The 63,882-nt window shown below is 44.5% G+C and overlaps 1 protein-coding gene across 1 annotated transcript; it reads right to left on the reverse strand.

The window, feature by feature from the left end:
* Positions 1-17,095: 17,095 nt before the first annotated feature.
* On the reverse strand, positions 17,096-55,966 carry Dct (dopachrome tautomerase). Its single transcript, NM_001427268.1, has 8 exons — positions 55,231-55,966; positions 46,503-46,802; positions 44,203-44,303; positions 43,572-43,738; positions 40,640-40,819; positions 38,694-38,829; positions 22,435-22,636; positions 17,096-17,479 (listed from the first exon to the last, which is right to left on the reverse strand). The coding sequence occupies exons 1-8, from the start codon at positions 55,523-55,525 to the stop codon at positions 17,307-17,309; spliced, it is 1,554 nt and encodes a 517-aa protein (NP_001414197.1). The 5' UTR covers positions 55,526-55,966; the 3' UTR covers positions 17,096-17,306.
* Positions 55,967-63,882: the final 7,916 nt, after the last annotated feature.

Genomic DNA, 63,882 nt, shown 5'->3' on the forward strand with positions numbered 1-63,882 from the left:
ACTATGGGATATTAAAAGGAATGTAAACCAGCAGGATGTTCTAAGAAAAGGTGAGACATTGCTCTTTGCAGAGAGGCGTCTTGAGCTTAGGAAGTAGACAGCACACTGGTTTCAGGAAATCCCTGAAACTGACGATTTAGAAGCATCTCCTCCTTTAGCTACATCACGAGCAGTAACTGCTGGGTGGAAGCCTCAGACAGTCCTGGCTTCCTAGAAATGACTCAGACCCGCTTCTAGGAAAAGCCGAGATGAACTGAGTTGTCTGACAGAGGCTCAGACCAGGTAAGCTTCCTGAAGAGACAGTTCCAACCTGTTGAGCTGCCTACCAGTTGTATAGTACGCTAGATTTCAGTGTACTGGGGTAGGCTTTTGGCAACACTGCTGTCTTTGGCTCATTTCTGTTCCTGTATGCAACCCCTCACCAATATTCCTATGAGTAAACCCACTTCAGTTGACTCCGGTGGTATCTTCACTTCTGTCTGTTCTTGGTTTCCTATTCAGGATAAGTAGACATTTTTTTTTTCATGTTAGTACCATGCAACGATCCCTGTTTCTTTCTAGCCCAAAGCAAAATCAAAAAAGGTAAACTAAGAAAAGGTAGGCTCTGATATCTGAGGTAAGCTTCTTAAGCGCGCCTGAGCCCAGGGCTAGAGTTCCTTATCTCAGAGAAAGAACCAGAAACCGGGGTTCTCTGGTTATACTGGAAAAATAAACAAAATTAGAAATAGGACAGAAGTGCAGTATCATTTGCTTAAAGTTCACCCACTGAGCAGTGTATACCCTCCGTCTGGTACTCAAAAGGCAAGAGTTTCCCCGAGGCACCTACCCTGTCTTTCTGCCTGCCTTTTTCTTCAGCAATAGGGAGGTCTTGGCACCCCCTGCAAAACTACCAGACCTCAGTGCACACTTGAGCAGTCAACAACACAGACCCTTCCTTTGTGAATGAAAAGGTTTGCAGGACAGCCTTGTTTGGCCCTTCTTTCATTCTCCATTTCTTTCTTTGTTTTAAGGTTTATTTGTTTAATTTTTGTTTAGGTGTGTTTGTATAAGCTCTCTTCCAGGAAGATCGGAAGACGGCGTCAGGTTTGCAGAGTTACAGGTGTTGTGGGCCACCGGATGTGGGTACTGGAAACTGAACTCTGTCCTCAGCAAGAGCAGATACTCTTAGCCATGGAACGTTTCCTGCGGCCTCCTGCTCAGCTTTTTTTCGGCTTCCCATTTGCAATATGATCTGAGAGCCAGCATTTCCCATCTTAATTAGGAAAATTTAAATTATGAAACTAGTTTCACACACCAGGAGCTCCGGAGAGACTTAACAAGTAGTACCGGTTTCTGTCGAGCAATTTCTCTATTTCAGGCTGTTAGAGACTGGTGCGTTTAAGTATGCCAGAATGCAAAACGCCTGGAGACAGGGCCCTTAAAAGATGTGATTCAGTCAAAATGCAACCATTTTCAGGCTTCAGTCTGAACTGACTGGTGCCCTTGTAAGAGGAAACGTAGACCCAAAGAGATAGCAAGGATCTGGCCACGCACAGTGGGAAAGGGATGGGCTCTGAAAGAATGGGCCTGCAAGCCAGGGAGAGGCCTCAGGAGAGAGCATGCGTGTTGTGACGTCACTGTTTACAGCCCATCTAATACTCAAGCAATTATTCTATTAGTACCCTTTTGTAGACAAGAAAGAAAACTAAGAAACAAAGCAGTTAGAAATAGAAGTTTTTAAAATATCACACTGTAAGAGGTTGAGCATGGAATCTAATTCCTGAGCTCTGCCTGCCTCCAGAGGCCACAGGCTGAACCACCTCGCACTCCAGTGTCTCTCGTCACAGAGTCCGTCACACTGTATTCACGTATCTTACTTCTCTTCACATCTTATTTAATCTTTTTGTGTAGTGAGGGCGGGGATTACAGTGTCTGGAAAGAAATGAGCAAAGGAGTCAGAACTTCTGTTTCCTCTGTTCTTCGGGGAGAGTATTTATTAGTTAGGATTCGTATGCAGTGGAAGCAACCCCACTCATGCTGCCTTGAATTTTAGAAAGAAAGAGAGGGGGTGAGGGGGAGAGGGAGGAAGAAAGAAAGGAAGAAAGGAAGAAAGAAAAAAGAAAGAAAGAAAGAAAGAAAGAAAGAAAGAAAGAAAGAAAGAAGTAAATACCCACTACCCCTTCCCCCTGGTTGCTTGACGTCTCTAGGCAGACAAAATGGCTCTCTGACCATCCATAGACCTTACCACCCAGAGCTGAGACCAAGTCTTTGGGTGTTCTTCCCAGAAGCCTCAGGGAAGACCCCTTTCCTCCTTAGCTTTCTGTTTCAGATTCCACAGCTGGAACTCTGTGGCTAAGGGCACAGAAACAGAGATAAACAGGTTCTCTAGAGATAAGTAGATTCTTCCGCAGTCTCAGAGCTCTGAGTCTCTGTAGGGGGTGGGGAGGGGGGAGGGGGGCGGTGCTTCCTTAAAGCCGGTTTATAGGTTCCCCGGCTGGAGGGTCTGTAGTTAGGATTCAGGAGGAGTGGTGCTCCTGTTTGGAAGATGAGACATGTGTTAGTAACGGGGTACCTATGTAGTATGCCTAGGACACAGGGCGCCATCCCCAGAACTGAAAGAAAACAGCTCTGGTTGGGGTGCTGAGATGGTTCTGGAACCAGGAGGATTGTTGTACAGTATCTCAGGTGTAGTGTATGCCACTAAATTGTATGCTTAAGATAGTTCAAATGTCAAACGTTATATATTATCACTATTTTTAACCACAAAGGTTCTTTTTAAAATTAAGAGAAAAATCTCTTAACTTATTTCACTTTCCCAGAAGCTGAAAAAATCGATTATGTCCACCGTTCTGGAGCAAAATGTCCCCAACAAGTCTGGAGGGGCTGCTGAAACCCTAACACAGTGCAGGGTCAATGAGTGTGACAGAAACCTGGCCTCTGTCGGCAGTCAGGAAAAAACAAAACAAAACAAAACGAAACAAAAAAAAAAAAAAACAAAAGAAAGAAAGAAAGACAACAACAAACAAAAAATACAGAAAAAGAAAAAAACGCCTAGATTGTGCTGGACGCTAAGGTGAGACACGACTCAGGACACACAACTTCTTCCTGGGAGCCCAGAACCTTATCTTAAACTTCTAAAGAATCCATACGGGGAGACAATTAAGATGAAATCCCTTATTGGTAGATTAGGTGATAACTGTCCTAGTGGCATTCAGATTCAGTGCTGGGAGGAAGGATGATGGGGAAAGGCCCTTGCTGAGAGATAGAAACCCCAGCGGCTGAGGCTCTTAAAAGATGCTGTTTATTCCTGCGACTGCACACAGCTTGGGATATACCCAGCAGCCTCAGCAAATCCAGCCAGCGCTAGATGTTTAGTTTTTGGCTGTGGTAACAGGAATGGGCAGACTGTTCTGTGATAAGAGCCGCTCAGTCACATCCTCGGCCCAGCAAAGGGAAAACCGAAGTCCAAGGCAGCCACCTAGCTGTCGGGTGAGCTCGCCGGTGAGCTCGCGGGAGCTCAGGTGTTCTGCGGGACGCGGAGGCAAACAATGGCTTTGCATCCCTTGCCGCAGCAGAGTGACTTTTATCACGCCTGCTTTTGTGTTCAGCTAAGCTGGGGAATGCCAGCTGTGACAGCTCTCAGAAAAAGGAGTGCATTTGCATGTTCCTGGGTTGTAAGAGTCCTTTGGTTGTAGAAGAGGTCTGATAATGCTGTCAAGAGCCCGGCAGACAGAGCGGCACCCAACCGCACCAGATCCTCTCTCGGTGTGGCTGACAGCAAACATCGTAGTCAGCGAGGGATCAAAGGGTTGGGAATATCTCCAGCAAAAGTACCAAAAACACAAAGAAGCCATTATCTTGCTACGTAGGCGCCGAGAAGGGAAACGTGCAGAAAGAAAGAAAATGATACCGAAACTGCGAGACGTTACAGGCCTCAGACGTTACAGGCCAGAGACTACTCAAAGGGGAAAAGCAAGCATGCGCTCTGATTCAAGGTTTCAGACCGGGAGAAAGGCCAGGAGTTGGGTGCAGGAGCAGGAAGAGGGACCATCACAGTCACCAAGGGCAGGGGTAACAAAGCCTGTGGCATTGCTGTTTTCAGTGTTGGCCATTGGCTTCTATAAATAGCTCTGAAAACACACCGTGGCTGCCCTGACAAGAATGGAGACATTCCGAAGAGGCACTTGTACCCTTCCCTTTGTATACCAGCGTAAACAGGAGTTCCCAGGAAATTAGAGTTTCCCCGGGAGTATCACACTGAGAGAAGGGAAAGGCTGCAGCCCAAAAGGGAGGCTGTCTCCCAGGGAGAGACAGCACACAGTTGTGGCAACCTGTCAGACTGTGGCAGAACACCCGAAAGAGGGGCTTGTGTCAGGAGTGTCCACTGGACCTCTCGGCTCCTTTTTGAAGTCTGGCCACATTGAATTAATCTTCTTTTTCAGTTTTTCACTATCTCTTTGTTTACTCATTGGCTTATTGAGGGCACATGGCTGAGCATGGCTCGTTCCAATAGCCAAGGCCCAGCCTCTGATCTTTTATGACTCTGGTAACATCCCCAATACATGGATTCTTTTAGTGGAGCATTTTCCATTGATGGGAAATACAGGTATGTCTAAACAGGAAGATACGCCAAAAACAACAACAACAACAACAACAACAACAAAAAAACCAACAACAACAAAAAAAACCAACAACAACAAAAAAACCAACAACAACAAAAAAACCAACAACAACAAAAAACAAAAAAGCACACACTGTATCTTACATAATAACAGTGGGAGACTTCAACGCCCCACTCTCATCAGTGGACAGATCATGGAAACAGAAACTAAACAGAGACACAGAGAAACTAACAGAAGTCATGAACCAAATGGACTTAGCAGATATCTATAGGACATTTCATCCTAAAACAGAAGGATAAACCTCCATCTTAACACCTTATGTTACCTTCTCAAAAAATGACCATATAATCAGTCACAAAGTAGGCCTCAACAGATATAAGAAGGTTGAAATAATCCCATGCACCCTATCAGATCACTACGGAATGAGGCTGGTCTTCAATAACAACAAAAATGACAGAAGCCCACATACACATGGAGGCTGAACAATGCTCTACTCAATGATAACCTGGTCAAGGAAGAAATAAAGAAATTAAAGACGTCTTAGAATTTAAGTAAAATGAAGGCACAACATACCCAAACTTATGGGACACAATGAAAACAATGCTAAGAGGAAAACTCATAGCTCTGAAGGCCTCCATAAAGAAACTAGAGAGAGCATACACTAGCAGCTTGACAGCACACCTGAAAGCTCTAGAACAAAAAGAAGTAAATACACCCAAGAGCAGTAGAAGGCAGGAAATAATCACACTCAGGGCTGAAATCAACCAAGTAGAAACAAAAAGGACCATAGAAAGAATCAACAAAACCAAGAGCTGGCTCTTTGAGAAAATCAACAAGATAGATAAATCCTTAGTCAGACTAACCAGAGGGCACAGAGAGTGTACCAAATTAACAAAATCAGAAGTAAAAAGGGAGACATAAAAATGGAATCTGAGGAAATTCAAAAAAATCATCAGATCCTAATACAAAAGCCTATACTCAACAAAACTGGAAAATCTGGAGGAAATGGACAATTTTCTAGACAGATACCAGGTACCAAAATTAAATCAGGATCAGATAAACCATCTAAACAGTCCCATAACTCCTAAAGAAATAGAAGCAATCATTAAAAGTCTCCCAATCAATAAAAGCCCAGAACTAGCTCGGTTTAGTGTCAAATTCTATCAGACTTTCATAGAAGACCTAATACCAATACTCTCCAAACTATTCCACAAAATAGAAACAGAAGGAACACTACCCAATTTGTTCTATGAAGCCATAATTACACTTATACCTAAACCACACAAAGACCCAACAAAGAAAGAAAACTTCAGACCAATTTCCCTTATAAATATCAATGCAAAATAACTCAATAAAATTCCCAAAAACCGAATCCAAGAACACATCAAAACAATCATTCATCATGATCAAGTAGGCTCCATCCCAGGGATGCAGGGATGGTTCAATATACAGAAATCCATCAATGCAATCCACTATATAAACAAAGGGAAAAAAAAACACATGGTCATCTCATTAGATATGGATAAAGCATTGATAAAATTCAACACCCCTTCATGATAAAAGTCCTGTAAAGATCAGGAATTCAAGGCCCATACCCAAACATAGTAAAAGCAATATACAGCAAACCAGTAGTTAACATCAAACTAAATGGAGAGAAACTTGACACAATTCCACTAAAATCAGGGACTAGACAAGGCTGCCCACTCTCTCCCTACTTATTCTATATAGTACTCAAAGTCCTAGCCAGAGCAATCAGACAACAAAAGAAGGTTAAAGGGATATAAATTGGAAAGGAAGAAATCAAAATGTCACTATTTGCAAATAATATGATAGTATACTTAAGTGACCCCAAAAGTTCTACCAGATTGCTCTTCCAGCTGATAAACAACTTCAGAAAAGTGTCTGGATATAAAATTAACTCAAAACAAAAAAGTAGTCTTCCTCTACTCAAAGGATAAACAGGCTGAGAAAGAAATTAGGGAAATGACACCCTTCACAAAAGTCACAAATAATATAGAATTCCTTGGTGTGACTCTAACCAAGTGAAAGATCTGTATGACAAGAACTTCAAGTCTCTAAAGAAAGAAATTGAAGATCTCAAAAGATGGAAAGATCTCTCATGCTCATGGATTGGCAGGATTAATATAGTAAAACTGGCCATCTTGTCGAAAGCAATCTACAGATTCAATGCAATCCCCATCAAAACGTCAACTCAATTCTTCACAGAGTTAGAAAGAGCAATTTGAAAATTCATTTGGAATAACAAAAACCCAGGATATTGAAAACTATTCTCAACAATAAAAGAACTTCTGGGGGAATCACCATCCCAGAACTCAAGCTGTATTACAGAGCAATAGTCATAAAAACTGCATGGTATTGGTACAGAGACAGGCAGATACATCCATGGAATAAAATTGAAGACCCAGAAATGAATCCACACTCCTATGGTCATTTGAGTTTTAACAAAGGAGCTAAACCTATTCAATGAAAAGAAGACAGCATTTTCAACAAACGGTGCTGGGTCAACTGGAGGTCAGCATGTAGAAGAATGCAAATTGACCCATTCTTATGTCCTTGTACAAAGTTCAAGGTCAAGTGCATCAAAAACCTCCACATAAAACCAGATGCACTGAAACTAATAGAGGAGAAAGTGGGCACTGGGGAAATTTTCCTTAGAGTTTATGCTCTAAGATCAAGAATCAACAAACAGGACCTCATAAAATTGCAAAGCTTCTGTAAGGCAAAGGACACTATCACTAGGACAAAAAGGCAACAAACAGATTGGGAAAAGATCTTTACCAATCCTACATTCGATAGTGGGCTAATATCTAACATATACAAAGAACTCAATAAGTTAGGCCTCAGGGAGACAAATAACCCTATTTAAAAAATGGGGCAGAGCTAAACAAAGAATTCTCCGCTGAGAAATACCGAATGCCTGAGAAGCACCTAAAGAAATATTCAACATCCTTCGTCATCAGGGAAATGCAAACCAAAACAACCCTGAGATTCCACCTCAGACTAGTCAGTGCCTAAGATCAAAATCTCAGGTGACAGCAGATGCTGGTGAGGATGTGGAGAAAGAGGAACACTCCTCCATTGTTGGTGGGATTGAAATCTGGTACAATCACTCTGGAAATCAGTCTAGTGGTTCCTCAGAAAATTGGACACAGTACTACCTGAGGACCTAGCTATACCTCTCCTGGGCATATGACCAAAAGATGCTCCAACATACAACAAAGACACATGCTCCATTATGTTCATAGCAGCCTTATTTATAATAGCCAGAAGCTGGAAAGAACATGTGAATGTCCTTCAACAGAGGAATGGATACAGAAAATGTGCTGTGTTTACACAGTGGAGTACTACTCAGCTATTAAAAACAATGACCATATGAAAGTCTTAGGCAAGTGGAGGGAACTAGAAAATATCATTCTGAGTGAGGTAACCCAGCCACAAAAGAACACACATGGTATGCACTCACTGATCAGTGGATATTAGCCCAAAAGCTTTGAATACCTAAGAAAAAATTCACAGACCATATGAAGTCCAAGAAGAAGGAAGACCTCCTTCTTGGAAGGAGCCCTACTGACACAGATGAGGATGCTTGCAGCTAACCACTGGACTAAACAAGGGGACACCAATGGAGGAGTTAGAGAAAAGACTAAAGGAGCTGAAGGGGTTTGCAACCCCATAGGAAGAACAACAATATCAACCAACCAGACCTCACCAAAGCTCCCAGGCACTAAACCACCAACCAAAGAGTACACATGGAGGGACCCATGGCTCCAGCCACATATGTAGCAGAGGACGGCATTGTCCAGCATCAATAGGAGGAGAAGCCCTTGGTCCTGTGAAGGTTCATTTCCTTGGTGTCGGGGAATGCCAGGGCATTGAGGTTGGAGTGGGTGAGTGGGAGCATCCTCATAGAAGCAGGGGGAGGGGGAGAGGGAGGAAAAAAATGTGCCAGGTAATTCCATGATTGGAATACAGATAATTAATGGCCCCCCTCCAAGGGATACTACGTCTTCTGGTAGAATTTAAAGTGTTTAAAACTCAAGTCCCTAATGTTTTGACTTTCACAAAATTTCTCAGAACAAATAGCTGGACTCCCCTGGAAAGAACCGGTGACTAAAAATCTGGCCCTCAGAACTTCACAGATGTGGAGTGGTTGGGATGGTTCGTGTCTGTAGCCAAATCTTCTGGAGCCATCTCTGCTCTCTTTACCAGTTACCTACTGCCTCCTAGGTCCTCTGCACATGACCTGACGTCTTTGTGACCTTAGGTGAAGGTCAAGTGTGCAAAGAGGCCCCTTGTTTCTACCACCAAAACACTAAGAACACCTCCAGTCTGCTTCGGAGACAGCCTGACATTTCCACTGATGTCCGTGAGAAGCGTCTTGGTTTACCATCACTTTGTTCTGTTACTTGGCTTCACTATTAACCACATGGAAACATGAAGTTTGGGGAAACCCGAATCTGTGTTTCCAGGCTATGGTCCCTCATGTTTGCTTCTTTCATGAACTATTTCTCAGCCCCTTTGAGATGAGAGTTGCGTTTTGGGACAGACAATATTCTTTTAAACCATGTAGCCTGAAGCCATCAGGGTAGGTAGTGAGCTTCTACCGCCAGCATCCCGTCCGCCATATTGGTTAGGCATGAGAAGGGAACTTTCCGGGGAAGGGCGGTTTCTGATATTGCACTTGAGTGCCTAAATCAAATGCTTATTTCTAGTTTCAATTCATTTAGCCACTATCTGTTGTAAAACTCTTCCATTTGTTTCCCTTGAAAATAGTTTCCGTTTGTTCCTTTTGAGATGCCGGAGACCAGACTCAGGGTGCTGCAGCTCCCGCCAGAAGAGCCTTTCGCACCGGGCTGTATATACTCCATCCTCTCCTTATTTTTATCTCGAGACAGGGTCTCTCTACATCGTCTAAACTAAGATTGGACCTGTGGTCCTCCCCACCTCAGCCTTCCAAATAACCTGTATTCTAGGCCTGGATCCTAGTAGGTAGATGGCTGTGTTTCATAGAAAACTCATTTTCTGTGGTATGACACATGGCTCTGTAGTTAAGCACCCTTGCTGATCTTGCAGAGGACCAGGTTTCAGTCCCCAACATCCAAGTGGAGCCTCATAACCATCTGTAACTCCAGTTCCAGGAGACTCAACACCCTTTTCTGGCTTCTACCGGCACTGCAGACACTCACTGTACATGCACACACACAGGCAAAACACCCATGCATACTAAATAAAGGTAAATAAATCTTTAAAAGGAGACTCTTTTTCCAATCTTCCGATGCAACACGAATATACAAAGACTGATAACTGAATCATATCCTGTCCATAGTTTCAAGGAGTGAAAGAAATTTCCAGCATCCACCCTAAACTTCGATGGTTTGTGGCCAAATATCTAACATCAAAAGAGACGGCAATGAAGTGCGAATCATAAAACATTGAATGAAAGTCTTAAAGGATTAATAGAACTTTTCTTTTGAGAAATGAAGCTTGGGGCTGGATGGCTCATTGGTTGAGACCAGTTCTAGCGACCTGGTTGGGTTCCCAGCACCTACACGGTGGCTCACAGCCACTATACTCCACTAATGCAGACAAAACAGTCACACACATAAAAATAAGTAAACATGAAGTTCTGAGAGCTTCCCAGGAAGCCTTTTCTCTTTGAAATACTGTGCGATTCATCAGTTCCGGCTCCTGAACTCATGTTGAGTCTTCCAGGATTCCGCACGTACTGCACTCACTCACCAGCGAGTTACTCAGGAAAGGACCAGGGGTTGTGGGAACGCTGGGAGAACGTTGTGCAATTTTCAAGTCTACCACAAGAGGGCAGGTCTTGCTTTACTGTAAACCTGATTCTGTCCACTAGAGATGGTCACTGCAGCAACTGCTAATTCAGAAACAGCCGACGGCACACAAAGTAAGTGAGTCATTGGGTGGGTGACTTGGTCAGTGAGGTTGATATTATTGTAAGAAAGAAAAGGGAAAAAAAGCCAAGCTCACGCCTTCCTACTTGGCATTGGTTACACATTATACCCCAAAGGTCAGACTTGCATTGCTGTGGCAAAAGCCACAAATGGTTCCTGGCTTCTGCCCAGTAACTGTAGCCCTTCTTCTGAAAAAACGTCCCTACCTAGATTGGAACTTTTTTTTACCTTTAGCTTTGTTTTGCTTTGTTTTGTTTTGTTTTGTTTTAGGACACCTTGACACGCGCTCCAGCTCACAGTTTCCCCCAGTGTCATTTTCAAGATCTCATTTAATGCCAATGCATGATTAAGTTCACAGGGGTTGGTTTTTGCTCCAACTGCCATATAACCAAAGTCAAAGTGTCATCAGCGCTCTTGTGAGTTACTCTTCTGTAAATTTATCCAATAAACAACGAACATTTTATGGGGGGAAGGGGGGATGGGCCTGTATTAAACGTAGACCCTTTCCTATGTTGTGATCATTACTTAGGGAATCCATACCACAAAATTATTTGCCAACATTTACCCTGAGCTAAAAACTATCTAGAGATGACAAGGCAGGCCTGAGGATATGTGCCTATTTTATATCAGGACTAGACTTTTTATATAGAGAATTTGAGCATCCATGAATCATGTGGTACCCCGAGGGATCAGGGTCCTGAATCTTCCATAGCCGGGGACTCTAGTTACCTTTGTGGAGTTTTCTCTAGTGTGATGGTTTGTATATGCTTGACCCAGGGAGTGGCACTATTAGAAGGTGTGGTCCTGTTCGAGTACTGTGTCACTGTGAGTGTGGGCTTTAAGACCCTAATCCTAGCTGCCCGGAAGCCAGTCTTCTCCTAGCAGCCTTCAGACGAAGACGTAGAACTCTCAGCTCCTCCTGCACCATGCCTGCCTGGATGCTGCTATGTTCCTGCCTTGATGGTAATGGACTGAACCTCTGAACCTGAAAGTCAGCCCCAATTAAATGTTGTCCTTATGGGAGTTGCCTTGGTCATGGTGTCTGTTCACAGCAGTAGAACCCTGACTAAGACACCTACTTCCTCAGATCCAGCAGCATGAGAACAGCGCTGGTTTGCCTGTGTGAGTAGCTTTACCCTCTCGTCCCTTTCACTGGAGCCAGACTTCAGACAGCAAGCTTTGGAAGGCTCCTCGGTGATGTGTGTGACATTTTAGAGAAGTGAAAAGTAGAAATCTTAATTTTCTACTTAGTCTCTGTCAGCCATGGCCAAGAGTAGGGAAACTCATCTAGAAAACAAACAAAGCCAAAGCGCCCCCTTGTGTCAGATAGCGTGGAGTCAAACTCTACCTCAGGCAGAGGTCACTCACAATCAGAAGGTAGTAAGCTGTGGTGAAACTTCCTGGCAGGGATATCGTGTTCGATCTAGTTCATATTAAAACACACCCCAGTGAAGTGGAAGCTTCTGGTTGTGTCATGTGATGCAGACTTGAGTCATGTTTGCTGAGGCAAGACCCGTGAACGGAAGCGAGACGTTTGGAGAGGGTATAAATAGGGCTCGACAGACAGTGAGGGGGCACTTGCATAGCTAGCCGTGCAACTCTCGTTGGTCTCGAGTCTTAAATGATCTTCATGCTGAGAGGGGCACGGCAGAGAATGCCTGGCATTCTGGCTGGTTGTGATCACTCCCGGAGACTCGTGCACATTCAGCGGAGGCCTGTCGGTTTCTGCTGGATCATGCCATGCTGATTCGGGTTTGGTGACACTTTTGAACTGTACTGTTGGTAACATGGCACTGCTGAACTGGACTGCCAGTATCCTGACAAATGGAGATTGGGATCGCCTCCAAAGAACTACTTCTAAACAGGTCCACAACCCCTTGTCCTATTGACCATCTTTTCTCCTTTACCTTTGGACAGCAGGCTAGAAAAGGGGGTTGAAGTATGTGAGAGTAAAGAGGGTAAAGTTCTACTGTGAAGTTGGTTGGTTCATTTATTCACTAAAAAAAAAATGCTAAAACACACACACACACACACACACACACACACACACACACACACAGGGGGTTGCGGATTTAGCTCAGTGGTAGAGCGCTTGCCTAGCAAGCACAAGGCCCTGGGTTCGGTCCCCAGCTCCGAAAAAAAAAAGAAAAAAAAATGCTTACATAGGACTCAGGGTAAACAAACTCTGGAGAAATTGGAAGACTTGGATTCTGCCATTGTATTGATGAAGACAATAACCCCACCCCCTCCCTGGGGAAGAGGTTCTTTATACACATGTCTCAGTTAACAACCCACATTTTCTGAGTAAGGGGAGATGCTTAGCTATAAAGCCAACAGAGTGGCACTAAAGAATGTATCACCTGACCTCAACCAAATCCAGATGAGGACTCTTACCCACCACCTCGCTGCCTCCAGCTTCCTTCTGGAATTCAAGAGGACGGCTGGCCTTGAGGCTTGGAGGATCCTTAGGGTCCCTGGCCTTGAAGAGGAGCCTACAGGATTGGCACACTAACTCTTGCAGTATCTCTTCTCCTAAGTCAATGATGAAGGCAGCACATCACCCAGGATGGAATTGCAATGACCTGTCAAAAACCCTACACACGAACAAGCATGGAGCCTCCCTTTCCACCTCTACAATAGAGACCCAGTTTTAAAACTCACCCAAGAGCTCAACTGTGCATTCTAGGGCAGATTTTCCAGAAGTACCTATATGTGTATGTGTTTTCATATACGTGCATTGAGCACCCAAAAAATGGAAATGAATGCACACAGCTTAAAAACCAGTAAACATACACACAGACACACACACACACACACACACACACACATACACACACACACAGCATTTTTATTTTCCTCTTTAAGTAGCTTTCTCCTGTTTAACACAAGATGAAGCATGTAAGATTTAAAATCATTCACTGAAACTATTATAATTATTAAATCCTAATCAAGACACACATCAAGGTCCAAGACTTTTGGAACTGGAAGAGAACCAAATTCACAGAGGGCATCTGTTACTGGACCTAATTCCACCTTGGACTGTCAGCCTCGTGAAAGCATTCTGGGGAGACTGCACTTCCTACACCATCCTTTCCTTACCCTGAGCTTGTAAGCAGATAAAGTGATTTGTTCCTTTTCCTCAAGGTTGAATGTGCCCCTGTCATTGAGAAGAATACCCTGAAATTCTCAGTGACATTTCCTGAGTTTATTTGCATAATATTCAATATAAGTAAATACCAACGCTTTCCCGTGTGAATTTATCCTACCTTTTGAGTTGGTTAAAAGCATTCCTAATTGATTTATTGTGGGGTTAGGAAATCATATCCCTTTTATGTGGAGTAGAAAAATTAGAAAATTGTTTCTTTAGGAAAAACATAAACTATGATACTTATAAAAAGTTACACGTGTTCTAGATAAAAGAAGCTAGGTATAAATGACTTCTGTTCATCTCTATTTCTGAACAACTTGCTTCAATAAAATCTTACGCTGATGTGGTATACAAAAACTCTGATGTGCCTGAAAGGTAAGGTGGTAATAGTCATTTGCCTTATGGAATTATTCATAAATGCTCACCTTTAAAAACCTGATTTCCCATGGTACTTTTAATATATAATTGATTTATACATAACTTTCCACAGCGTATCTACCATGCACAATTTTATCTTCATTTTAGTATTTTCCCCTCATTTTAAAAGTAGGAGATTAAAATATACAGCCAAGAACCCTGAACTCAGAGCATAAGCCTTCCAGGCAGTACTGCGCAAATGACACGTTGTTTGGGTTCCGGGAACACTGTGAGTGACAGAATCCTGAGATGTGGGTGTGTCTGTGCCCAAGATGACCTTCCCCAAAGTCAGGAAGGATGCTGGGGTATCTGGGTTGGTTTCTCTGGGATACTCCTGTAACTTTACAAGACTTGGACTTGAATTTCTGGTCCAGCTGGCTTTGTCCCTTTTAGCAGTCATTCCATTGCACTGGTTCTGGATAAAGTGTGACTGTTTGTCTCCCACACTCTCCCCCACACACAGCAGCTCCACAGACCTCCCAACACCCATCATCTTCTTATACATGGCCTTTCCAGCAGAGAGGGGCAAAGCGAGCTCACAGAGAGGCCCCTGGAACTTCAACCCCGTTCCTGAGGTGCATACATCAGATGATAAGGTCAAAATGGATTTTACCTTAACTTTGTTTCTGTCTGTTTTCCTTTGAGACATACTGCACTCAGGTTGCCCTAGAATTCAGAGCGATCATGTTCCAGCCTCCAAGGAGTTAGAACTGTAGACATGATCCCCATAGCACCCAGTTTAACTCGTTTTAAAATCCGTTTCCTTGCTTGTGTGTCCACTGGAGGACACTTTTTGCAAGGCAGCAGCTCTCTCTCCCCTTACACCTTGTCTGTGAGGCAGGGTCTCTTTTGTTTCTGCCCTGCACTCCACAGCCTCGCTGGCCCCTCAGCTTCTCCCAGACTTTTCCATTTCCGTGCCTCATCTGTCTACAGAGGTGCTGGTACGACAGAGTCGCACGGCTTCGTCCTGTATCTTCCATTGTTTTCGGGATCAAACTTGGGTCATGCGGCTTGCATGGCAGGTGGCTATTCCCACCTTATGGGTCTCTGGCTTGGCATATCAGTAACATTTAACCTCTCAGAAGAGGGGACCACTGGGATACATTTAATTTTTACGGTTTTGGGGCTTTTGCCCGCATGTGTGTCTGTGTACTGTGTTTGAGTCATGCCTGGAGAGGTGAAAAGAAGGTATCAAAACACTTGGGACTGAAGTTCCGGGTTTGTGAGTGCCAGGAATTGATCATGGATCTTCTAGAACACAGCCAGTGCTCTTAACCACCAGTTCTCTCCAGGACCAATCATGATAAGCCTAAACACTGTATTAATGATTAATATATTAAGCATTCTTAATTTTCATGATCTGATAGTCTCTTAGTAGAATGTGACCATTTAATTCCAAATTGGCATACTTTGAATAGATGGTTTGCTTTAGAATGATAAGAGGTAATTGGCTAGTATGCTTGAATAATTTCCTCTACGGCCAATTCTTACATACCATCCAGTGAACTGTAGAGAAAGATCTTTCATTTCAGCATGGGTGAAATGAGACCCCAGGCTCATGGGGCTCTTAGTGAAATGTCTTGTGACCCACCTCCTCCAGCCAGCCAGCCTTCCGGGCAAACACGTGATCCTACATCCATCCACAGGCCTGGATTATATGCTGATGAACGGGGAAACTAGAGTTATTCTCTCATGCGCTTGTTTACCCCATGGAGTCAATATTTATGCAGCTATCGAGTCTTGTAGAGCCATCAAGATTGGCAACTTTAAACTAAATTTTATAAGCTTCCACCCATTAAGTAGGACTAAAGCTTCATTTATTCATTGGTTATCCTATATGGAAAATGAAGGTTTTTCTTATTTGTCAGGGCCAGAAGGGGAAAATTATGGGAAAAACAAACTCCAAGGCAGATGAGGATGAGGTACCTGGACCAGTCTTCAACTAAAGGGACCGTGGACCGTGAGTAGTGATGACACGCTGCTGTGGCTTGGACACGGTGAGGGCGTTCCACCCTCTCCAGCCTGAACGTGATCCAGGTGTATATCCCTCCATGGTCTGAGTGTGTGTCTGTCCCTCCATGGTCTGAGTGTGAGACCCACCCGCCCAGGCTGAACACCATCTGGATGTTCTCTCTCCACCCCAGCTTCATGGATGAGAATCTAACCCCCAACATGAAGAATTAAAAAGACAAAACTGAAACTATTGCTTAAGATGTGGGAAGGTAATTAGGATTCAACAAGGCCACCAGAATAAAGTCCTGACTGAATTCTGTTGAGTTCTATAAAAAGAGGGACAGTGGGCTGACAGAGAGACAGACAGACAGACAGACAGACAGACACACACACACACACACACACACACCAGACACACACACACAGACACACACACACAAACACACACACACAGACACACAAACACAACAGACACACACACACAACGGACACACTCACACACACAGAGACAGATACACACACACAAACACACACACAGACACACGTACACACAGACACACAGACACACACACACAACGGACACACACACACACAGAGACAGATACACACACACACAAACACAAACACAGACACACATACACACAGACACAGACACACACACAGACACACACACACACACACCTTAATTCTTGCCATGTGATGCTCTATGCCACCTTGGGATTCTATCAACAACGCGACCATCAAATTCAGCACCTTGTCCCTGCACTTATAAAACAGCAACTTTGGAAAAAATTCATTTCTTCAAAAAAACCCTTCTCCTCTTCTTGCGTCACATGTTTCAGTATAACAGTGAAACATCGACAAGCACACTTCCCACACACACTATTTCAGGCAGATATTTTGACTGTTCGTATCCTGCTCTCACAGTGCACTTAGCTGCAAGCTTAAAGGCAAACACTCAATGTTTGTGTTGGTGGTGGTGGTTGGAGATGGTGGCGACGGTGGTGGCTGTGCTTTTGGAATAAAAAGAGGCTTAATCAGTATAAGGACTTTTAATCAAAGGTCACGTAGGACTAGCCACACCTTACTTTGATGACGGTGACAGACCCAAGCATTTTGTCTGCGTGTAATAAGCAAAGTTGGGGGATCAGCATCACTGCTAAGGAGCACACGCTCAAGATTTTCACCGATCCCAAGAAGAGTGAGGGTGCATTTAGTGACTACCTAGGTCAAGCAGGAGAGAGCCTGTTAGGCCTCCTCTGTGTATCTCTTGCTGCTTAGGCCTGTCTCCATTAAGGGTGCATAGCCTTTGCGAAGCCTTCTGTAGTGAAGGAAAGCCAGAAACGCCAAGACTCCAGCAAAACCTCCCAGGATTCCAATGACCACTGAGAGGGTTGTGGTCCAAACTGGAGCTTCTTCCACTGAAATGAGAGTAGACAAGAAGGCTCCGTGGTTACAACTCCGTCAGCCAAACACTCCTAGAAAATGAAACTATTTCCCTTTCTCACGTACATTTGTTTGCAAAACAAAACAAGCCTTGCTAGAATTTCATCCTCCCTCTTCTCACTGTTCTCAGAGCCACCGCTGTTTTCCAAGGCAGCAGAAAACATTATTTAAATCGGGCTGACTGCATTTAGTAAATCTGTCACAATAGATGTTTAGATGCAGAACAAAACCTCTAAGGAAATGCACACCTGCTTTTGTAATATAGAAACTCGCTTGTAGACACGAGAGGTAAGATGATCTTTGGGGGAATGGATAAATGAACGACCCTCTCGGTGGGAAATTCTGCTATTGTCTCTACCCGTGTGGAGGATGATAAAAATGTGTAAGAGAGCAGATGGACTCTCCTGACAGAAACGCCAGCAGAGGCAGACCTCTTTGTGTATTTCAGTAGTTTTGAATAAGATCTAAGCCTCTCACATTATATATCTAATCTGCTCACACTTAATTCTACTCTCCCATGAAGTTAGTGTATTTTTGAAATTCGTTTATGCCTGTGTGACATTTCCTTAAATCACATCAGATGCTGCAGAAGGCTCCAAGCCATCATATCTTTCAATGCCTAACCCTCACCTAAAGGACAGAGTACCTTCTCAACCTTCTCCAGTCCCAACGGCCAGAGACCATGACTGTATCCCTCCAAAAGGAGTTTCTTTGTCCTTTCTTTATATGACCCAGCAGAACTTGCTACTACTTATAACTTATTTTTTCATTTCATAATATAATATTTTTATTAATATTATATGATGCCAAGTCCAGCATGATCATGGAAGAAACAATGTGACACGGTTCCTACCCCTGGAACACTTCCACAAGTGTTGACAGTTGCTGGGTATGAGGTGTGTGTATGTGTATGTGTGTGGTGTGTGTGTGTGTGTATGTGTGTGTGTGTGTGTGTGTGTGTGTGTGTGTGTGTGTGTGTGTGTGGTGTGTGTACATCTGTTCCTCCTTCGGGAAATGTTCACCCTTCCAAAGTTATCACGGAATGCTCTCCCTGCCAAGGTTAATGACTCTATGACAATTAGAAGCAGCACCAGTCCAGAAGGCAAGGGTGTATCTAATGTCTCAGCAAAAACAGTAAATGCTGAGACCTTCAAGAGAGCCCTTAAGGCTGTGGAAAAGAACTCTGAAGACATGAGCTCAAAAAAATATGTGATTTCTCAACTATGCAACATATAAGGACACAATATGAATTATATAAGGGGCTTCATGGGCCTAAAAGAACAGAGGCAGCTGCACTATGAGCCAACTTGTCAGAAAAGTATTAAGAAAGGAGATAAAGAGATCTAGGGAGTAGTAAGAGACAGATTCCATTCAGCCAAGTTTATTGTTTGTGCTTACAAAGGCAGGCAGATTCCTGAGTTCACAGTCAGGTACAGAAAAAGTTTAGGTCCAGGCCCAGGTGTGGTAGGAATGGTAATTTCAGGACAGGACCCCAACCAGTTAAACTTATTGTCTGTGCTTACAAAGGTAGGCCAATCTCTGAATTCATTTGCAGTGTCAAGAAAAAGAAAAAAGAATATGCTTGCTGTCTTTTTTTAGAATCAGGGGGCTGGGGTCATAAGATGCTGATTTGTGGGATAAGTAACCGACTAAATTGATATTAAATAAAGGACAGGGCTTTGGTCTGCAAGAGCTGAGCTATCTGGATAAGCTGTCTAGAGATCTCCAGAGAAAGCTGTCTCAAGCAGAACACAGGGTATCAGCTTGTACCCACAATTTGATTTCCAGTCTTTCTTCTCACCACTCCTGAACATCCCTTCCTTGGGACCACCAACCAAGCCAAGGCTAATCCTTGGCAATATGAAATATAATTGTATATAAAAATGTAACATTTGATTGATTCTTTGATAGGTTCATGCATAGTGTTTTGGTATTTACCTTCCAGCCTTTCTCTTAGCTCCTTCCAGATCCAGTAGAGCATGGTAGACTTATCAACGTTCACACCTTTAGGAAAAATAACTCTCTCCTCCATCAGAAGCCATTAACTATCAACAGTGTCTCAGTTATGGGTGGGAGCTCATCAGGTACACCACTCAGTGCTAAACTTATAGACTGTTAATGACTTGACCATGTGCAGTTTTTATATGACCTTGTACAGTTCTTGTGGAGCCCTGTGTGATCTTGTGCTGGTCTTGTGTGATCCTGTACAGGTCTCGTATGATCTTGTCCGGGGCCTTGCGTGAGCTCATTATAACTTCTTAAAACATGGAGTTTTAAACAGGCATGTTGGCACACACTTTTAATCCCAGCACTTGGGAGACAGAGGCAGGGAGATCTCTGTAAATTTGAAGGCAGCCTGATCTACAAAAAAAACATAGCAAGTTGCAGGCTACCCAGAGGAACACGGTGAGAACCAACAAACCATGGATTTTTATTCTGGCATTTCTTTAACGAGACGCCAAAAATTATGGCCTCTGATTGTCCAAATCCTGTTGGCCTTTTTAAAATACGTGTTTAGATTGTGGTAACATACATATAATATAGGCTTTTACCATCATAGCTATTTCTCACGCACTTCGTGGTATTCAAGAACCTTCACATTTGTGTGTGGCTGTCATCACCATTGTCTATAGAACATTCCTTGTTCTACAAAACTGAGATGTAGTAGCCATCATATGGTGAATCCTAGTCTTCTATAAATGCCCAGTGACTCTCTGCCTAGGCCCTTCCAGTAGAGCAAGGTGTGGAAGCAAAAGGGTTTCCTATTCACTCTGTGAAGATAGACTCATTCAAGTACATAAGGGAAGCATAAGGCCAAGAACAGGCAAGTGAACAGGAGAAACAGCATCCAAGTCCATGAATATGTAAGTGCATGGGAGTCCCACGACGTGTAAAACATTGAGTAGAGACATCTGGTTGGAGTTGCAGAGTAATGGCAGGAAAAGATCGTGTGGCTTTTCAGGGGAGATTAACGGTGTTCCGAGGACAAGCTTGCTGGGCTCTGAATGTGCCATGAAATCTAGTCTGTTCTATTGATCTTCTGGTGTGTCTGGCTTTTAAGGGAACCGGAACTTCGGAGAAAGCCCCTTCCTGCCCTTTGGGAAGCAAAGAGCAATAAGAGACGGCAGGGAGGAGAGGAGGCGTCAGAGATGTCTTGGTTCTCTTTTAGTTGAGAGCGCTCTGCTTGCCAACATCTCACAGTCAGGGATCAGGCGGGCAGAGCCAAGTTTCCCTCTCCCAGCCTTCAATTAAGCCACCTGTGCAGTTCCCTGCCCGTCCCTCTCCCTCCTCAGTCTAAGGCACCTGCTCACCTGCTGGGCATCCATCAGTCCCCTCAACTCCAGCTTCAGATCCATCCTGTACAGTCTTCCCTGAGCCACTCACTGCTTCCTACCCTCAGCCAGAAGAGAATGTGCCTCCCCACAATGCGTCCATGGGTAAGAGGGCCATCTTAAGATAAAGGCATTTGATGTTCAGCAGACGTCACTTCCTAGTGCCTCCTTAACTGACTAAACGCAGGAACTTGAAAGAAACAAGGCCCGTCAGCTGTGGAAGCAGCGGGAAACTGTACAGACCTGCAAAAGATCGCCTCATCGGCCACCGCTTCCCTGCGGACTCCCTTCCCATAGTTTGCCTTTGTCAAGTCACCTCCCTGTGACTTCTCACTCTTGGTTTAAAGTGGCGTCTAAGCTCCTAAGTCATTGACTTCTCTGGGTCTTCCTTTCTTTCTGTTCTAGGAAGACTCCGGTGTCCCATAAAGAGGGGCATCACATTTCTCCTGTTAATCTTTCCTTTGTCAGTCTGGGTTGCTGAACGCCAGTGAGCCCAGGAGTTAGCAGAGAAGAACACCCCTTACTCACACCCCTCCCCGTGCAGAAGTCTACATTTGATGGTCAAACCATCGCCCAGCATGGTTGTTTATCCTCTGGGAAGTTGACAGATTTTAGGCATATTTGGGACTTAATGATGCCTGCTAATTGATTTGTTGATATAAAGAATAAAAGCAGATCAGGGTGCCCGGATCACCCTAACCTATCATTGTGCTTAATCCAAGAGCAAAGAGAAAGAAGTTTTTAAATGGATGCCCTCAGCATTCCGAGTTAGTGCCGACAGGAAGCAGCCAGTGCCAAACAGAGGGGAAAACAGAGAGATGCCAAAAGAGTCTCCATGTCAGAGAGCAACATGAGGAGCTCTGGAGTCCCTTTGTCGGCTAAGAGTAAGGGCAGTGACAGCCATGAATGGGAAGAAGCTTCCAGCAGATTCTATTCTGCAGCTTCTCCACAGTTTAAAATATTTCTGTGGTTTTATCTATCCTTTCTCAAGCTTCCCTAAGACTCTGTGAAGGACATGTGACACCCTGGAGTCTGGGCAAAAGAAGAGAGATATCCGTGCCTACTAATAAAGGTATCCTGGATTTGGAATCATGGCATAACCTCCATGAAGCCCAATCTGTTCTGAAGCTCAATGATATCCTGGGTAGACCTGTCCATACAGCACTCATGTAGCCAAGGCTGACTCAAAACACCTGGTGCAGCTACAAAGTAATTTCACCCTATCAATCAAAGAAACAACGGATGAGTCACTTGGACTTTATTGGTTACATGTGGGGGCAGTTCTCATAGATTTGGTGAGTTAAGCTAAAAAAAAAAAAACTGTGAAATCGGGCAGAAGAGTTGACATTACCTCTGTAGGATGTGTCTTTTAACAACTTACAGTTTCCCTGAGTGGTCTGCAGTTAGTCCCTTTCTGATGTTTAATTGGTAGCTTAATGATTTACCTAGTTAAATCCAAGGTATTCTGAAAATAGCCAATAAACTTAACTCAGCCTGAATGCTTCAATTAACAGTCTTGCTTACATTAAAGGGAAAGAGAGAAAGAAAGCTGTCTTAGCAGCTGACTGAGTCACCCACTTAGAGGCCGTACTCCTTACCTGACAGATCAATGGCATAATTGTAGCCAAGTTGGTCTGCGGTTAAGAAGAGCTCCTCATTGGTCACTGGTGGGAAGAAGGGGACCATGTTATACATCCGATTGTGACCAATGGGTGCCAGCTCCTGAGGCCAGGCATCTGTGGAAGGGTTGTTTTTCCTCAGCCACTCATCAAAGATGGCGTCCGTGAAAGAGTGGAGGACCTGCAAGACAGATGAACATGGTGCTGATCAACTCACCCGACCCCAGCCATCTCTGCAATGGAAGATAGTGTTAACGTGGAGCGTGTGTGTGCCTAGCCTAGCCCTGACGATGCATGCACACATGCAATGACTGGTGGGTTTCAGATGAACCTTGCGATGACATAGGGACCCACCTCCTCAAAGGTATGTAAATCCTTTGATCGAGTGAACTCATGTTGCAAATTCCACACTGGTTTGGAAACATCTAAGACCTTCGGCACATAACCAACCAGAGCTTCCACTACCCAAAGACTATACATGGACTGACCCTGGGCTCCAACCTCATAGGTAGCAATGAATATCCTAGTAAGAGCACCAGTGGAAGGGGAAGCCCTTGGTCCTGCCAAGACTGAACCCCCAGTGAACGTGATTGTTGGGAGGAGGGTGGTAATGGGGGAGGGTGGGGAGGGGAACACCCATAAAGAAGGGGAGGTAGAGGGGTTAGGGGGATGTTGGCCTGGAAACCAGGAAGGGGAATAACAATCGAAATGTAAATAAGAAATACCCAAGTTAATAAAGATGGAGGGAAAAAAAAAGAATAGCAAAAAAAAAAAAAAAAAAAAACCCGAAAAGAAAAAAGACCTTCGGCACATTGTGCTAATTAGTGCTTCTGGAAGAAAGGAAAATATGATAGATACATATTTTCCTCAAAATCTAGATGTTTGAGCCTAGCAGAAAAGAAGAGGTAGCCGTCGCCATTACTGTAAAATTAACGAGCGATAAAAAGGAAATAAAAACACTGAAGGTGGATTTTCGGATTTCGCGTGCCCTTTTCCTACCCATTTTACAAACCTCTTCCTTGAATTCTTAGTATCGCACAGCAATAAAAAGTCTAAAAGTATATGAATACACAGAACACTCGTTTTTATTTTCTCAGAGAAGCTGTAAAACCCTTTCAAACACTGCCGTCTTTATATATTTCACCACATCACCAGTGCAGTCCCCATACGCACAGCCCTGATCTTTTTTTAAACAGGGTATAAAAGCAAGAGTTCAGTTGACTTGTTTTTCTTTTTAAACAGGGTGTAAACGTAGTTCAGTAGATTTCACATCTGGCAGTGAGACTTCCTCTTTCATTCCTAGACTGCAAGGTCGGGATGCTCACGGACATCATTTGTTCTTCCTCGTATGTCTTAGACATGGTCAACTCAGGTCACAATATACGAGCCCCACCTCTCTGGAGGCAGCCATTTTGTCAGGAAGCCCAACTCAGCCACACAGAAAAGCCAACAGCAACAAATGCTAGCTAAACTCCAGCTGCCCCGGTATCTACCACTATCAGACTCCAAATGCCTCAAGATCATGACCCACCCAGGCTCAGTAAAGCCATTCCAGAGTCTCTGCCCAAACTCATGGGAAATCACAAGAAACAAAATGGTCACACAGACTTCAAGCTGAAGTGTTGGGGTCATTCTAACACAGTAGTAGATAACCACAGGGAAAGGAGTAAGTCTGAACAGCTCAGGACAGACTCAGACTCGCTCCACCAAACACAGAGAAAGCTGTTCCTTGAACCCTAGTGTTGGCACTGGGGGTCAAGGATCAGTAAGTTCCAAGAATAGGAGGACATGGATCATGAGTGTTGACCAAAGGGAGCACTGCAAACATCGGCAGTGGACACCAGCACGTGGCAGTGTGGAGACAGAGAAGGCAACACAGAACCTATAGCAGCTTCTGTTGTGTCAGAAACGTTAGCAAAGGGTGACTGTCGCTTCAACTATAGCATCGGTGCTATTACCAGCTTAATTTGACACAATGGCTCATAGGAGAGGAATGAAGGGATCCCTATTTTATGGGTGTATGCAGGCTACTGTTCTCCGGCATCATGACTTTGTAGAGCTAGCTAATAAAAAGATGGGCATTTAGGGAGGCCTATGGTACATAATTAGCCCTTATTAAATACAATGATTAATATTGTTAGTGCTTGTTCTGTGTCAAACGCTACCCTAAGAGCTTTATGAATAACAATGTGCTGGAACCTCAGAACAACCTGACTTAATGGCTGCTGCTTTCATTAAGTGCTCAGGCTACTGTAAGGAAGGATCTCAGGCTGGGTGCCTGAGACGCTGCGAGCTCATGCTCTTCCCGTCCTAGAAGACAGAAATCCAAAGTAAGATGTTGCTGGAGCTGGTTCCTTCCCGGGGTCTTTGCCACTGCTTGGTCGTGGCTCTCTGCCTTCATCTTCATTCATGTGTTCTTGCCACGCCCAGACCCCTGGACATCACTTACTAAGGCTTGAATGTCTCTCTGAAACTCCTGCTGACATTCCATTGCCACTGACGGTGAGACTGAGTCTGAACGCCTGGATAGACTAAGACTGTGATTACGGGTAGGGGTTGGTTACTATAGGACCCATTTTCTCATTAAAAACAAAACCAAAACCCAGCTTCTCCTGTTTTCTCTCCTTGGTCAGAAACTCCCATGCTGCCCTTCCTGAGCTACCACAATGCTGGGACACAGTGCGATGGCCCCGGCCAGATGCCAGTGCTGTGTTCTTGGACCTTCTAGCCTTCAGAACCATAACAAAATAAACTTCTATTGTTTACAATTAATGCAGACTGTAGACTTCTGTTATAGCACGGAAAGCAGGCTAAGGCCCCTTGCATACCGGATAAGGCACATGCCCCTCTATTTCACCTTACCTGAGCTACTTACCCAGAAACAAAGTCACTTACTTAGAGTGATCAAGGATTAGGATTTTAGTATTTCAGTGAGGGAAGGCACGATCTAAACAGAATGTAAGATACGAAGCATTAAGAGATTTGTCCAAAAGCAAGACGGAGCAAGAGTGCTCGAACCCAGGATGCCCAGCTGTAAAGCCAGAGCTCATTTTACAATAAAATGTTTATGTTGTTTTTAATTCAGTACATGCGTGTGTGCCTGAGTGCTGGAAAGTATGCGCATGTGCGCTAGTGTGGCTACAGAGACAACAGGCCCACTGGAGCTGGGCTCACCAGGCAGCTGTGGACCTGACATGGGTGTTAACTCGGGTCTTCTGCAAGAGCAGTCTACACAGTAGCTGCCGAGCCATCTCTGCACCTCTGCATCCATCCTCGTCCCTTTGCAGAGGAAGCCAGAATTCTTTCAGTTGGTTTGGTTTGGTTTTGGGGTTTTCGAGCCACGCTTTCTCTATGTAGCCCTGGCTGTCCTGGAACTCACTCTGCAGACCAGACTAGCCTCGCAAGTTCTGGGATTTAAGCTATGCTAAAGCCAGAGTTCTCAAACCACCTATTTCTTTTCCCATACAATAAATCACCCTGTTCATCAATCACTTGGCTGAGTCTGGAGCCCAACCACAAGAGCAAATTAGTTTTTAGGAATATCCTCACGTTTGACCAGGAGGATGAAGTGTAGAGTTCAACTCAGGAGTTCCTAAGTCAATTGTGAACTTTCACGATCTCTGAGCCAATCCATGTCAGAAATAAAAGTGTGATTAGGAAAAAGACAAGAGAATCTCAAGGCACCAGTAAGATGCAGGGCCAGTGCAGCAAGAGGCTAACAGCTTGTAAAAACACAGTGAATCCTCCCAGTGCAAAGCATATAATTAAAAAAGCAGACAAAACTCTAAAGCAATTTATCATCAGCAGAGATAAAAGGGAGGAGAAAAACAATAAAAGACAATAGGTTTCATAAGGGCCATAAAACATACAATAAATGCTCGAGTAGGAACAACATACAGAGGACCCAATTTACAGAGCCCAGTAAATGAGGAAGAGCGTCGTGCTGGGAAAGCCTGCAGACTACAGTGAATAGACTGCAAGTGGTAACACATCCACGGCCACAAAGGGAGACAGTGTAGCCAGTGCAGAAAGCCTCTGTGCTGAAGCTACAGATGCTGCTCTTCCACAAGAAACCTTGTGTTCTTTCTGGGACGCTAATTGTATCTTTGTTGGACACAGTTGAAAATTAACTTGGGCATTATTGCTGTAACGGCCAAATGCTATTTCAGGGTCAGATGTGGGGAGCAAAAGTCAAGTAAAGGTATAGTATTATGGACTTTTATCAACTACCCAGAGACGTAAATGCGGGTTGGTATTAAAATTTAGCATTTAGGAATAACGTGACAAAGTCTTGCCTGGCTCCATTCTGCTTCCTCCTAGCAAAAGAAGGATAGGTTCAAGAAGCAGGGGGGGAACTCCTGAGTCTCCACTCAGAAGCACTGTTGAAGAAAATGGGAGCACATGGCTAAAAACCGTTTTAATGTAATCCTTGCAGGGGAAAGCAATCAATCAGCACGGATCGTTCTCACAGGCAAGAGAATACCACACGAGAATGCAGATGAGGCTAAGGCTACCGCCAAAGGGCTGGAACTGAGCTGGCTATAAATTTCGACTCTTGCCATACAGGAGAATTGAGAAGACTTTCTGCACCTGGAGAAAAGGAATCACAAACAGCTGAGTCCAGCCGCAAAGAGACGCACACATTATCAAAGGTCAGCACACTGCGGCCTCCACAGCCCCAACCACCCAGAAGACACCCCTTATCATCAGAGAGGCTTGTATGATGGTGACATGTTACTGTTGTGGTTCTAGATTCGGAATTCAGAGGTAAAGTCAGATGTGATTGTTTAAAAGTCGCAAGGCATACATAGACATGGACAAACAGGCACTGCCCTCTAATTTAAAACTTAAGGCGAAAGTTTAAGTCCCTTTTCAAATGTATTTAAGCTGGTGAAGGTGCCTTTAATCCCTTGCCCTGGGGAAGCAGAGGCAGGAAAATCTCTGTGAGTTCTGGTCCTCCCAGTCTGCTCTATATATAGAATCCCAGGCCAGTCAGAGCTACATAATACGCTGAGACTCTGTCTTGAAAACAAAACCATATTTAATCAGCTTGCTCTTTCATGGATGATTTTTTTAATTCTTGCCTTTTTCCACCAAGGCACTGAAGCAATGTATGGTCCTGTTTTCACATTTCCTGAAATAAGCCATAGTGTGTGTGTGAAGTGGTGAGGGGCATCCAGACTTCTACCTGCGTGGCTGGGCTGTGCCCTAGAAACACAATTCAGTCAAAGACAAGAAACAGCTTTGTACAGACTGGATGGTGTGTCCTTCCCTAGCTCATGGTGGATCCCTAAGCCTGGCTGTGACAGTTGGAAGCTATAGCCCCCTGCAAGATGCCAGACCATAAGAATGGAGCACTTATGGACAGGATCAGTTCCCTTAGAGAGGACCACGGAGAACATTTTCTCACTTTCTCATTTTCTCACTTTTGTGAAGACAAAGCAACAACAACAACATCAACAACAGCAACAACACAGCCTTCTGTGAACCATGAAGCAGCACCTCACCACACTCTGATGCTTTCCCCTTGAACTTCCTACTTTTCAGAGCAATGAGAAATGAATGTCGATTGGCTGAGCCCAGTCTCTGGTATTTTCTATTTTCATTACAGCATCCTAAATGGACCAGTGTGCGATTGTAGTAGAAAGAGCATTTGGGCATTAACAGGTGGTAAGACAGCTCAGTGGGTAAGTTCAAACCCCATTACCCACATTGGAGAAGGAAAGATCTGACTCCAGAAAATTGACATCTGACCACTGTACACTACAGGGCACAAGTTTGTGCATGCACACACAAACACAAAATAGGTAAATAAGTTTTTAAGGCATAGAGTGACTAAGGAAGGCATCCAATGTCAACCTGTGGCCCTCACACTCACCTGCATGAACACACACACAGAGAAGGGGGGTGGGCATATTTCTCTGTCATTCTGGAGAAGTTTTTTCAGAAAAGAAACACCTCCTGGTTCAATCTGTAGCGTGATGAGACAGACTGGAGAGACTGCTCAGTGATTCAGAGCATGCGTTGCTCTTACAGAGAACCAAAGTTCGCTATATAGCATTTACGTGGTAGCCCACAAGTGCCTGTGACCCCCGCTCTGTTGACCCCAAAGAACACCAGAATGCATATGGTATGCAGATATATGTGCAAGCACTCACACATACACGTACAAATAAAATAAAAAGTCATCATTAAATTAAATGGATATAATAGTACTATATATGTATCACCGTACATATGCTTGGTCCAGGAAGTGGCCCTATTAGTATGTGTGGCCTTGTTGAAGGAAGTGTGTCACTGCGGGGGTGGGCTTTGAGGCTCCTTTATTCAGGCACCTGCCAGTGTGGAAGAGACTCTCCTCTTGTTTGCCTTGCAATGTCAGTCTCCTGGCTGCTTCTAACCAAGATGTGGAACTCTCAGTTCCTTCTCCAACACCATGCCTGCCTGGACCCTGCCATGCTTCCCACCATGATAATAATAAACTGAACCTCTGAACCTATAAGCCAGCCCCAATTAAATGTTGGCCCTTATAAGAGTTACCTTGGCCATGATGTCTCTTCACAGCAATAAAACCCACACTAAGACAACATGGAATATATGTATGCAAATATTTATGCCTACATGCCTATGAATATATTGTATACAATATAAATAGCACATAGAAGAAACTGAACCCTGGAAATTCAGCAGTTAATTCCTTGAGGGGAAAATGTTTATGGTTTTGAAATTTTTGAGCAAACACAAAGATTAGGTGCACCAGGGTTCTGCTATTAGTGCATCAATTTTCTGAGCACTGTGGCCAGTTCAGCAAGCATCCTCCTCCGTGAGGGTCTCTCTGAAGAGAGAGCTCTGTGGTAGTGTGAGGGTCCAGTCTGCTGAGAGCTACCTCCAGGCCGTGTTTTGTTGTGGAATCAGAAAAGCCCTAGGGGACGGAAACTGAAGCTGGTGCTATACCATCCTAGATGTGCGCAAAAACTATGGCTTATCAGTCATATTTTATCTGACTGATAAGGAGGAGCATCTAATTCAGTCCATTCGTACTTAGAAAGCCCTATTGTTGAAAAGGCATTTAGCGTCTGCCCATGTAACATCCTCAGACCAGATGGGATTCACAGAGACCTTTGCCTGTGGTGGTTACCCATCCTACCTTTGGCTCTTCTAGATCTTACTCAGACAGGATGCCGCTTAAGAGGTAGGGACTGTGTGTCCGCTACATTAAACTGCATATTTAAAAAGTGAACGCCGCATTTACGAAGCGTGCACACAGTGAAACCAATGGCCCCATCCTTTCAAAATTAGTGAGACATGCCCTTCCCAACTAGGGTTAACTCTGCTGCTTAGCCTGACCTAACAGCACTGAACTGGCTCAGCTATAATGAAAGCCATTGTGGTGGGTTGAGTTAAGAACTGTCCCAAAGGCAAAATCGTTGGAAGAATTAGATGGAGAAATTGTGTGAGTGGTAAACCTTTCCAGCTGATGGGCGTCTGCCTCAGCATCTCGAGTCTTACGTTCTTGTAATGGCTGTTCCTGGTTGTCAACTTGACTATATCCGGAATGAACTACAATCCAGAACTGGAAGGCTCACCTGTGATCCAGATCTTGAGGCTGGGAGATACAAGTTTCTGACCTGGATTTTGGCATGGAGATCTTGAGGCAAAGTGGCTATGAATCCCAGGAGACTAAATTAAGGAGATCTCTGAGTTCAGGGTCAGCCTGAGACAAAAGTCACAGATACGAGCATGGTGGTACACACCTTTAATCTGGGTTGTACCTTCTACTGGAGGCCTACATAAGGACATTGGAAGAAGGAAGATTCGCTCTTCTTCACCTACATGCATTTACTTGCTAGCACATCTGTTGGATCTACTAGCCTTGTGGGACTGAGAACCTTCTAGATCCTTGGGCTTCCCATTCACAGCTGACCATGGTTGAGGAGTTGGACTGCAGACTGTAAGCCATCATAACCAATTCTCTTACTATACAGAGACATTTCATAAGTTCTGTGACGCTAGAGAACCCTGACTAATACAGTTCTCCAAGTTTCAAACGAGGAGTATGGTTTGGCATAGAGAGGTTAAAACATCATGTCTGTGTTCATACCTATAGAATAGGAACTGTCACTGAATAGATGTTCAATAGTGAACAGCTTCTTAATAACAGAAAATAAAACAGAAAACGAGGTTTGGAGGGCAAAGCCCAGGATCCACACTTAGTAGGCCATACTCTAACCTCTGCCCGACCCTAAACAAAGTCACTACACATGTGACTGGGCCAGACCGGATGTGATGTCAATGAACACACCAGATTCTCATAAACTAAAAATAAATTAGTAAGATGAACAATTTAAATTTGCATGAACCTGCTATTACTTTTTCCGTTAAAAGCCTCAAAAACAGAGGATGTTGCGATTTGTTGACCATTCAGAGAGCAAATCAGTCTCACTAATTCTGGTTCTTTCGAACATTTTTTATTTTTTTTAATTATACAGACATCATGATGAAATGAACACATGGCTCGTATAAAAGCAAATGTTAGCAAGATTTGTAAATGCATAGAAAAGATACAAAGCTTCATTTACAAGAGAAATTCGAATTAAAACTTCTCCTGCCAAATTAGCAAAGAGGAGAAGGCAAGACAGCACAGGGACAAAGAGCGCAAAGTCAAAAGGAGGGGCTAGCAATGACCATGACTGCACCATGCAGGGGTTAGGAGGGACTGTCCTTCAGTCTTTGGGGACAACTCAGGATTTTTATCCAAAGTCCAATGTTTTATCACCCCCTCCCATACAAGGACTCTACTCTGTCTTCTCACCTTACCTGCTCTACATGATATATCTTAATATTACTGGTAAATGAAAAGATTAGGAACTGTTAAATGCCTGCTGTGACTTCAGTGTGGTTTGTCCTCATCAAGATTCATGTTTAATTTTAATTCCCAGTGTAAAGGTGTAGAGAGGTAATAGGAACATTAAGTGACTAAGTCATGAGGGACCGATCTCCTGAGTGGCTGACACTCTCTTTCTGGTAGTCATCAAGTAGCTGAGCTGCCTAACTGGACCAGAATCCAACTCCTGTAGTAGCTGTTACTGAAATACATTTGGCTTCCTCAGCTCTTTGTTTCCTCTCTTGAGAAATGCTTTCTTGCTGCCTTCACCATGAGTTGAGGCTACACAAGGTCTTCAAGTCTAGACTGCAGGAGCACACCCATGAGCTATAGTAATCTGTTTTGTATGATTTACCCAACCTCGGGATTTCTGCTATAGTCATACACAGTGGACTGAAGCAGTGCCCATCTATGGAAGACTGATTAAATTTTTGATGATAAATCTATACAGTAGATCACCAACCAACCAGAATAAGGGGAAAGAGAAAAGCCTTTATTAACGGATGCATGCTGGCATAGAAAAGGAATGGAGAGGAGGAAAAAAGGGAGGGGGAACCTCGGTGGGGGAAGAAAACAGTCTATAGTATATTTTCAATTAGTTGGATGTATAACCTATTTGCTTCTAGGTTTACAAACTATACCTAGAGAGAAATGGTAGCGAGTGGCTGAAAGACAGACGCAATGCTTCATTTAGATAGCTTTCACTGTGAACCTTGTATATGCATTATTAATTTTAGGATTCAAGATTTTAGGGAGGGTTGGAGGTGCAGTCACATGGCAGGGCATGTGATTGGCATACCTGAAGCCCTGGCTTCAATCCCAGGTACCAAATGAAACATTAAGAAACTATGTAACAACGTTATAGTTAAGCGAAACAAGTAGAAATACAATATGTGTCACTAATATACTATAATTGCTACTATATGCAACCTGAAACTTGAAAGGAAACAAGTATAAAAATTGAAACGTGGGCTAAACAGGTGATTGGGTTGTTCAGAGCGCTTGTTACTCTTGCAGAAGACCTGGGTTCAGTGTTTACAGTGTTCTCGCCCTAACTCCAGCTTTCCAGTGCCCTCTTGTGGTCTCCATGGCACTGCATGCACATGGTGCAAGTATAAAAAAGCAAACACAAGCACAAATCAAAATTTCAAACTTAAAAGCTGAACATGTAATTATGAGGATTTTAAAGCTTTTTCTTCAGACTGGAGCAATGGCTCAGTGGGTAAAGCACTTACCACACAGGAGTGAGGACCTGAGTTCAGATCCCCAAGGTCCACATAAAATAGCCGGGTGCCTATGATTCCAGAAAACTTAGAAACAGATGCATGCCAGGGCTCCCAGCCTGTTTAGCTGAGTCAGTGAGCTACAGACTTAGCAGGAAACCCTATCTCAAATAAGTAGAGAACATTGAGACACTCTATTAATCTCACACACGTGCACACTCACACAGAAGCACCGCGCTCACATCCACCTTACTGCGGTAAAGAATGACTGTGATCTAAAACAACTTGAGGAGAAACGTTGTTTCAGCTCACATTTGTAGCCCATGGTGAAAAGAAGTCAGGAACTCAAGGCAGCAACTAAGACAGAGAGCATGGAGGAGTGCTGTTTTCTAGCTTACTTCTCCAAGCTTGCTCACTTTGTCTTCCCATATCCCGCAGGACTACCTGCCCAAGGGTGGCACCACCTATCATGAGCTGAGCCCTCCCACATCAATCATCAACTAAGAAAATGCACCACAGGCTAGCCCACAGGTCAACCTTGAGAAGACTTTTCTTTTACAGTTGAGGTTCCTTCCTCTAATTTATGTCAGGTGACAAAAAGTGTGTGTGTGTGTGTGTGTGTGTGTGTGTGTGTGTGTGTGTGTGAGAGAGAGAGAGAGAGAGAGAGAGAGAGAGAGAGAGAAGATGGTAATGATACTGATTTCAGAGGCTTAGTCCAGTTAGAATTACAGCACATTTGATAGAAAACAAACACGTGAGCTAGCTATCGTTATCTAGTCAACTCACAGACCTCACAACCAACTCAAGTGCTTGGAACTCATTGCATGTACCTTGTAAAAGGGTAACTCTGACGCACAAAAAGATGCCACCTCTCAGCCAAAGGACTTGTACCAAGAAGATGAACGTAAGAGGGCTGGCAAAGCTGTGGAGAAAGGTGAAGACTTACACTGCTGGTTTAGTAAAGCAATGGTGGAAAACGACAGAATGCATCCTCAAAAATGAGAAGTGGGACCACTGTGTGCTCGTGAACTCCAACACGGGGTTTAGATCTAAAGGGGGTAGGTAGTATGTGAAAGGGCACCCAGTTTCTCACCACACTCTTCACAATAGCTGACATTGGAAAATAACTTCCGTGTATAACAGACGCCATGCCCTTAAATGGTGGTGCCTGGGCTGGCTCTGTCGGTAGGCTTTATGCCTGTGTGTAGCTCTGGGTCTCATTCCCCAAACCACGGAAGTTGTGTCTTGAAAGACAGCATTAGATTAAAAAGTGGTGTATATGTATATATATGTTCAATGGGAGATGGTTATTTTTTTTTTTAACATAGGGTCTCCTATAGACCAGGCCAGCTCTGAAATTTCTATGTTGTCAGTGAAGGCCTGGAGTTCCTGATCCTCATGCCTCTAGCTCCCGAGTGTTGAGATTACAGCCATGTAGTACCACTCCAGCTTCTGTTGGATGACAAGACTGGTAAGTCTGCCACACACACATGGGGTGGGATAAACTAGGTGCGGAGAGACAAACTGCTCAGCCCTTTTCTAAGACGCTTCCGGGAAAAGTATCCTGAGGCTCTGGGCAGAATGTCACATTCCTAGCACAGCCTCTTTCTCAGCCTCAAACTGTTGAATTTTTACAGTGTATTGGTTTCCCCAGGGGTCCTCAGCTTCCCTGGGGCCTAACCTCATTTTCCATGATAAATGTGTGGATTTGCTGCAACTCGTCAGAATTATTAGAATTTCAGACATTGTTTCAGAGGGTTTTCCCCTCCTTCCTAACGTTCTGCCTTCTCTTCCTTCTTATCGCGATCCTACACAGCGTTATAGTTCTGTTGCTTGTAGAGATTTTACAAAATAATTTTTAATAAAAGCACTATGCAGCAGGGTTGCTTAAATTGCCTCACAAATATGAAATTCCTGAAGCTATAACTCTGTCAACTAAAATAGTTTAACCTAAATCTCGGGATGCAAAATCATTTAAAGCTCACTTGGCTTCAGCATAGCTTCTTCGTAAACAGCCTTAAGTAAGTGTGTGTTTTGAAAACGGCGACCAAATGCTCTTCCCTCCTCCTTCCTGCTGTTTTGCTGTCCTTGTTTTATGTATCTAATAATACAGTATTACTCCCAAAATTTTCAACATGGAAGATATTAAAAGTAATGAAGACGGAGACAACTAAATACATAGTAGCCTTGAACTACATGTAAGCTTCAATGGTTTGTTTTGTTCTTAGTAACGAAGTTACCAAGTGGGTTCTCACCTAGGACAGGAAAAGCATATGACTACAGTCATAGTCCAGAAGCTAAGGTAGAAGGATTATAAGTTCAAGGCCAGCGTGGGGGACATAGTAAGAGCCCCACCCCCTACAGCAAAACAGAAAATAAGAAAGGCAGAAGGAAAAATGAGAAGACAGGGAAAGTGTCCTATGCTGCAAACAAAGAATGCTGCTCCCTTAGGATAAGAGCCAGAAAAGTATTAAAGAGGACAAAGAAAAACTATGAGATCATAGTACCGGGTTAAATAAGACAAGTGCAAAGTACCACGTGGGCCTACTGTCTGTCTCTCTGCGTGGCTTTACTGGGATACCACATTCAATCGTTTGTGCGTTATCTGTGGCTGCATTCAGTGCTTCAGTAAGGGATGAGGATACAGCCCGATGTTTGTTGAGCAAGCACTAGAACTCAGGTTCAGCTCCCAGGACTGATTAGAAAATAAAGTAAGGGCAGGAGGCAGGGGTGGAGAGAGAGAAGCAGAGGAAGTGGGACGGAGAGAGAGGGTGCTGAGTAATCGAGGCTCTCGGGGCCGGAAAACCCCAGAATTTTGCTATTTGGTCACTTACAGAAAAATGTGACCTGTCCTTGTAGGCGAGGTTCACGAGCTTCCTCAAAAAGATAGCAGGTCGGGCTGGAGAGATGGCTCAGCCGTTAAAGGCTAGGCTCACAACCAAAAAGATAGCAGGTCTACAAAGAAAATCATTTAGCGCCATTGCTATTATTTCCTTCAGGAGCAGAGCAATGTTTGTGAAGAGGAAGCTCTTCAACCTGTTACAGAACCTCATGTTCTACTGAGAGCAACTTGAAATACCGACAAGAGAAGCTGTAAAATTGTCCTTACGAGTAGGGATTGTGTGCACAAATGTATGGTCGACGCTGCACACTTCGACAAGACCTCCTTAGAGACATATCCTTTCAGATAGGTACAAGATTATCTGGGCATGCGCTGAAGGCTGAAATGATAGCCAAGGAAATGATCTGAAACATGGAGTCAGAGACCTCGGGCAACCAGCAAGAGGCAGATGGTGTGATGGCTGCTGATGCCTCACAGATGGGTCCCACCTGGTCAGAGGCAGGGACCAACAGTCCACACGGCTGACAACCCCATCAGGCATCATGGCTGTGCAGACCTGAGAGGAGAAGCAGTTTCTAGAAGGAATGATCACCCATCTCCTCTTTTGAAGGAGACTCAAGTCTAAGTCAAGTTGCCTTGTTTAGCCTCCAGTTGACTTAGACTTAAGTGTCTTCTTATCGTGTCACACAGCCTCCCAGGAGCCCACGAAGACAAACTTGTAGAAACTGATGATGCCGTGAGTTGAGTTCATTCACTTTCATGTGTTGAAGCTCGTGCTCACTGATGTATCTACATTCAGAGATGTGACTTCAAAGGAGACTGCTAATGTTTGTTGAGGTCTTAAGGGTAGCCATGATGGGATAAGACTAGTGTCCTTCTAGGAAACAGCACAAGAGAGTTTACTCCTCCTCACCTCTTCCCATCACTCAAGCGCACAGCCAGGAGGCCCAGGAAGAGAGCTGTTGGAGCTCGAATGTGAAACATCCCCTACAGACTGCTGTCTTTAAACAACTAGTTCACACCTGGTAGCACTTTTCCGGAAGGTTTGATGGAACATTGATGGATGGAGCCTTGCTGGAGGAAGTGATTCACTGTGGGAGGGCTTTGAGGTTCTATAGCCAGAACCCACTTCCTGTTTACCGGGCTCCCTGCCTATGGGTGCAATGGGACTGGAGCCCTCTTACTTTCTGCCATGATTTCTCCACCACAATCACCTGTATCCCCTTATACTGTAAGCCAAAATGAGCATTTCTCCCTTCCTGTTGTTTCTTGTCATGCGCCTTGGTCGCAGTGATAAGAAAAGCTAATACAGGAACTTTCATCCAACGCTAATTGTGTTGGTCGTACACTGCTGATCCCCTGCTCAGGGCAGTGGCTTTTGTTCACACTAACAAGTCAGCAGTGTGTTATTACAAAAATCTGAGCAAGCTGAGACATGGATATTAATTCAACACAAAGGAAAGGAAAATTCTGGAAGAATCTAAATGCAAAATACTATCAAATATGTAAAGGACGAAGGGAGATTTTTTTGTGTGTGTGTTTGTGTGATGGATCCTAAATCATCTACCTAAGGCACACAGCTCTGAAGAAAGCTGGCAAACAAGCAGTGTGATTTGAGAGCCTCCAAAGCAGACACCTTGCTGGAGGTCAGCAGTTGAAAACCGGTATTGCTGTTCTATAAATCTTTGCAGCCAACTTTAACGAGCTGTTCTTCAGAAAGAAAAGCAACCTCAACACCTAGGAGCTGGCCTGGTACTGTCAGCTAGGCCTGGATGTGTTCTCTCAGACAGAAACTACTCCACAGAACATCAGCCACAGACAGGGCCTTCTGTGACTGTGATGGATCAGGACCAAACCAGTATAACGCTATAGACGTGTCTGAGCACAGACAAAATACCCAGTGTCCTTTGCTGTCTGCTACAAATGACTGCTGCTGGTGTACCAATAAACAATATCTGCCTTCCTATGGGCAAGTGCTTTCAGTAGTCAATGATAGAATCGCCCTTTCTTCCTGACAGGATTGATCTGGAATGAAACTCCCTGCTTCTCTCTTCACAAAATACCAGGCACCAACCCAAAGCCTAACCACCTTTTCTAATGTCCATTGGCCAGGACTTCTCCAGCATCCTCATTCTCTCCCCATAAGGAGTTATAACAACTCAATGTGTTTATCTGTGGTAGAAGGAAACAGACACCACATGCCCCAAGCCTTCGTTGGATGCCTGAACCTCAGTTGATAGCAAACCTCACATACACTGTGCGTTCCCTCTACATGCATACCTATGAGAAAGTGTAACTTAGCAACCAGGAATAATTAACAAACTAATAAAATAATATAATAATAACAGTGTGCTATCATAAAATTGATATGAATGTGAACTATCAAAATATCTCATATTCATCTTTCTTCTTCTTCCAGGACCATGGTTGGCCGTGAGTAACTAAGTCACAGAAAGGGGGGTCTGTTTTATAGCTGTTCCTAGAGGACCATCTCTTAGTAAAAGGCATCATGACAGGCAGCTAAATACTATGGCCCCAGATGGTATGATCCCCATTTGAGTTGTCTCCAGAGAACTCCTTGGCCAACATCTTTAAGAACTAGTGTAGCTTGGGATTGTAACATTGATTACCCCATTGCCAAGTATGGTCGAGATTTCATGGTTTGAAGTAATACTGAAATCAGATTTCTCAAAGAAATTCATTGTTCTTGGGGTATCACTGGGACCCTGAGTGGACAGTACCAAGTCTCTCTCATGGCTATCTTCTGTCCTGTCTCTCATGGCTGTGTCTCCTGTCCTGTGTCTCACAGCTGTCTCCTGTCCTGGGTTTTGAATCACTACTGTGGCTGAGAGTATTTGCACTTCTCATCCAGCCAGCATCCCTCTTTCTCCTTCTTTCTGGCTACCCAAGCCTTTGTTTCCTACAGGCAACAAACAAATGTAGTCTACATGCCATGCTGTGCACACTCTTCAACACCTTTCATTCACCAGGGAACATCATTTACAGCTATGCTAATTTATGATATACAGTTTGTTAGATTACTAACATAATTCTGCTAACACTCTCCTCTGGACTGTAAACTCCCGGTTAAGTTTATCTAAATCCAACCAATCCTAAAGGATTGGTTCCTGAGTAGGGTCTTCATTTGGTACCTGGCCACATGTCCCGTGTGGATTAAAATCAATGTATATAGGTAGAGAACAAAACGTCACCAAACCTTCGCTGCAAAGTCAACACATCCAACATAATACATAGAAACAGCTTCGTAAGTTCTGAGTCTCTAACATACCACAAAGACAGGGTCGTTGGCAGCTGAGTGTGGCAAGGCATTCGTTCCATTCAGGAAGGAGTGAGCCAAGTTATGAAGGTTCATGACCTGAGAGTCCAATGTTCCGTCTGCTTTGTCAAACCCTTCCAGCGCATTCCTGAGAGAAACCAGAGTGTGGTGACTTCAGTGAAGATCGTCAAAAGTCTCAACACTACCCAGCCATCTTCTCCTCTAAGGTTGGACAAGAATAGCTGAGGCTCCACCACCAATTGACTAAGGGCTCTCTCCCCTCCACCTTTTGTTACAATCTTCTGCAAGGGGAAGGAATTCAATCAATGCTGCCCTGTACCTGCCTGGTAACATTGTTCTCTTCCTGAACAGTGTAACTATTTATTTTCATTTTCTATACCATTGAAAGACAAGGACTATGTTTCCTTCATGTTACTGCCAGGACTTGTTTTCCCTCCCCCATATATGACCTGTGTTCAGTAAATGAATTTTGAATCAACATAGATTCTTACATTCATATTTCTCAATGAAATAGACTGTCTGCTTGGCTGGAAGACAAGTATCCTTCTAAACATACCCCAGCATTTCCCTGTTCTTCTCTTGTTTCCCTCTCTAGTTCCAAGAAATTCTAAACATTTCTCCCTGCCACAGTGATACTGGAAAGGAAGATTGCCTTGGAAGCACGGAAGGAAATGTTCATGACCTGTTTTTAGAGTTTCCTCCCCAGTAAGAACAGGCTGGGTCCTAACCATGTTATGTTCCTAACTGACTCTCAAACGATGCCAGTGATTACACTCGCAGCTCAAACCTAGAGAGAAAGCAGTCCGGATTAATAGCATTTTTATCACAAGGAAAAAACGAATGCATTCTTCTTTTTAAAACCATCTTAAAATGTTACCCTTCACCTACTTTTTTTTTTTTGCTCGAATCTTTGAAACAGAATCTCACTGGCTGGCCTGCAAATTACTATGCAGTCCAAGTTGGCCTCAGACACACATAGATCTGCCGTGCCTCTACCTCCCAAGTGCTGCAATTAAGGCATGCACCATCATGCTTGGCCCTTTGCCTACTTTTGACACCACTCTAAGGACCATGCCCACTTCCAGTGCCAGGTTCAAAGCCTGATACATTCAGCAAAATTCCTGAAATTAAGTTCTGCCTACCCTGTCCCTAGCCCAGTATAAGTTATGTAATTTGTGTGTGTGGGAGGTTGGGAGCTTGTAGAGAAAGAGAACGAATGCAGTTTGGGTGACCACCTTCTCTTCCGTGGACACCTGGATCATCTTTGTTAGAACCTTGTTTACATACATATTCACGACTACTCTTCTGTGGTGGGAGGAAACTGATGGCCGGTCTTAAAGTATTAGGCCATTATGCTTTGCGATACTTAGAGCTAAATCCAAAAGCTCCCCTGAGAGTCAGACCCTAATAGTAAGATGCGTGACTGATGAGCTTCTAATGTCCGATTTTAGAAAGTAAGAAGAGGATAAGAGTTTGAGCACCGTTGAAATGTGAGAGTTCATGAGATGCCATGGCTCCCGAGGTAATGCCTATATGTTTACAGAAATCAGAAGTTAGAATGTCATCAAACAGCCTACTTAGAAGCTGATGAAACTATAGTGTCGGTTAGAGTATATTTCTCAACACCAACCCCTCCTTACCCTGTGTTTTTAAGCCTTTCTCGAGTATTGAGATTTGGAGGTATCAGCCAATACCCGGATTCTTTTGGTCCCACTAATGCAGTGGTTCTTGAACCTGTGGGCCATGATCCCTTTGGCAAACGTCTATCTCCAAAACGTATTCACCTTACAACTCATAACAGTAGCAAAAGTGAAGTTAGAAGTAGCAACGAAAACAAGTTCATAGTCGGGTATCTCCTCATCATGAGGAACTGCATTAAAGGGTCTTGGGGTGAGGAGGGGTGGGGAGCACTGCTCTGAGAAGAGACCATCGCCTACCTGAAGCTGAAGGTTGAGTTCTGGAAGAAGGGAGGACTGTCAAACTCCTGGAGGGACAGGCAGTCTTGCACATTTTTTAAGGTTGGCAATGTCTCGTTATTTCTGCCTACTTTGTTTCTTCTCAGCAAACCTTCGTAGGTGCCATTACACAGGGTAACCCGGCGGTTGTAGTCATCCAAACTAAGATTCGCAAGATTAAAAACAGTATGTCTTAACTTGGTGGGTGGTATCATGAATTTGATCCAGGCAAATCCATGGGGGATCATGGCCGTTAGTTACTTCACAGGGTCCAAACTAGGTGTAAAAAAAACATCACCCCTAAAGATAATCGTGGACGGAGACATTTCAAAACCTGTGGTCGCCCAAGCAAGAACACAGGAGTAAATGTAATAGTAATTATCGTTCAGTTTAAAAGACAGGGACAGGTTTACAGGCAAGGTGCTGACAACTGTAATTGTAATTGAGCTTGGAAAAGTTAAAGGGGTAAAATAGTAGCTTCTATTACACAGCCAGTTTAGAGGGAATATCTGCATAGAGCTGGAAAAAGCACTTAGGACAACTGGAGACACACAGGAAGCCAAAGAAACAGCTATAATTATACAAATAAAATGTAGTAATAAAAAGTAATAAAGTAAGTAGTTATTCGAGTCTTAAATACCTTGATTTGATTGTCCTACGTTGGATACACACATGCGCACATGGTAATCAATATTATACCCCATATTTGTATAATAAAAATAATACTCGTCCCTATGCTTATTTACATGAATGTATGTACACATGTGTGTGTGGGTACAAAAACCTGAGGGTCGCATTTCCTTAGCTAGAAGCCAGCAAGTGCCAGCAAGCCTCTTCCGCTCCTCCTCCTCAAGCTGGTCCTTGAGATGGGCTTACAGACCTGCCCGGGATGCCCAGGTTATCAAGTGTGTGCTGGGATTGAAACTCTGCTTCTCACAGTTTCTCATCAAGGACTTTCTTAACCACTGAGCCGGCTCTCTGTGCTGTGAAATAATCATTTTTTTTTTAAAGTGCGAAAGCAAAAAGCACATTAGGAACTGTGTGAAGACAGCTGGAAATGAATAGTTAGGTGTTGAATGTGAGGCGGAGAGGAAGGGTCCACAAGGTCTGCCGCTGGCAGCCTGGAATCTCAGAGTACTGGTGTGTGGATGGAGGTAGATCCTAAAGACATTAGTGCATGGGCTACAAAGAGTGAGGGAAAGAGTGATGCATAGAAAAGACGAGAACATGCAAAGACAGAAGGTGCCAGGACCCCAACCTCAGCAACCAAGGCCTCCCAGGCATCATTTCCCAGAGCGTTCCAGTGAGAGCCGTCTGTGAGATCAAGGGTCCCAGAATCAGACACGTCTGCGTTCCCACAGATGATTGGTAATAAATTCATCTTCATCTAGGGCAGCTAGAAGATGTTCCAAATATTTTTTTAAAAACACACTTTGAACTCAGTGTTCTTTAGACTAGTGTGAGCACAGAAACTCCTCATGTCACTTATGAGTAGACAAAGGCACAGTGCCAATGGCGCTCTGTGGAACTCAGTGAAGTTGAGAAAGGGTATCTAAAGCATCAGCTGAGGTCTAACTGAGGGCTTGAGGACATGTACAGAACACAGAAGGTATTCCTATGCAGGTCCAGACCCCCCCTGAACACACATGTACCCCGGGACAGGTCCCTCACCACACACATCCACCCAGCACAGACCAACACCTCAGAACAACTATGTGCCTACAACCAGGGAAGTAGGCCCTGAGGTCACTGAATGACATGATATAGGAAAGCAAAGTACAACCTAAGACATGGGAATCTGGAGAGAAAAAATAAGAAGGAAGGCAAAGGAACCTCTTAGGGAATCCTTTTCTGAGCCACGATCATTTCCCCTTATCCACAATTTTGTTTTCCATGGTTAGTTCCCTGGTCAACTCTGCTCTAAAATATTCTGACAGTGTGCTGAGAAACCGGAGCATCGAGAGAGACGGCTCACATAGGTCTTCTTTGGAACACTATAATAATTGTTCTGTTTTCTCGTTAGTTATCGTTGTTGATATCTTCCGGTGCCCAATTCATAAATTAAATTTTGCACAAGTAGGGAGAGTCAGAGACACAGCATCTGGTGCTATCTGAGGTGTCAGGTAATCTGGGAACCCTGGAATGGAGCCCCAAAGGCCAGGTGGGATTACCAAACTGCACCTGCACAGAGACTGAGTCCAAGGACACTTTGAAGAGGGAATCTTTCTGGACTCTGGGTCACTTATTTTCTCGTGCAGCCTTCAGGGATTGGGAGCTATTGTTGAGCCTCCCACATCCAAGGCCTGTGCTTGTGTCCCACACAACTCCTCAGGAACCTGTGACCCAGATCCACCACCTTCCCTCCAGAGGTTTCTCTAGAGTGGTGCATGATGCTCCCACACCTAGGCCCTGCCGTCTATCCATTCCCTCCTTGCCATCCCCCACAGCCAGCCAGAGTCTGGACCTCTTTCTGTCTCAGAAATATCAGCTCTACGCCCTTGAGGACTTGTCCTGACTCCCTTCTTGGCTTCACGCACACCACTATTACAGAACTTCTCAAACTGCTTGGTGATTTATTTACCACAAATTGATCTCTGTGGATGCAGAAGAAGACCTGGCTCTTATTTCTCCATGTTCCCAGCAGAGTTGCATCACCAAGGATGTGCTTGATGATGATCGGCAAATGGTGGCCAAAGGCTAGAACTGCTCCAGGTTGTAAAATGGTGCTCCTGATCTCAAAATACAATTTCCGTGCATCTACCTTCCTGATTTCAGAGGTTTAATGCTTAAATTCCTGCCTCCCATAGGAAAACTGTCTTCAGAAACATGTAAACATAACTCATGTCCCACAGACAGAGAAATATAAAGAAACATGGTGTGCATCACCTAGAACTAAGAGAAAGTGGTGCATTACCTGTCACACACAATCTCCCAGGTAGAGAACCTTGAGTTCTGACTAATCAGGGTCGGGTCATCTTGTCTCGCTGCTCCGAGCAGCTCATCTGTGCACACGTCACACTCATTCTTCCCGGTGGCAAAGTTCCAATAGGGCAAAGCAAAGGACTCGTTGCCAATGAGTCTCTAAAAGCAAAGGGAGGGCCCGTCACTTTATGTATGTGTCTGATGCTACACAAAGGCGTCCAAGCAAAGACTGGCCTGCTCCTTGGCCAAATTCACAGTACAACTACAAATACCAATTGGATTGGCAAGGAAATATCAATGTAAAGATATAGCTGTATATATTCACATAAATATACAAATCTCACATATGCATTGTGCATACATGTAAATATGCACAATACATTTGTTCTGCCTTAATACAGAAGGAAATCATACATTTGCAACAATGTGCAACAGTATAGGTAATTTGTCAAGAGAGCAGGCTTTAGATGCTCACAGAGGGAAAAGAAAGCTATCTGAAACACTGAGGGTATTGGGTTGGTTTTTTCCCCCACTGGTTATCACTGAAATAAGTGTACTAAACATCATTTACTTCTTGAATGCAAATCCTTTTTAGATACAGAGCACACACGGTTTTGACCAACCTGGAGCTCTCTTTCCAGCCACAACAAATGGTACCTGTGCCATGTGACAAAGGCAGGCCCTTGGTGAGAGAAATCAATGGCCTTATAGGGGCGTCCTGGACCTAAAACAGTTGGGAAATAGAGATCAGAGAATAGAATACTTAAGTTAAACCTTAGCAGAGTACATCTGTGTCCAAAAGGACCACAGTGTTTTAGTTTAAAATCCATGTATCTAAACAGCAATGATAAGAACAATAACAAAGTTTCAAACACAGCACTTTGACAAACTAGCAACTTTCATTCCTCAAACTTTTTTTTTTCTTTTCTTTTCTTTTTAGCAGAGAGCTGGAAAATTCAAGTCAATCTCAGCAGTCAGGGTCCTGTTACAAATTTTAATTTTTACACAACAATGCATTACAATAAAATGCTGTCTAAAAGTGTCAATCCTTAATACCTAAATGAAATGCATTTTAAGGATTTTCTGACTTGCTCTTTAAAATCACATAAATTTATAACAGAGGAACTACTTAATAATGTAGCAACTTCAACCACACTCAGTGCTAATGCAGCCTTTATACATCCAAAAAGAACTTTTCGAGAATACTGCCTCACCCATCAATCAGCTAGAACCACAAGCTGACAAGTATGGTCACTGAGACCAGAAGAGGAAAAAAATATGCTGGAACCAATTTAGCTGGCCACTGGAACTGTCAATTCCAGCGAAGCGCTTTGGGCAATTTAACGCCCTTCTTGCTGCCTGCTCTCCATCCATCTTCCGCCTTTCACAGCAGCTTTTGATGGTTATGCAGAAACTTCAGCTCACTTTAGCGCTTTCAAAGTACCTGTAATAACTTCAGAGAGCCGAACAGACGTGAATATAAATTCAGCTCCTAGATAGGACCAGAAACTATAGTTTTCCTTTCCTCTTGAGAGGCTATCTTCTCATAAAGCAAAAATTCCTCAGAGTAAAGACAGGAAAACGATAAAGGCTTTTAGCCTCATCTGTGGATAAAGGAAGATGGATGCTTCCCCGTGAGGCAGGTTTTAACAACGCTCACACTAAAAGCAGAGCATCTGTCACTGATGCTGGCCACACCACCTTTCTAAAAATTCGTTTTTGACTAAAGAAAAGTTTCACGTTTTCTACACAAAACGATGAGAGGAACGCCAAAGGCTAGGGACTGGTGATGTGCGTGAGAGAAGGAGATGCTGAGAGAGCTGCACCACCCCTAAGGCACTCAATGACTTTGTTCACCCTGACCCAGGGAGGGGACCCAGAAGTAGGGATAGCAGCAGAAATAGCCAAGTGTATAGGCTGCTATGAATCTAGAATGGACTCAAAGTCTCCTAGAACAAACCAATGGCTTCTCCTCAGACCACGGGTTAAATAGGGGCGAAGTTGTAGCTGTTTGATTGCTGAAGTGTGACTGTCAACTTCCTGTGCCATATCCCAACCAGTCCTCACATTTTTTAGGTTCTGGGGGAGTCCTCGATATTTCACAAGCATCATTTCATTATGATAGTGGGGGACATGCGCACCATAGCGCATGTTGGGGTCAAAGGACATCTTCATGAAATCCAAGAAGCCTCCCAGCATTTTGAAATTGTGTTGTCAAGGAAACATTTAAGCAGAGCCGTAGCAACGTAGAGTTCCCACTTAGCATGTAGATGATTATGCCTGCGTTAGATGCTTTACAAAGTGGTGAAATGAGCTGATGCCCATGGCCAGCAAGAAGATAAAGACCCATGCTACTTTAGTCTGGACACCTGAGTTTGATCGACCACATCAAAGCAGAAGGAGAGGACAGTGATCAGAAGATGCCACCTGTCCTACAAGGAAGCAACCTCAAGCGAGCATCCAACTGAAAACCTAAAGACATGTGAGTTCAAGGGGTCCCCACATTTCTAGTACAGATACTGCAATTCAGGACAAGGAACTGCTGTGCTCCTTGGCATGGGTTCAGTTAATTCTCTACTTTGAAGAAAAGGCCAGAGCCAGCTTTAAGCCAAAGTTGATTTTTTTCCCCTGGACTCAGAATAAATTTGCCTCTACTTTGCTCAGGTCTTTGAGGATTAAGTTTCACAGAGAGCTAGGATTAGTCTCTGAACCAGGAATATAAACTAGAGAGGTTTGAAGTATCTGCGGAACAGAAAGAAACTGCCTCATTTGAGCTACAGGCGGTGTTTGGTAATTCTGCCAGACCCACCTCGCTTGAGGTTGCTCCCTGTTAATTAACTTGTATCAAATGACTTCCCATCCCATATCCCCACCCAGTCACAAGCCTCTAATAATGCATGTTAAGCCAATGGGGAAAACCCACCTAATAATGTGTCTCGAACAGAATAATAATGGAGCCACACAAAAAAGTCATACACGCTGCAATTGGCAATCTGGGGCTGGGTTCCGTTGGGCCCAAGCAGCCCCAGCCAGTGCTGCGTGGTGATCACGTAGTCTGGGTGGATAGTCTTCTTCGCTAGGTCTAAGGCGCTCAAGAACTGCTCCCTCTCCTGGGCAGTCAGGGAATGGATATTCTGCCTTAGGACTGGTGGCTTCTTCTGATTACAGTCGGGGCCGGTCCAGCCAAACTTGCAGCCTCCACAATTATAACCAGCAAAGTTTCCTGATTTAAAAAAAAGGGGGAGGGGGAGACAGGAAGTAGGTGTGAGGTTATACACTTTGGGAGAAAGTTCTCAATTGGAATTCCAGGTAGAATGTTCCAGAAGAACAGAGATTAAGAGTGGGAACGAAGGGCGCTGACACGGGGAAAACTATGACAGGACACGGAGGGAGAGAAAACACCGGATAGGGTACAGGGGCCTCCGAGAACCCAGGCCCCTCGCTGCTGCCTTGTTTTTGGGCTTGCATCCTCTACTACTGTCTGGAAACCATATTAGTGTTAAAGCAGACAAGGAGAAGTGGGGAGAAAGAGGAGAAGAGGGAAGGAGAGGAGGAGGAGGAGGAAGAAGAGGAAGAGGAGGAGGAAGAGAGAAAGAGAGGAGGAGGAGTGGGAGGAGGAGGGGGGAGGGAAAGGAGGGGAGGGGGAGGCGGCTTCGTGCCCAGAATCTCAGCATGTGTCTAGCTTTGGAAATCATGTTTTCAACATAGCCATTAAGGTAAAATTGGGGAAGGGGAGCAGCAGCCCCTAGCCCCGTAGGACTGTACTCTACGCAAAGGGAAGCTACATGAAAACACAGCGATCGTCGGGAAGCCCAGGGGAGAGGTCTCAGAAGACACAAGCCCTGCTCACACCTCAGGCTTCCGCTTCCAGCACTTGTAGAAAGTCACTTCTGTGGCTTCTGTCCCTGCCTGCAACGATTTGTTGCAGTGGCCCCAGCAGAGGAACTCCTCTGCTCTTGGGTGTCCTGGAGCTATCTCTTCTAAGTCCTCTGCACACCCCAACCTGGTCTAATTTTGCTAATCCCGGCTGTCTTTGCCGGCCCACACTACTTGGCCGGCGCAGACTGATCCACAGACTTAATGAACAATCCCGGCACTCAGGAAGCACAGAAAGGTGGATCTCTGTGGGTCTTTGAGGTCAGCCAGGTTTACATAGTGGGTTCCAGCGTGAGACAGCCAGGGCTACACAGTGTGATCCTGTCTCGAAAATAATAATAATAATAATAATAATAATAATAATAATAACAACAATAATAATAATAATAATAATAATAATAATAATACAGCAGCAACAATGACAAACAAGCTGACTTGCAGAATTTGGGTGGCATCTAACTTTAAAAATGCCGGTTCATTTCACAAAGGAGACAGCATTAAGACAAAAATCGATGCTGTCTGGCAAATCATAAAAGTGAATTAACCGCTATGATGTGGAGATGTGCAAATTCTTTAGAATTTCTGTCCGCAACAAAGCAACTCTCCCTTCCCACACCAAGAGGACAAGAACTAGTGAGAAAGTTCTCAGACGCTCCCCAGGACTGGCGGCTAAGCCTAAATTCTTTACTTGCCTTTGCCCTCAACTTCGTGGGTTTTCTGCTTTGGCAAAATCAACGGCTCATTCCTTAGGAACACTGAGAGGGAAGGTCTAGCTGTTCTTCCCCAAGAAGATAATAGTCTTATCTCCAGAAGATTAAAGGGCTGACTCCAAGTACTTAACGCCGATGACCAGCTCCCGCTCATTCTGTGCTTCCGCCTACAGCCCTTTTACTGCATCTTTCCTGTGCCCGGAACACTTTTCCAACGTCCCTCCCTGTGTAAGCTACGTACCCTGCTTTTAAGTTCAAGACAGATCACCTCTATACCACATTTGGGAAGAGCTGATTGAGGGGTATGGAACCCAGGGCTTCAGCCACTGATCTGCATCCCCAGCCTGGGACCCAGAACCTCAGAATGACCTGAGCTGTGTTCCCTCGGCCACTTGGAAACACTGCTTGTTTATTTATGTATAGTCATCAACAAGGCCTGACTCAGTGGTGGAGCACTCGTTTTCCATGCCCCACGTCATCAGGAAAAAAAGAAAGAAATACCTATTACCCACTGGGGTAACTTTAATTCGGATAGCTTTTCTTTTTTTTTTTTTTTTTTTTTTTTTTTTTTTTGAGAAGTGATCAGAAAAAAATTTATATTCGAAGAAGAATACTTACTACTCAATTGCTCACTCGGTCAAACTTGCATCAGTTTTTAAAGTCTCTGCTCAGAAAGCTATAGTCATCTCTCTTCAGTGGGAAAGAACCCAAGACCAGTGGACAGGAAAACATGCACACAAGCAAAAGGATGTGAGTGCTTTTTGCTCTGCGTGTGTGTGTGTGTGTGTATGAATGTGTGTGTGAGTGTATGTATGTGTGTGAGTTTGTGTATGTGTGTGAGTATGTGTATGTGTGGGTATGTGTGTGAAAGTGTGTATGAGTGTATGTGAGTGTGTGTGTACGTGAGTATGTGTGAGTGCGTGTGAGTGTATGTGAGTGCTTATCTGTGAGTGAATGTGTGTGTATGTGAGTGTGTGTGTATGTGTGTGTGTGTATGTGTATGTGTGTGAGTGAATGTGTGTATGTGAGTGTGTGAGTGTATGTGAGTGTATGTGAGTGAATGTGTGTGTATGTGTGTGTATGTGAGTGTGTGTATGTGTGTGAGTGTGTGTATGTGTGTGAGTGTATGTGTGTGAGTGTGTGTATGTGTGTGAGTGTGTGTGAATGTGTGTGTGAGTGTGTGTATGTGTGAGTGTGTATGTGTGTGTGAATGTGTGTGTATGTGAATGTGTGTGTATGTGAGTGTGTATGTGTGTGAGTGTGTGAATGTGTGTGTGAGTATGTGTATGTGTGAGTGTATGTGTGAGTGTGTGTGTATGTGTGAGTGTGTGTATGTGTGTGTGTGTGAGTGTGTGTGTGTGAGTGTGTGTGTGTGTGCTTGTTGTTGTTTCTCATGTCCATACGCATCTTTGTGGGTCTGTGTGCATGTGCATATGTGCATGATAAAAGTCATCAAGCATCTTCTACCTCTCTCCACTTTATTTTTGAGAGAATCTCACTGAATCTAAGCTCACCAAATTCAGCTAGACTGTCTGGCCCACAAGCTCCAGGAACCAACAACCCTCCTCTGCCTTTGCAGTCCTGGAATTCCAAGCGCACATGGAGAGCTGGGGAAATGGCTTGTAGATTAACATCCCTGCTGCTCTTGCAGAGGGCCCAGGTGCATTTCCTAGCACGCACACGGCAGCCCACAACGGTACACAACTGCAGCTCCGGGGGATCTGAGACCATCTTCTGGCCCAACCGTGTACATGCAGGCAAACACCCATAGACACAAAATAAAAACAAATAAATATTTTTAATAATAAAGGGGTTATTGGGTTTGGTTTGGTTTGGTTTGGTTTGGTTTGGTTTGGTTTGATTTTGTTTGGTGTGGTTTTCACGGAGGAGACCAGAGGGAAATGGAGGGCAGTTAGCTGGGCTGTCTGAGGTGACTGTCTAGCTCATCCTGCTTGCTGAACCTTCATTTACAATGATCCAAGTGATCAAAACTTAAAACTTTTAACACTTTAAAGTTTATAGTTGGCTTTATGTTATCTTAAATAAAACATTCTCTTCAATAAAGTCATAAAACAAGGTCAATGGATTCAGTTTCTCTCACTAATGCTTCCTACGGATATTAAAATCATTAAAAAGTAAGAAGATAATAGTAAAGGTCTTTTGTATTTTGTTTTGTTTTGTTTTTATAAATACAATGAGCCGGGCCCTCTGGGCGGCTCTGCATGGTTGGCCGGAGACCATGGTTGCGTGTCAAATGTTTTACCAGCAGAGACGTCTCCTCCATTCATTCTACTTAGTTTTTTGAATGGACTAAAAACAGCCCTAAAAAAAACATTTTAAATAGTAAGAAAAAAATCTTAAACGTTCTAGCAGTGACTTTAATACACTTTTAATTCTCACATTAAAAGTCATGAATTATTTCTGACTCGGTTATCTATGTGGTAAATAGCACACTGCACATCGATACCTAATTACGGACAGCACTAAGCAGCGGGTGTGAAATTGAGGATGTTCGCAGACGGAAGGGGATACATAGGAAATTCCATACTCTCGACATAATCCTTACCTGAACTTAAATTTTTTTAAAAAAAAAAATACTCTTTCCTGTAAAGAACAAAAGGAAAAAATTGGGGTCTCTCAAAGATGGGTACATAAGATTAAAATGCATTATTCACAAACATAAAGTTGCCAGTATAAATGGGATAAATAAAAGATAGTCTATTCTAAGAAGTGATCTTAAAATGAATTTCAGTATGCTTTCCTCTGTCCTCACAGCTTTTTATATTTTTAGACAAGTTGTTACTCCTGGTGGCTTTGAGCTCAACCTTTCTGAACGTATCGTGTCAAAATAAGAGTTCTACGCTACAGAGTTTTGTGAAAAATTAAGTGTGGTGCTGTAGAGCCCAGAGAATGGCATCGGGGCTCAACAGGCTCCATGCCAAGTGTTGCTGCTGATAGTCTTAGAAAGCTCCGCTTTTCAAGTGGAAGAGCAATGACTTGTCTTCAGCTATTGCTACCTCGATCCCTTGAGCATCACGTCCCTCACCCCCTCTCTATACCTCATGGGCTCAACACCCTGAGTATAATGTCATTCATAATGAGATAAAAGTCATTTGAGCGAGTGATGGAGGGAAGACCAGAAACTGGAGGACGGAGGCATGTATTAGACACTGGGAATGGAGACACAAACGAGGTATCACTGGGGAGTAGAGGGAGTGGGGACGCCTGCTCGAGAGGCAGCTGCACACCTGGAGCTGCAGGAAAAGTAGAAACAGAAAGAAACAAAGTGTTGTGGCATGTCAAAAGACAAAACAAACACTCCTGACTCTGGAGAAGACCCACAGGGCTTCACAACACCGATGAGCACAGAAGTGGGATGGAGGCACACACACAAACACACACACGCACACATGCAACTACTCACTAGAAAATACTTGCTACTTATTGTTTATAATCCAGAGGTTTACTCAGTTTTAAAAAATTCCTTTTCTACATACATATGCCGTCCCTCCTGTTTTAGCTTACCGAGGACCTGGCCTGAACAGTGTATCAAAATACTGAAAACTAGCAAAATGCAACGGCTCTGTTACTCTTTCAATTTCCTGGTTGTAACTTACACCAGCCTAATAGGAGTTAGTCTTCTCCTTCGTGCACAGGCGGTAAGAAATACAAGTAGAACTCATTTTAAAAGATTATGTTTGCTGCTGGGGTGGGACATGGGGAAGGGAGGGAGGGGATGATTCCAATCTATCTCACACTGAGTCAAATCGTCCGTGAGGAAAAATTAAACTTAAACAGTCAAGGGGGCTAAGTCCTCTCCTGACTTAGAACCAGGATGGGGAAAAAGAAAACATCTACACACCACAAGTCCCTACATGCGCTGCATGGCTTAAACTCAAAACGCTATTAGACTAACTAAGCTTAACGAGCACCGATTAGTGAGTTTACAAGGAACTCTAAATAGCCTATCCCTTTTAATTAGAGATTCTATTATTTTAATAACAATACTCTGTGCTCACACAGGTTCTTTCATCTGCAGAGCTCAAAAAGATTTTACAAGTGTGGCTTCATCATTATCCCCATTTCAGAGATTGGAAAATGAGGCACTTAGTCATTGTACAAACAAGAAGTTCTCAGCCAACTGTTCAAAAACTATTTAGTGCCCAAGGATTTCAAAAAGCCCAAAGGTACAGCTGCAAGTAGCATCTAAATGCTAACTGTCAGGTAAGCCACAGAAGAAAATGGCCAATGCCAAAATCTCCTGAAGCATGTGTGGCTCCTCCTGATAAATCTACTCAGTGCTTTTTTCCCGATTTATCCCAACCAATTATAGAGAGATACTCTATAGGGAATTGAGACACCAAATTTGCTTATTTTATTTTAGTTTTGTAGTTTTCCTTGATGAGGCTAAAGCTTCTCTCGCCAGCCTGTAGTAGAGCGTGGAGCAATTATTTTCTCGAGGAATCGGCGAAATGCAGAGGTCACCAGCATTCTGCTGGCCACACACTAATTTCCATCTCTGCCCTAAAAACTTCAGGTTGGCCAGGAGAGTCCAAAGTGCTCCATTTGCAAATGCTCTGGACAGCTCCCAGAGCCAAGGGCCTTTGGGATGCTCAAAGTCAGGTATAAATTGCACATAGTCCCTGAGAACCACAAAGACACTACTCAAGGAAGGCAAATCACTCACTCTTTAAAAGGGGAAATAAAAGAACATGTCTTTGAAACAGCTGGCCCATCATCAAATGATGGCAACTATGTAGACAAAGCAGCTTTCCATTGCAAGTCTCTAAGACGGAGGGGTGGGGCAGGGAAGGAGACTGAGGATGTAGCTCAGTAGTAGACTGTCTGCTTAATGTGTGTAAGTCCTGGGTTCAAGTCCCAGAATAAAAGAAAAAAAAACATAATGAGTTGAAAAGGGGAGGAGGAGAGGTTGTGGGATCAACCCACAGATGAACCTGAAAGAAACTGTTCAGTGAAGTAAGTCCCCACTGTACAACACTGTCTGGTTCACCCTCAGTGAGGCACCTAAAGCAGTCAGCTAACCAGAGCGGACAAGAGCACTGTGGTTACCAGGAGGGATGGCAGAGGAGGAAATATAGAGGCTCCACTGAATGAGTATGGAGTCACAGTGACAGACGGTAAGTTTTGGATATCCACTCTCTAGCATGGTGTTGTACACTTATGAATGTGCTAACAAGATAAAGCTCGTGTAAAGTATTCTTGAAAAAGGCAGAAAAGCAAGAACACAAGAAAACCTGTTGGAGGCATCGAACATGTCCATTCCCTTGACTGTTGTGAGAGGAACAGGACTGTGAAACTGTGCACATCTACGGACTTGCTGTTATACATGTTGATTGTGTGCAGAATCTTGTGTGGAAATCATACTTCTTAAAGCTAGATAAAAAGAGTAATCTGTCAAAGTATTATGAACAGTACGCATTAAGCAGCCTTAGCACATGTGGTCTGCAGTGCAGAATGAGCAGTGGTCGGGAGTGAGTCAGAGACAAAGAAGTCTTAGAAAGGAGGTGAACCACCAGCGAGGATGGACCCTCGAGGGTCATCGAGGCTGGTGGGTGGGGCGGCTGCAGATGCAGACTATGCCCTGAGGAAGGAAGGCCTGCTTCAAGGAACTGGCCTCTGGAAATGTGATGTTTGACATCTGAAACTTGTGGAGGATCATCCTATGCCTGACCCATTCCCTGTTTTGTTCCTAAAGTAGGTCAGTTTGACGCACATTTCTGCTCCTTCTTGCGGAATATTCAAAATACTTCCTGGAGAAAGAGACACTGCAGACGAGCCTACTCTTCTGCTATGTCCTGTGCTTTCCCCTTCCGAGTGCGAACTATAAAAAGGAGGTAGGATGAGGATGCTGCTTCCTCTGACCTGCTAAAGCATTCTGCCCCAGGACTCTAAAACAGGATGCTCAGCCTTTGAAAAACACAGCATTTTGCCACCTACTGACCTGGAAATAATTCTCACAGGTGTCTCTGGCATGCACAAGGTTCTGGGTTCTTCTCTCTCTCTCTCTCTCTCTCTCTCTCTCTCTCTCTCTCTCTCAGTACTTCTAACATAATAACTACTTTATTACAGAATGATAAGGGCAGAACTTTTGGACTGCTCACACCTTCCCTCTGTGGTAGCGTTTCTGACGCTGACATAGCTGGAGTGCGCATAATTTCCTGGGTTTCAGCATCACGTGTGAAAGCAGAAATTAGCCAGAAGGGAAAGCTGCATGCAGCTGGCCACGGAGGAGCATCTTCTGAGGGCTTTGTTGGAAATGCTGCTTGCAGGAGTTTTATTTTTAATGCCCTGCCAGACTCTGAGTGCTTATTACAGCTGTGCCCGGTTTCTGGAAACCAGAAGTGGGATAGAGGAGGACTTAAGAAATCTAGAAAAGCAGAGAAAATGTATATTTCATAGAAGCAAGTATTGGGAGAGACCCTGGTTGCAAAGGAAGGACAGTGGGCAGGTCTGATACTGCCCAATTGGAAATTAGACAATGGTAGAAGGAAGCCACCCTAATAGCACTTCTCTGAGGAAGTTTCTTTGGCCCATCTCCTTAACTCTGGCAAAGTTACAGTCCAGTCCTGGCTTGAACAAGGCAGAAGGGCCCGGTCTGTGGTCTATTCAAATCCCAAGAAATGCTGAGAACAGCTCTGTGGCACCTGCCTCCTCTGCGCCTGCCCGGTGCCAAGCCGCACCCAGCGCCTCAGCAAGTGCAAACCCATTGCAGGAGAGGTCCCGATCCAGCTTGAAAGGACTTGTTCTCATTTCAAAGCAGGCTCCCCATTCCTGTAGCCTCCCCTCCCAACAAACAAGCCAAAGGTATGTTGGCATGTGTCCAGAAACTCAGGCGTGGCCCACGCAGTGTTGACTTAGTTTTCATAAGTACATGTACAGGGCGTGAAAGGTGTTAGCATCTGAATGAATAGACCTGCCAACCAGAAACAGCTAGCCTAGCAGTTCGTCACCAGTGTCGTCTCTCCCTCAGAAGGGATCGCTCTCCTCTCTAGGATTCTCCAAGCTCAAATGCAGTGACAGCTGGGTCTGCCCAAGTGTCCTCACCTGTGCATTTGCAAGTCCGGTTGAAGAATTTTCTTGGCCACTGCTCACGGTCATCCTGATTTCGAAGGACGTAAGGGCCGCTCCAGGGCCTGGTGTCTGTCTGCACCTCGGTGCACTGGCCGCGACCGTCTAGAAAGCCGCATATGTTGTTTGCCTCGGGGCCCAGGGGCGGGCAGCATTCTTTGTTCAGCACGCCATCCAAGGTCATGCAGACGCGGGGAAACTGAGCCCGAGCTCCGAGCAGAATTCCGCAGCCCAGGCAACCCAGCAGAAGCCCCCATCGCACGAGGCCCATGCCTTCTTAATTGGGAGGCCCGGCTCGGCTTCCCACCTGTTTTCTGTCTGGCTACCCTCCTTGTCTTCCACTCCTGAGTTCTGGGGCCTTCACTCACTCAAAATCTCCTTTCCTTTCCTTCTCTCGCTGTTTAGTTCTAGCCCTTTCCTCTCACCCTCTCAGAATTCCCACCTAAATCACAGAGCCTACACGTGTGCACATGTGTACGCGCACATGCTATTTTATGTGACTCAAACAACTAACACAAATTTAATTTCATCAGAAGCTCCTCTAACATCAAGTTTAATGAGGGGCGCGCTTCTCGCCAGTCTTCCTTGTTAAATCGGGCTCTGTCTAATTGAGTTAATTTACAGAGCGCTCCAGCTGTACGGCTTATTATGCTGCTGTTTCTAAGCCTCCTCCTCTCCGTAGCCCTTGACCTTAATTGCCTTGAACTCAGTTCAAAAGCCAAGCACCGTGTTGCCTTTATTCTCTCCGGCTCGCCAAGCCACGGGGCCCCGGTGGGGCGTGGGGGAGGGGCTGGGAGAAGCCATCATTAAGGGGATTATAACCAGAGAAATCCTCTTTGTTAGCACATGACCCCAAGTGCACAATGAAGCTGATAAAGTGTCTGGCTTTGTGTCAGGAGGGCAAAATCGGCCTCTTTATCGGGCTCATGGGTCCCAGCCAAGCTTGTGACCTCAGGCCTCCCCGTGCGTCAATAGATACAGCGAGCATTCCGTCAAAGCCCCTTTACAGACCTGTGCATTGCTAAGCACTTCTCCCTCATGACTGCTGGCTGACATGGGAGAGGCCGCCACAGGAGATCACGCAGCCCCCCCCAAATAAAGAAACGCTTATTTAAAGCCAGTATACAAGGAACTGCTTTGTTTGCACAATCAGGAGGAATCCTCTTGCTTCCAAATAACAACCCCCTCTTCTCCTGCTCAGCACATCCCTGAAGCAGATTTCTTTTTAATTTGCAGAGAAAAGTATGCCACCAATTATTCCCAATTGTCAATTCTCTGTAAGGAAGGCAAAGGGACAAGTTGGAGAGGGGCTTGCAAGGAAATCTTTTGATGAGAGTGAAGTTTGGCATAATCAAGCTTTAATTTAGGAAGGAATGCCGCTACATGTTTCCTCCAGGGTACCATGGACAGTGGTGGCCATTTGCAGGAGCATTTGTTCCTTCCTAGTGCAAACAGGACTATCTTGGTGTCATGAGATCTGTACCAACTGCTGACTTAAAATTATTCCAGTTGGCATCTGAGAATGCCTTGTACATGAATGTAAAGTGCCTTATTAATTCCAAAGGAATTCTTAAGGTTGAGAAAAGTACACAGCAGCCAGGTGGATACTCCTGTCAGCGTTCGGAAAGCAGAGGCAGGGGGATCTCTGTGAGTTGGAAGCCAGCCCAGTCTACACGGTAAGTCTCAGAACAGCCATGGCTATGTAGAGAGACTGTATCTTTAAAAGAAAGAAAAAGAAAAGGAAGGAAGGAAGGAAGGAAGGAAGGAAGGAAGGAAGGAAGGAAGGAAGGATGGAAGGAGTACCCAGATGTCCTTATACGTGTGTTCTGTGCTACCCCCTGTGATATTAAGCTGTGACTAAATCAATAGCAGTTTGTACCTCTGGGTTCTGGACATTGAATCAGACTCTTGATGATAGGTTCAGGACATCAGTGCATGTGTGCGTGCGTGCATGTGTGTGTGCGTGCGTGCGTGAGTGTGTGTGTGTGCGCGCACACACATACCTGCATACAGCTGTATGCACTTACAGTATATGTGTTTTGGAAGGCATGCATGTGCATGTTTGTATACGCATGTGCAAGTGGATGCCACAGATCAACGTAAACTGTTTACACACTCACTTTCCACTTCGTTTTTTGAGACAGAGTCTCCCACTGAACCACTGGGTGGTGGCTGACCAGAAAGTCTCAGGGTCTAGCAGTAGACGATGGGGTAGTAACAGCGGGAGACCATGTGAGTTCCTTTCTTAGGCTTGACCATGCTCACACCATAATACCTAATGGTGGTAAAGACTTAAAGGCTTTTTGGACTCCACTCCAAAGCATTGACCATGACCCCACTGCGTGTCTGCCGACTTCCACTCCGTGTCACCACTGTGAAGCCTGGTGTTCTGCGCAGTGGTGACATTCAGGGGATGCCACCATCGAATTTCTAGGATCCTGAAATTGAGGGACTTTCCACATTTCTCACATCAGATGGACCACATGCTGTGCAACCCAGGTCATCTGAGGCTTTACATGGAGGCTCTCACCTCACCCCAGGATTCCTTCCCTGGTCCTGCTCTGAACTATGAATCTCAGACTCATGGCCTCCTAGAAGGGTAGGTCTTCCTCCCACCACAGCCCTTGAATCTTTGATTTCTCTTCCTTCCTTCCCTGGAAATGTTCTCTGAAGCACTGAGAGTGAAATCAAGAGTGGTGCCCAGAGTGGTCGGCAGGTCCCAGTGCGAGCGCTTCTGGCTTACATTAGGATGAATACAGTAAGGACAGGAGGTGGGATCCAGCATTTAAAAGCTTGGCATTGCCATACGCTCTCGCACATGATCCATCAGGTGCAAGCCTGGAGGGTGGCTTGCACGGACACCATGTGTATGTAGATCTCACATTGGCCTGAGAACTCTTTTACAACAGTTCTGTACCATAGAGTTTGGAAGGAGCTGAACTAGAAGGTCCTGCTGGATCTTCCCCTGCCTGCCTCTCTGTCTTCCTTTGCTGGGCAGAATACTACGGTCACTAGTGGACAGACCTAGTTGTGGGAACTCTAGGCCATTGCACTGCCATTTCTTCTGCCTTAAATAGCCTCTCCTGGCTTCCTGTCTCTGGAGCATCAACCGCTGAGAGAAGCCGACCTTTGCCATTCACTTTGGTGTCCTCAGTCAGGACACCTTCCTATCACAGTACCAGGCTCATTTTCTTCATGGTCTATCTAGTCACTGGCCCAAGGCTACAGGAGAGGAAGAGGAGGCTGGAACCTCAGTTAACAGGGCAGCGGAAGGACTGTGTCCCTCTGACCCCAAGGTCCCAGTCTTCACAATAAGCTGTGTTACTACATTTCCCTTCTCTCGGGAATTAGTTGCAATACTTCTAAATAAGAAAAAGAAGACTCTTGCTCTTCTTACTCCCTCTCTGTCCCTTCTCTCCCTATTCCCCTCCCCCCTCCACATGCTAATGGCCGTCCTCTACTGCTTCTGCTTCTTCTTCTGCTTCTTCTTCTTTTCTTCTTTCTTTCTTCTTTTTCTTCTTCTTCTCTTCTCTTCTTCCTCTCTCTCTCTCTCTCTCTCTCTCTCTATATATATATATATATATATATATATCCCCTTTCTCTGTCTCTACTCCCTCAACTCCCCTCCCCATGCCCTAAATAGACTCTATACCATACTTTAAAAAAGAAAAAGGAAAAGGAAAGTTATTTCTTTTTTTGATGTTTTAAATGTATCTGTGTGTGAGTCTACATTAACGTATGTGCACCAGTGCTTCCATGCAGGAGCCTGCAGAGACCAGGAGAGAGCATCCCATCCCCTGAGACAGGAGTTACGGGAAGTTGCGAGTTGCCGTGCTGATACTGGGAACTGAGCCTAAGTCCTCCACAAGAGGAGTGCATGATCCTACCCACCGAACCATCTGTTCAGCCCCGTGGAAATTTTATTTCTTCCTCTCCTACTCTATGCCGGGTACTGAAGCAAGCTTGCTTCTCTACCTATCGCCATCTCATTTAAACCACAAAGAGGGTTAGAGTTCAGTCCATAGAGATCTTGCCTGGCATGTGTGAGACCTTGGGTTCAGTCCCAACACCTCAGAACGCAGGTATGCATGGTGATGCATATCACACAGTACTTGCAGTGTGGAGGGAGCAGAACTCAGGCTCATCCTCAGATACATAGCAGGTCAAGCCAGCCTGGGCTACCTTTAAATGTACAAACAAATCCAAAGGGACTTCTCCTTGAAGCTTAGGTGTTTCCAGTAGAAATTATTTTAACATCGCTACGCAATGGCGGCAGCTCATTGCAGTTGAGAATAAGGGATCTTGCCTGTTGTAAGGATGCAGGCCGATAGGATTTCCTGGAGGAGGTGGGGGCGTGAGGATCACAAGTCTGAGAGTAAGGGATCCAGTTCCTCCAGCTTGTCATAAACTGAATTCCTGTTCGTGTCGAGGTGTCAGCCTACATTAATGTCTGTTATAACGAAGTATCATGTGGCCCTGAGGTTTATGAAATCATCAAATAGGCTTCTCACTGGAAGAATTTCTCTGCCAGCCCAGAAAAACTGTGCTTCCTCAGGGCTCCTGTCCCGGACCTTCCAGTCTTTACAAAAGGGAAGGTCTGCAGGCCTCGAACAGCAGAATCCAGGAGGACAGAGCATGGGTATACCGAAATCATTTGCCACCAATAAGAACTATAAAAACCGACGGTTCCTATAAAGAATGTTGTGAAACTTACCAGTGTTTGAACATGGATTTCTTTTGGGCTTTTGGATGTATTTCCTCTGGAAGCTTAGCTTGGCAAACTCTGTCATCTCCTAACTTTAAAAGCGTTGAAGAAAGAAAATAAAGAGGCCCTGAGAAGAGAGGCCACTGTGCCTCAGAGCTAGGTGGTCTGAGAACAGGAGAAAGCCTCTCTAGGAAGCCATCCATCGCATGGTCTTCTTACAGCGTTTGAGACAGTAGTGCATTTAAAAGGAAGGTCTGTGGGCATCCCCTCTGCTGCCAGCACCTAGCCCTGCACTGCCCTGAGAACTGAACACACGTCAAGGATGATGAGGTAGACAAAGAGAATTCACACACAGAGGCTTCAAAGCAGGGTGCAAATCCTTGGCAGTTAGGATGGCAGTCCTTCCTCCAAACGAAATCGGGAAGCTACCTTGATGCTGAGTGAGCCACTGACCAGGACTCTCTGTCTTAGGCTCCTTGCTAATACTGCTGAAGAGAAAACGAGCATCTCTCTTCTGCCCCCCAGCAAGCTGCCTGCTCCTTTCTCTGACTGAAAACCCTCTCAGTGTTCAGCCCCTTGCTGGATTCTTCCACGTGATGTGTCCTGTCTCTTCTCTACCGCACATCTTGGGGACATGAGGTCAGTTTCCTTTCCGACAGTGTCCAAACTGCTTCCTAGATGCTGGGTATCTTCTATTATGACTTTGTTTTCTCTGTCTAAGCTCTTTTCTTTTCCTGGTGGCGTGACGGGCTGTGTGACTTCTTTTACGTCAGCTTTTCGCTTTCCTATGCAGCTTTGGTAGGCTGACCTAAAGGCTGTGCGCTACCCCTGCTGGCACTCACCGTGGGCCTGGGGTCTGCCCTCGTGGGCCCCCTAGTGCTCAGTGTGTCATGTGGTTTTGTTGCCTTGCCTGACCCATGGGAATTTGCTTTGGGTGATTCTTTTTTTTTTTTTTTTTTTTTTTTTTTTTTTTTTTTTTTTTTCGGAGCTGGGGACCGAACCCAGGGCCTTGCGCTTCCTAGGTAAGCGCTCTACCACTGAGCTGAATCCCCAGCCCCGCTTTGGGTGATTCTTACATGCACCTCTGCAGTTTAATGAGTGATTTGGATACGCAATTAAGTGGCTTCTGTTTCAAAACAGAGATCTGTGGGAAGAAGAGAACAACTCTCCTTTTGACCCATTCTGAAAGGAACCCAGTGACCATGCCTATGCACTTGCAAGATCAAGACAACTTTAGCACCGGCTTATAAATGTACTGTTAAGATCACAAAGGAGAGTCTGAGGGAATGACTTACTAAGTGCTTGCCCTGAGGGCATGAGGACCCGAGTTTGGATCCCCAGAACTCATGTAAAAAGCCAGGCTTGTAGCGTCAGCACTGGGAGGTGAACACAGGTGGCGGATCCGGAAAATTCGTGGCTCATGGCTGGCTGGCCTAGACAAAACAGCAAGTGCCTAGATTACTGAGAGCCCCCACCCCACTCAAGGCAGGAATGTAAAAAAAAAAAGAGAGAGAGAGAGAGAGTAGAGGAAGATGCTGACAATCTCCTCTGGCATCCATGTGTTTGTGCACACATAGGCATGTACACCCACAAAATCACATGTGCACGTACTCGGGTGCACACACACACACACACACACACTATCCACACTTGGGGTTCCAAAAGGATAAGTATATTCTGTTGCGGTAAAAATTAAAAAGGAATGTTTTCTATCAGTTCCCACAAGCTGGATGGATCCACTCACTCTGGCTGCCATGAAGTCCGCAAGCCAACTTCCCTTTGTCTCCCTTTTAGCCACCTTCTCCACGTGGTCCCCTAGGATACCACGCCTGACACACACATCACATTCCACAGGCCGTGCTAGTGTGATCCCATGCCACCCTAGCCCCAAGCATTCTATAGCCTAGCACTGCTTCCTGTCACGGACTCTGCTCACTTCCCAACGACCCAGTGAAATCATGACTCAACAAACTGTAACCCATCAACCAGATTTATATGTTAAATACTCAATGTGCAATATATCCACACAATGAACTTACAACCAATTGATAAGGATATAAACCGCTTACCTAGATGAGATAAACTTGCCTACAGAAATCCATCCAGCTACCTTTGGCAACTCAGGACTACCCAGATCTGGGGTCACCCTTCTCAGTCTCCATCTTGACTCTCCCTCCTTCTCCTTCTCTCCCACCTTACAAAAACTTTCTCCCTGCCTTATATATTTTTACTGTCCAATCATGGCCTTGACCTAACTGCCAACTCTCACCTGCATAACGACATCAACCTACTCTTCACCCTTTCTGTCTAATTAAAAAGAAAACTTTTCTATGAGATGTAAGCTGAGCACGACTATTATCATGTTGTAATTTAAAAGTATAAAATATACCTAACACCCAGTCCAACATTTTATCAGTTAAGCAGAATAGTTATATATTCCAGCTTAAGAAAGGCTTATCTATGTTATATCCTGGCTAGCTTATATACTATCTGATAACTATCTAATTAAATATGTATTTTCAAAGTTTAACAGCCTGAATTGGCTATGAGACTATAATCAGTCTTCAACCCTTTCAGAAATCTGAGAATGGCCAATATATCTGTAAATATAGGAAGCCTAACATGACTTCCAGAACTAAGACAGTTTGTAGAGACAATTTTCTACTTGCACAGTCCCCTGTCAGCAACACGTGAGAGCAAGTCTTCAGCCTTCTGACCTAGGATCATCTGACAGACTTTTGAAACACAGAATTTCGAAGGGCTGGTCAGAAACTATCAACTTATTCTGTAACGTGTCCTTTTCTGGACAGTATTCAGTCTGCTGATGAATGGAGGTAATTCTTGCCTAGTGGCTGTCTTGCCACAATGCATCACCTTACCTGGAGGTGGAGATGTTCAATTTCTTTGTTAAATCCACCAAAGGGGAGCTGTTAGGAGTAGATATCTCTCAACAAAAGATAAATAACTTAAACACCGTATTTTGTGGATTTCTGTTCTTTTTTAATATTACCACATCAGGTGGCAAACCAATGTGTTGGGCAAGAACACACTAGAAAGTTAAGATTATCAGCCTAAATGTAGATCTCTCCTGAGAGACACACCCAGAATACAGCAAATACATAGGCGAATGCCAGCAGCAAACCACTGAACTGAGAACGGGACCCCCGTTGAAGGAATCAGAGAAAGGACTGGAAGAGCTTGAAGGGGCTCGAGACCCCATATGAACAACAATGCCAACCAACCAGAGTTTCCAGTGACTAAGCCACTACCCAAAGACTATACATGGACTGACCCTGGGCTCCAACCTCATAGGTAGCAATGAATATCCTAGTAAGAGCACCAGTGGAAGGGGAAGCCCTTGGTCCTGCCAAGACTGAACCCCCAGTGAACGTGATTGTTGGGGGGAGGGCGGTAATGGGGGGAGGATGGGGAGGGAAGCCCATATAGAAGGGGGGAGGGGTTGGGGGATGTTGACCCGGAAACCAGAAAGGGGAATAATAATCGAAATGTAAATAAGAAATACTCAAGTTAATAAAGATTTTTAAAAAAAGATTATCAGCCTAAGAGTTAAAAGAGAAAATTCTATTTTTAAGAGGGGGCTAGCGCTAGCCATGTTGAGTCACGTGATGTCTCAAGTGCACTGGACCCTTAAACAAAGAAACACAGAAGCAACCTAGGCTTGCAGGCTATAGGTCTCCTGCTGTGATAAGTACTGGGAGCTCAGAGAGTTATAGATCAGAAGCTTCTTGCTTCTTTAACAAAAGTTGTTTGGAAAATGATTTAATTTAGGTTTGGTTTAGTGCTTTAAAGATAGTAGAAAGAATCAATGGTCTATTAAGTCTTTCAGGATGCCCATACTCTTTGTTTGTGGGCTCCACAGGAATTTTGGGTTAAAATCCTAGTTAGACAAGCTGCCTGCTTCT

Source organism: Rattus norvegicus, chromosome 15 (assembly GCF_036323735.1).
Source record: "Rattus norvegicus strain BN/NHsdMcwi chromosome 15, GRCr8, whole genome shotgun sequence".
NCBI lineage: Eukaryota > Metazoa > Chordata > Mammalia > Rodentia > Muridae > Rattus > Rattus norvegicus.

What these genes read in the sequence shown, in the direction of transcription:
- Dct (NM_001427268.1), bottom strand. Translation starts at nt 55,525, where the DNA reads ATGGGCCTCGTGCGATGGGGGCTTCTGCTGGGTTGCCTGGGCTGCGGA. An exon ending in GGCTGGAAAGAGAGCTCCAG is followed by an intron (nt 43,739 to 44,202) that starts GTTGGTCAAAAC and finishes CTTTGCTTTTAG; the next exon opens with AGACTCATTGGCAACGAGTC. An exon ending in TGGGAGATTGTGTGTGACAG is followed by an intron (nt 40,820 to 43,571) that starts GTAATGCACCAC and finishes TGCGAATCTTAG; the next exon opens with TTTGGATGACTACAACCGCC.